We start from the raw sequence: 72,089 nt of genomic DNA, 5'->3' as shown, positions 1-72,089 counted from the left end.
CTCAGTGAAGGCCCAATCACGGTTAAAAGGTTGTAGTCGGGTAGTGGGTTGTCAATTTGTCGGAAAATAATTTGTTGCATGTGAACTGGTCAATGTAATGATGTTTCAGAATGTGATGTTGGCCACCGTTAATCATAACCAATTAAAGCTGCCGCCCATGTTTGGTTAGTTGTCGGCTGCATAAAAAGGGACTATTGGAATTAATGCAAAGTTGAAATTGCCGACCTACTTATTTGAAGGCCCAATCTGTGTTTAAACATCTTAATTGCACCGCCACTTGCATTATACTCGGCTCCCATTTGATACTAAATTGGCCCAATCAAAGTTCAGATAAGTGTGTTTAATATGACCCAATCATAAGTTGAAGTGTTATTGGCCCATGTGACATGCTTTTGTGCCGCCCCATTAACCCAAAATCGGTCAAATTATAGTTTTTGTTACAACCGCCCATTACCTTTTGTTCGGCCCAATCATATTTTTTAACAATTAAAAAAGGGTTGGCCATTCTCTATAAATTTGCATGTGAATTTCGAATAAATCAAAGAAATATTGTGATCATTAATCAAAGTTGCATTTGATTTGATAAATTGTTTCATTGGCCAATGTGATCACTTTTTTGTTGAAACATTTTATCAATTTGTCTTGTATTATCGGGTCACAATTTTAGTTCAAGGGATTTTGTTGTTCAAGTTTAAAGAGCAACAAATAGAGCCGCAATTCGAACAAGTTGCCATCCGATTCTAACCAGTGGTGTTTGAATTGTTTCAGGTAATCTGTCAAGCATCAGATATTCGCACGAGCGAATCCACACTCGATCCGATCTTTGATAGTTATTTGGTTGTGTGAAATTTTTGTATTGATTGAAAATCCGTTTTCGTGAATCTTTTCATTACCGAATCATGGATACAAATTTCTTTAATATGAATCAAGAGACATTTGATAGAATAAATGTATTAAAGAAAGAATTTGATTCGTTTTCAGGTTATCCAGGAGAAAAAACAAAGAGTATCATTGAAAGGTATAAACATCTTGTTCGCTCAATGTTTGAAAAAGGTATTCGGAAAAATCCAAGCGAATGGGTTGAAGGTTTAGCCAATGCCATACCTCAACAAGAATGGGGTACCTATTTGCTGGATTTAAAAAGAACTGGAGAATACTCTAGATTGACAATTTGTCAATTCATTGAGAAACTTGAAGAAAAGATGGGGAAAAATGCTGAGAAGAAGAAAAGTCAAATTGGAAAAAGAAGCAGGAATATAGGTATTCAAGTGGAAGATGAACAGATCTCTGAATCAGTATGCTTCAAATGTGACAACTTTAAAACTGACAATGACAAACTTGTGAAAGACATGGCAAGTTTGGCATCTGAAGTCAAAAAGTGGAAAGACGAGAAGCACGCTGCTGAAAATCAGATTCTTATTCTGAAAGAAAATTGTGAGAAGTTGAAAGCTGAAAATGACAAACTGTTGGTTGGTTTGAACAGTTTGACATTTGAAAACAAGAAGTTAAATGAAAAAGTTAAAGGTTTTGAAAGTGAAAAAACAAAAATTGAGAAAGAATTTCAGAATCAAATGAAAATTCTTGAAGATGGGAGAAATGTGTTTAGTAAAAATAACATTGAAAAACAGAAAATGATAAATTCCCATCTTCAGAAAATCATTAAACTCGAAAAAGAAGGTGAACGCGCTCAAAAGAAAATCAAAGAGTTGGAAAAAGAGCTTGAAAGCAAACAGAAATCTTCAGAAGATTTAGATTTCTGGATTAAGCTTGAAAACAAGAATCTGAAAGCGAATGAATCAAAATTTCAGGAACAGATAAAAGTTTTGATGAATGAAAAATCTGTTCTTGAAAATTTGAAGAATGATAATGAAAAAACAATCAAGTCTCATTTTGGGAGAATATCTCAGCTTGAAAGTGAAGCTGAGAATTCGAGGAACAAAATTGATGAACTTGAGAAGAAATTGATAGGTTTTGTGACTAAATCAGACAGTTTGAATTTTCCCTGTCCAAAACCAATCAATTCTGTTCCAATAAGTGACGATGTCACAAACTTTGACAATGTCAAAGTTGAAGATTGTGATGAGAAATCTGATGATGAAAATGGAAAAATTGAAAAACAAAAATTGTTTTTAGAATTAAAAGAAAAATTCAAAAATACTGTTTTGCAATCTACTGAAATAGGTGAATGCTCAAAGCAAAAACCTGTTAAGAAGATTGTTGAACAAAAACAAATTGTTAAAAATTTGAAAATTGTTCAAAAAGAAAATAAAAGCTCATCAGATCGATCATCCAATCGCAATCAAAAAGTACAAAAATTGAAAAACGAAAATTCAAAAATTGTTGGTAATAAGTGGTGCAGGTCAGACCACAGTGCTCAAAAGACAAATCCAACAATCAAGAAGAGGAAAGAGTATCACCAAGCCAAACAGTGCTTTGATCTGAGCGTTTGGTATGAAGATGGTGATTGGTACGATAACAGAGTGTGATACAAATATGGTTATCAAGGACACATTGCTGTTAACTGCCAGAGACAGAGATTTGAGACGAGAAGATGCTATAATTGCCAAATCCAAGGACACATTGCCAGAGATTGCCCAAGGAGATCAAATGGGAGATCGAGGGATGTATCTCAGAAAAGGGTGAAGAAACCAGTCACTGTCAAGCCCAAGAAACTGAAAGTTTCAGAACAGAATGTCAAAGAACAGAAGGTCCAAGAACCTAAAGTTCAAGAAAAGAAAGTGAAGCTTTCTCAAGGGCAAAAAGACAAACTGAGAAAGAAGAGGAAGAAGGCCAGAGAATATCTGGAGAAGATTTTGTCCTCGGGTTCGCCGGACAGATCGAATAAAAGTTCTGATGAATCTACTCCCTCAGCTGTAAAGACAAGCAAAAAGAATTCATCAGATACAAATCTGGGGACAAAAGAGGAGAAGAAGAAGGAAAAGGTCGGCGATGAATCTGACGTGCCGAAGTCAGACAAGCCACCTTCAGGCGATGAATCTGGCTCATCAAAGTCAGACAAGCCACAGTCAGGCAATGATTCTGGTATGGTAAAACCAGAAGAGCCATGTGTTGAGGTAAAAGTTGAGAATTCTAATTTAACAATGGATGAGAAAAATTTTCCACCATTGTTGAACAAGAATTCAAAATCACCCAAGGCTGGTCAGGCTTGGGTAAATCTGTTTAAATGAAAAATCCTGACTTGCCGGAGTTCCCACGTGGAGCATGAATCGGCATCTTTCTTAAAACTTTATTCGGTAACGTCAATCATACAAACGGTAAAAGGTTTGTATGTGTTTTTCTTACAAGAGGTATTAGATGAGTTTATGTTTTGCAAGTGGTACAGAGGATTCTGGACTGCAAATGGTAAATCAAGGACATTAACTTGTACTTGGATTTTCCTACTATTGTGTAGAAAACAAGATGATGAAGTAACCCCGTACCTAAATTGTTTGGTAAACAAACTTATATTTTCCGGAAAAACCATTTTGATTAAAACAAACTTAAGTGTTTTGAAATCATAATGGGAAAATAGTTTGTTGTGAGGGGGAGTTCTGATTGTTTACGCCAAGTGGATGGAGAATTGAAGTGATTCTCATCAAGTTGTCATGTTTGTACAGTTTGTTTCAAATTTTCCCAGAAAATCAAAATTGAAACATATTTTGATTTTAGGGGGAGAAAAATTTTAAAAAAATTAGAAAATTTGAAAAAGTCAAAAACATTGAAAAAGTCAAAAATGAGTTTTGTTGTAAAAAAAGAGGAAATGATAGTACATCAGTGGACTATCACAGCACGCTAAAGAAATGTAATGTCAAATGTAATAAACGGTCTCACTAATGATGTGACGATAGGTTTTTGTACATTTAGTAGATTTATTCGGGATATAAACCTAAAATTTCAAACTTGTGAAATTCGTGGGGAACACTACTTGGATATATAGGTAACCCCTGAAATCTCGTTTGAAAGGTCTCGTATTCTGATATACTAGGTGTTTATACTCTATGATGTCTGGGGTATTATTCCGGGACTTCTACTGAACGGTAGTTCTGACCTAGTCCTTGGCTAATACTTTCCGCAAAATGCTTGAAACATAGCATAAAGCCCTCAGCTGATTAGACAATAAAATTGATAATCATCTGTTGTAGCTGAAAAGATCCTCTAAAGGGGACACACTGCTAAGTCGAAGCTGATATCTCTCTGCTGAACGAAAGTTCTGACCTGAGATCCCTCAGTTCTCGCATTTAACTCCTAATTTATGTACAGATATCATTGTAGTATTCTTACCTGTAAGACTGAATATTGGGATTCTGGATTCGGGAGTATATTCAAGAGGTGGGACACATGAATTGAACTAAGTTCATAAAACACTTAAATAGTATCCTGAATAGATTGAAAGTTGTATGAAAATTTAAGAGGACAACTATATCGTCAATCTACGTGAATCGTTTAGAACTTAAAACGATTAAAAGCTTAACGGTGCTAGTGATGTGTGTCAAAAACTGATATGATCCTCTTACACAAACTCACAAAAATATGTTTGTACATATTTCATTTCTGCATTTTATTTCTGTTATTGCATTTATGTTTCTTATTTTGAAAAATCCAAAAAGATTTTCGACAACTGATGTTGGAGAGCTGATTTTCAAAATCTCAAAGGCTAAACATGATGAACAGATGGTTTGGTTAATGGTTTGAAATGTTTAAGATGATTCATTAATTTGAATCAGATTTTGGAATGTTTCAAATTTTTGATCATTTTTAATGTGAAAATTCTCAAATGGTTAGCTGATTCATTAAGTTGAATCACAATATTGTTTGTTATAATTGTGTGTTTGAGATGTGCAGGTTTCTTAATCTGTTGATACGCAAAGCCAGGTGTCGATCCCAAAAGCACGGAAGCTTAACGAAAGGGGGAGCCTGAAGATTCTGAAGAAAGAGAGCAACGGAAGCTGAAGACAGATCCACCGGGATTCTGTTTAATGCAAGAAGACTCAAGAGAGAGAGAAAGACAAGTCGCTACGAGTTTCACTACGGATTGACTACGGCAATATCCAAGGGGGAGATTGTTGATGCATATTTTGTCTATCGCCTTCGTCAATTCAAGTCATAGTGAAAAGCCGGAAGAAATCAAAGTCGTAGTGAAAAGCCGGAAGAAATCAAGATCATAATGTCCAATCAATTAGAAATAACAAGGTGGCGTTTTGGTAATTAATGAGAATCCTCATTAATTTCCAAGGGCTATAAATAGGCTTGTTATGTCATTAGATTAAAAAGTTCTTAAAAAGAGTTTAGGAGGAGACTTGGAGGAGAAGACTTTCTAGAGAAAGAAAGTAGAGAGAGAAAGTTGTATATTTGTGATTCTTGTACCGTACACGTCAAATTTAGCAATGGAATCACATTAGTAGTACGTTATCGTGTGTTCGGTCACGTTCGTTCACGGATTCCGCACGTGAAACGTTCGTTACGCAATCGAACGGTCGAAAAACCGGTCCTACGTTAGGTAATCGACGCCCGCATGAAATATATAACAAAATTGAGGAAATTGCTCAAACCAATTTTCAATGGCACACCCCCCGAGGCAATAAATCTATTGCCCCGGGCGCCCATAAGGTCGATGAAAGCACTTCTTTACAAGCCCAAATCGAGGCCCTTTCTTCAAAAATAAAAAAATTGGAAATGACAAAAACAGTCTCGGTTATGGCTTGTGAAGGGTGTGGTGGGTCACATGAAAATTGGAGTTGTATGAAAGAAACGGACGATCAACAAGAAATGGTGAACTACATTGATAATAGACCTAGGCCGTCGGGTCCCCCAACGGGAACTTACAACCAAGGATGGCGAAACCACCCAAACCTTGGTTGGAGAGAACCCGGCAATAGTAGTAACCAAACCCAACGAACAAACTTTCAACAACCAAGAAATGAGTCACAAAATTTCACTCAACAACAAAGTGGACGAGAAAGGCTTGAAGATACTGTATCTCGCCTCATCTCCGACACTGAAAAGAAAAACTCGGAAAGATTTCTACAATTAGAATCAAATTTTAGAAATCAACAAGCTAGTATTCAAAACATAGAAAAACAATTAAATCAAATAGCTCAAAATTTTGCCGAGAGACCGCAAGGCGCATTACCTAGCAATACCGAAACAAACCCAAAAGCGCAAGTCCACCTCATCACGCTACGAAACCGCACCGTAGGGCCTGCAGAAGCGCCGCCGCCAACAGAAGAAACGGTACCCACACCTCTACGGGAAAAGAACTCCCCTCCGTCACCAGAGCCTACCAAAGCTCCTCGAGTTCCGTACCCCGATAGGTTAATTCGTCAAAAGACCAATGAGCAATTCGCGAAGTTCGAAAGTCTATTAAAGCAATTGCATGTCAATATTCCTTTTATTGAGGTCCTTACCCAAATGCCCAAATACTCTAAGTTCATGAGGGACTTCCTCACGCATAAAAAGAAAATTGAAAATTTGCAATTAGTCAATTTAGGCGAAGAATGCTCTGCCCTCGTACTCAATAAACTTCCCCAAAAGAAAATCGATCCCGGAAGCTTCACGATTCCCTGCTCAATAGGGGAGTCCCCCGTTCGTAATGCCCTAGCTGACCTTAGGGCTAGCATTAACCTCATGCCCTCATCAATGTTTAAAAGACTCGGCTTGGGAACCACGAGTCCTGCAAAAATGAGCATACAACTCGCTGATCGATCCGTCAAATTTCCACAAGGTGTCATCGAAAATGTCTTGGTAAAGGTAAGCAGATTTGTCTATCCAGTCGACTTTGTCATACTCGATATGGAGGAAGACACCGAGGTCCCCCTCATACTAGGGAGACCCATCCAGGGAACCACGTAACCTGACCTTAGGTCAATCTTGGAAAAGTAGCTCGCTCCTTGCAATTGATCGAACAGGTCGTCGATCCTGGGCAAAGGATACCTATTCTTGATTGTGACTTTATTCAGCTCACGGTAATCGATGCATAGACGCATCGAACCATCTTTCTTCTTGACGAACAGGATTGGTGCTCCCCAAGGAGATGAACTTGGTCTAACAAAACCTTTGGCTAGTAGATCATCTAGCTGCGTCCTCAATTCCTTCATTTCCGTGGGCGCCAATCTATAAGGTGCTCTCGCAATAGGCGCGGCTCCTGGAATGATGTCGATACTGAATTACACTTGCCTATCTGGTGGCAAACCAGGCAGTTCTTCAGGGAAAACTTCAGGATAGTCAGAGATGACTGGAATGTCTTCAATCTTGGGTTTTTCCTCCCCAATAGTCACCTGTGCCATATAAATGACACATCCCTTCTTCAAACATCAGGATGCCTTTAGCATAGATACTTGTGCAGGCAATCCATGTCGAGTATCTCCCTGGATGGTAAGCGGTTCTCCAGACGGAGTCTTGATTACCACTTGTTTCTTGTTGCACATAATTTGGGCTTGGTTATGCGATAACCAATCCATACCCAACACTACGTCGAAACCAGCGAGTTTAAAGGGTAACAGGGATAAAGGAAATGAGTGATTCCTAATGGATATAACACATCCATCTAAAACAGTTGAGACTGTTCCAATAGTCCCATCAGCTAGCTCTACTTCATATTTCATATTCAAGGTTTTAACAGGCAGTTTTAACAACTCATAAAACTTATCATCCACAAATGATTTATCTGCTCCAGAATCAAATAACACTCTTGCAAATACATCATTGATAAGGAACGTACCGGCTATGACGTTGTCGTTCTGGATAGCCTCTTGAACATTCATCTGAAAGACCCTTGCATTGGTCTTTTTCCCTTCCTCAGCCTTCTTCACTATCTTCGGGCAGTTAGTCTTGATGTGCCCTTTTTCGTTGCAACTATAACAAGTTGCATCCTTGAGTTTCTTACACTCAAGAGTCCTATGCTCAGAGGACTTGCATATCCCACAGGCCTTCGGCTGGGATTTCTTTTCATATCTGCACCTTCCGAAATGGTGCTTCTGACATACCTTGCACAAGGGCTTATCGCCGGACTGTCGGTCATTCTTCTTGTTCTCTGACCCCTTCTTGTGGTCACGATTCCCCCGGTGCTTCTTGTTAGACCTTCGTGAATCATCATCTTCACGTTTTCTTTTCTCACTATCAACATTTCTTAATGATCTCTGCCTCACTGCATCCAGTGTGAGAGACAGAGATATATCTGCCACGGATCTGAAGGTAGCAGGCCTAGAAGCCTTCACGCTAGCTTTTATCTCTGGGGCCAAACCCCCAATGAAACGCGCGATCCGTTTGGGTTCCGGTGTTACAAGGTACGGAACCAATCTCGACAGAGTGTTGAAACTTGTGAGATATGCCTGGCAATCCAGGTTCTTCATGACCAACGATAGGAAATCAGACTCTATCTTCTCAACCTCGTGTTGAGGGCAGTAATTTTCTTTAATGAGAGCGATAAATTCCTCCCATGTCATGCTATACAAAACAGCCTTCCCGGAGGCTTGAACTAATGATCTCCACCATGCTAGGGCTTCACTTTTGAACGACTGTGATACAAATTTTACCACATCTTTCTCAGTACAACCACTGATGTCCACGACAGTGTCCATTTCGTCTAACCAGGTCATACAATCCACTTCGCCCTTTTCCCCATTAAAATCTCTGGGTTTGCAAGAAACAAAGTATTTATACGTGCAACCCCTGGCGCGAGGTGCATCATCGACCACCTTCTTCTTAGGATGGACACTATTCTCATTCGATGAGTGCCGATCGTCATCCTTCTTAGGTTTAGACGGGGTCGAGGGTGGTTTGCTGTGAGATTTAGAATGGGTTCTTGGCTTCGAGTGTGGTGTAGATAAGGTTCTGCTTCGAGACTCGTTGTATTCTTCATATTGCCGATCTAAGGCCGTCTTCACAGCGTTATCTACCAAAGTTTTCAATTCAGCGCCCATTATATTAATTTGGGCGTTATCGTTGTCATCCTCCTTTGAATGACTATTAACTTCATTTGGGTCAGCCATTGAGATCTTGATCTGCTACAAAGAATATGACAGAATTTTATTTAGGAGTTTATTATGGGATTGTCTTTTATGGCAATTCATTAACCATGGTAAACATAGACCATATTTGGTTAATTTGTTACTCACTTTTATTTAGGATTTGAATATAACTTATCCTAATTACAAACAATATTGTTAGTGGCACCAAAGCCTAGTCACAAGGACGTTTTATAATATAAGCCAGGATTTCAGAGAATCAAGGCATGAAGGCTTGAACCATAGTTCTTTTACCTTTTCTGACAGGGAGTCATAGACTACAACTGTCTGTTGTTATATGACAATAAGTATGGCCCGTAGGCACTACATCACTAATGGATGATTTAACCCATGATTTATAAATCATTAACTTAGGTCTTGGAATCCTCTGAAGGATTCTCATATAAGAATGACGCGTGTGATTTTAACGAATCACATCTGCCAAGAATGTTAACATGTTTACAGAGGTTAACAGGAATCTGAACCTTTTACTCAGGTCTCACCATCTTGGCCGGGTCTTATAACGACACCAGACTAGGTCTCACCATTAAGATTCTTTATTTAGGCAGACTTAATTAAAAGGAATGATTTTTAATTTATTTCATATAATAATGTATTAAATGACAAAAATGAAATTTACAACCTTAACATTCCATTAATCATAATAATGATTACACACTGCCCTAAACGGGACTTTCAATAAACAAATACCTACGCAGAGGTTTACAGAAAACAAGTCCACAAAGGGACCAAACATAATGATAGATGTCCGCACAGGGACAAAAAGATAAGTCCACGCAGGGACTGAGAGGCAATTGTCCACGCAGGGACTAACCATAATAAATGTCCACGCAGGGACTAAAACAAACAGATGTCCACACAGGGACTTGATTAAAATAGGAAATACAATAGAACATATAAAGACTAATGATCTCGCTTCTTCTTCCCCTTTAACAGGTTTGCTAGGCCTTTAAGGAATCCACGATTGTTCTTACGTTCTTGCTCAAAGTCTCGTTCTACCCTATTTAAACGGTGAAGGATTTCTTCCTGCTCCGGTGGGAAAAAACGTGGCTGCTGCGTTACTTGCTGAGCCGGAGTTCTAGTAGGAGCTGGATACCCATGAGTTGCGTATCCTAATCCCCAAGGATCCCCATAAGGTCTGTCGGGATGGAGGGCGTTGTAACTGGCCGCTACCATGTATGGGTCGGCATCCGCATAATTATAGTTGTAGTGCGTGTGAGCTGGCTGCTCAAACGGGTTGTACGCTGTGGAACCGGCGTACGCAGGTATAGGGTTATCATTCCCAAATGGTGGTAGAGGTGGTGCAACTGGTGCAGAATTCACCTCTGCAGGGTGGCTCGAAGGTTCACCTAATTGCGGTTCTTCAGGCAACGGCGGATAATGACTTGCACTCGAGTGGCGAGGGGTGCTAAAGTGGAATTCCCTTCCTTGGGTGGACATCCGCGCGCCTGATCTCCTACGCCTTGGCGGATCTGGAGGTGCTTGTTGAACTGGTGGCGGTGGAGGCGGTGGTGTAACTGCCACAAAATGCGAATCCTCGGAAGGATCCTGTTGCTGTTGCTGCTGGTGAGGTGATGAATGGTGAGAGGGTGTAAAGTACCACTCGCACTGGTTAAACCTCGCCTGGTAACTGTCGGGACCCTGATAGGGTGTTCCATGAAAGGATGACCCATCAGAGATCACGATAGGATGGTTGGGAGTACCTCTTGCGGGTTCGATGGGATCCGTGTCCTCGTCCATATCCATCGCGTTGTCTTCGGAAAAGTGATCTTCTGGTCCTAAAGGGTTATAACCTATTGGTTCTTGGACGTAATCAGTCGGGTTGAACCGACCTTGGAAGAAAGGAGTGGGATCGCCATAGGAACGGTGCGAAACAGAACGCTGGAGAGGTATAAACGAAGGTTGAGGGTTACTCGGCTCGTTCTCCGAATTTGGTCCAAAAGAGTGACGGTATGAAGGTGTCGAACTATGTGAGGTAGACCGTCTTGCGGGCTCAAAGAGGTTCCTCCTACGCCTCTGAGGTTCTTAACTTCTTGTGCTGGAAGGAGCTCGCATATGTGAAGGTCCGGCCTCGTGATCATTGTGAGTAGTGATCGGCCCTTTGCCTCTTCCTCCTCTTCTAATTGCTGGTGACACATTTCCTGCTTAACAAACTTTTAAATCACAATAAACAGTAAAAGACAAACTGGAATAACAATTCGAATTTGTCCTATGTTCTTGTCTAGACTCGAGTATGTGCAATTGTGTCATTGAGATTAAACACATAAGGATAGTGTTTAATTCACTCAACGTTGGCTCTGATACCAACCTGTCACACCCCGATTTCCACGTGTTTCACCGATGGGCCCGGTAGGGGATTACCGTGACGTAGTTGGCAACAATATAGTCAAACCACACAATATTTAAATGCACAGCGGAAGCATAAAGATAGATTATATTTCAACCATCGATGTTAATATCCAAGTATCACGAATAGTCGAAATAAATCCACAGGGGATCAAAATGAAAATAAAATATTGTTCAACAGATATTGGCATCCCAAGCTTGCGAGACTCTAACGATGCTAAGGAGTGGCCAGCCTATTTCGTACAGAACCTGCATTTAATCTTTTTTGAGGAAAATACGTCAGTTTACACTGGTAAATACATTCAACCGACACTTTTGTAAAAGGTTTAATAAAAATTGATTTGAATGCACAAGGCACAAACTCTTTATAACTTGGGATAATTTATCAATTAAATCTTGTAAAAGAATTACATGTTTTCTATGCGTTCAGTCGCCCGGGTCGTGCCGGGTTTAAGGTTAATAGACACGCCACAAAGCATAAAGCCGTGGCGGGAAAACCAACGGTTATACCTTTATAATTATAGACACATTGTCGGGTGTACGCCTACACCCGCGTGTCGAGGTCGTGGCCATTTCGTAAAATGATGCCAAGGATATCCGGGACATGGTCATTAAGCTCCCAAAGGCGTAAAGCCAACAAAACAAATTTTCAAACGGGTCACATTGATAATACCCAACTACTAATGAGTTGGGGTCAATTGCCCGACCAAGCGGTATTTTAAATACCGTAACCCAAGCCCGTATAACGGAAAATAAGTTAAAAGTATTTACCTGAGCAAGTAATAACCTCAATCAAACAAATGCAAGTATCTTTTACTGGTCTCCTATTCTGGAACGAAGGTTTATAATAACCTATTAGAATCCTAACGGGTCTTTAATTTAGCCTTAGCTTAGACCGGTCAGTTTCAAAGGATAATTACGGTTTAATCGCGTGAAAGGCGAAAACTGGGAATGGAATGTGGTTTGGGACCAACAAGTTTGAAGACTTGTTTTATATGGGCATAATAACCACACTCTGGATTTTGAAGTAAAAACGATAGGGTTTGACCCGTTTCGGCTAGTTTATGTAAACTAGTTACATAAACCGAACCGTGTGCGCAAAAGGCGTAACGGTTAACCGTAGGAGTCCTATACAGGTTTCCTAAGTTAATATACTCTAAAGAGGTTGTGGTATCAGTAGGATACCTTCCATAATGCCCGTAATGAGTTTAAATCCAATATACGCCCCGAAGGGGTATTTCGGTCTTTTTAAAGATTATAAAAGAGATTTCCGAGTTCTACAGGGAATCTGAGTTTTCCGAACCGTTTATAAAGTTCAAAATACTTTATTTATTATTTAAAATCAGTAGCAACTGGAATCGGGTCAAAATACTATGTAGAACTCAAGTTATGCCCGAAAAGGGTATATTCGGTATTTACCGAATCGATGCCATAACCGCAGGCTATGAGCAGGTTAAAAATAATTAAAAATCTTTAAAAATCTCAAAATATTATTTTACATCAGTGTGTAAATGGTTTGGTGTCGAAATTTGGGTTTTGATAGGCTTTATGCTAATTGCGCCGTTTAATTACTAAAGTTTCCGTAATTGCGCTATTTAGCATAACTCCTATTCTAGACCTCGGATTGACGTGAAATTTTAGGGACATGCTTAGAAATCAGTAACTAAGGTTATTGTCCTTTCACATGTCCAAAATTCTCGTTTTAAAGTAGAAAGGGTGTTATGGTCAATTTTTAAGTGATGACTGTCGTAAGCGTCAATCAAAAACCTAAATAAGCTACGTAGATAGCGTAAGTAGGGTATCGTATCCACGGGGAATCTGTGGTCAGTGTCACGTTTTTAACTAAAAACTAAATTATCTAGATTGGGGTTTTGATGAATTTAATTTTAAAAGCTAAGGAACTAATTAATAAAGTTGTAATCAATACGAGAAAGAATAACCTCTACCCGGAATCCCGATTACCCGTTTAACATCAAAACCTGTTTACCGATTCAAAACACCACATAGACATGGCCTCGGAATTAATGAATCTGATCAGTTATCAAGGATAGTTTTTAAGATTCACTATGCCACCTAATAACCCGTTCAATTGTATCAACTACCCGCCAATTTACCAACCCGCTAACAACGCAAGAAAGTTTCCAATACGCTTAATAAACGACAAATAATTCAAACACAATAAACGTTTACCAAGAATCCAACACGAGTGGTCAAGCTGTACCAGTTATACGAATCCGCAAACAAGACTTTATGTAAAACAACGTAAAAGTTCATCCGAGTGGAAGTTATAAGAAAATTAGCCGCGCATCATGGTCATCGTTGCTTCAGAATTTGTTAGAAATTGATTGAACATGAAAAAGTTGCTTGGAAGATGGGAGATGATGGAAAATAATCGCCCAAAAGTGCTCCCAATTCTTCCCGACGGCTGCGTGATGATTTTTTTTTCATGTTTTCTTCAGAATAGGTTAAAAACACAATTTTCCACGCTGTAACCCTTTCGCGCCATGCTACAGAATCTCCTCACCCCTCGTGTGGTGCGAGGGAGCGAGTTCTGACCATTCCGTTGACTTCTATCTTTCGCGCCATACGACACCTCACATAGCCTCCCTCGCGTGGCGCGAGGGAACATGGTTTCCAGCATAACTGCTTTCTCGCTCTGTATTGCCTCGTAACACCCGTTTTCCAGCTTGTATGATCATTGTACTGCATTTAAGCGCTGTTAAGCCTGAAAAACCCGACAACCAATAAGTACAAATATCACTATGAATAACACACTCGAACGCTTAAAACCGACACAAACTATACATAATATGACGTGTTTACATCCGCACATCACATCCCCACACTTATCTTTTTTCGTCCCCGAAAAAATTATTCGCAATGGAATCACAATTAAAACAAATGGCTTTCAATATATTCAATTATTTTATTAAAATAAATCTAACCACACGTTAACCACGATTGTGAATATACTGTCCACTTAAACCCAACCGCCGGTTTCCAAGCCCTTATTTTCAATCCATTAAGTTCAAGTAGTGTATAGTTATCTATGGATCTCACACTCAAAAGACTACAACTCACCTAATCCCGTTTCAAGCTTATAAGATTAAAAGATTTTAAATCTACCGTCTTATATAAAAAAACCCTTATGTTATTCCGATTAAATTTTTGATGGATAGACACTACGTCAAAAGTAGGCTATGGCCACACTTTTGGCAAAACCGCCCAGTCACACATTTGAAAATTTGTGTGGCTAAAGGTCATTCATAACATTTTAAAACACTTTTAGCCACACATTATATTATTAATGTGACAATTATATACCAGTTCAGAACATTTAGCCACACTTTTAGAAAATTATGTGACATGTATTAGCCACAACTCGAAATGTGTGGGCAAAGGTGATCTATAGCCATATATTTTTGTTTCATGTGCCCAAAAGTACATGTATTTGATACTTTTAGCCACACTTTAAGAAAAAAATTGTGACAATTATTAGCCACGCTAGCAAAGTGTGGCCAAATGTGATCTACGATCACAATATTTGTTTTCATGTGACCAATAACACATGTATTCAAAACATTTAGCCACATTTTAAGAAAGAAACAATGAGTTTTATTAGCCACACTAGCAACGTGTGGCCAAATATGATCTACAGCCACAATATTTGTTTCATGTGACTACAAACATATATATTCGAGACCTTTAGCCACACGTTAAGAAAAACAGTCACACTAGAAAAATGTGGCCAAATATGATCTACGGCCACAGTACATGTTTGAAAATGTTATTAAAAGCTAATACAAATGACCACATATATCATTTTGTATGACCAAAGATAGACAATAGCTACATTTAAAATTACAAAATTTCATGTGGCTTTACATAGATATTCGTCACACCATAATCACTTGTTCATTATGTGTGACGAAATGATATCAAATGTCACGGAAAAAAAGTGTGACCAAATGTTAAACTTACTACATCTTTAAAAATTCCCCCCAAAATATTTCATCCTAAAATTTAAACTTCCCTCCTAAAATATTTCATCCTAAAAATTTCCCAAAATATTTCATATTAAAACTTCCCCCAAAAATATCTCATACTAAAGCTTCCCTCTCAAATAATATTCTCATTTAAAAAATTAAATTATTTAGTATTAAAAAACAAAAAAATCTTACTACATATTTAAAAATTCAAACTATTATCAAATATTATATATTTTAAACCAACTTTTTTTATTACTCATTTTCTTCTAAATAATACGTTAATATGCATATTAGAAGTCTACAAGAAAGTCTAAAGTAACAAAACTTTTATGTGAATAATAGTAGATCATACTAGAAGTGTACAAAAATCGTACACGACACCAAACCCATGAATAAAAACGAACCTGTTTTTTTGTACCTGGGTATTTTATACCAGAAACCGACCCCACCTGTATGGTATGAATAAGGTATACATGTTGAGCTCAATAACCGTACCCGATTTATACTTGAAAATACCCGGAACCAATTATATCTTATACTCTATACCCGGGTTTTTTTTAATACCCGAACTTTTAAAGTATAGTTTTATGTTTACTTTACAACTTTTATATTTATTTTTTTTGAAATGCACATTATAGCGCAAATAATTTGTACTTACGTAAAATTATGTTATTGTAATTTATTTTAATTATTTATACAAATTACAAACTGTTATAAACCAGGCATTTTAGGCCCAACCCATTACTTATGGGCTTTAGGGTTTACAGTTTTGTTTATCTATATATTGTAATGAAACAAGGAGAATTCAGTTTATTATTATTACTCTTTGGTTTTTATCACAAACCAAATTTAAGTTTTAAATAAATTTACCTTTGTGTAAAATGATAAAAACAAAAACTTTCTTTTAAACCGAGCATTAACGCCCAGACCCATGCCCATTCCCATTCCCATTCCCGGTCCCAATACCCGGTTTTACCAGACCTGATCATACCCTACTCGGGAACATAGGGTATGAACCATTTTGGATCACAATGGACATTAGTAATCATACATGTCTTAATGGACGACAATGGACCGTGATGGATCCCAACAAATAATAGTAGATCATCCATGTCTTAATGGACCATATTGGGTCTTCATGGATCAACATGGACAATAGCAGATAATATATGTCTTAACGAACTATAGTGGGCCTTAATGGATCATAGTGGACAATAGTATATCATCCATCCCTTAATGGAAAATGTCGGGTCTTAACGGATCATAGTGGACAATGGTAGATCATACATGTCTTAATGGACTATCTTGGGCCTTAATCGATCACAAAGGACAATAGTAGATCATACATATCTTAATGGACCATGTTCGGCCTTAGTGGATCATAGTGGACAGTAGTAGATAGTATATGTCTTAATAGACCATGTTAGGCCTTAATGGATCACAGTGGACAATAGTAGATCATACATGTCTCAATGGACCATGTTGGGCCTTAATGGATCCGATGGACAATAGTAGATCATACTATTATCTTAATGAACTGTATTGGGCCTTAATGGATCACAATGGACAATAGTAGATCATATATTTCTTAATGGACTATATTGGGCCTTAATGTTTGTATCTTGAATATCATATTACCATAAATTGTTAATTATCTTCTCATATCTGTGCAGGCTATGTTTGACAACAGTTTGCCGTTAGAAGCATCACAAGAACTAGTCACCCATCGCGGTAGATTTTTGGGGCGTCAACTGTTAACGCACGACCCTACTACGGTAGCCGCCATCACTGCAGCACCATTACGGTAGCCCGCAACTCTTTCATGTCTATATAAGTTATGTTTACCAATTTATTGTAGTTGAATATGGTTTGAGTCTTTTATTTATGGGTTGCGTTATGTTGTTTTGATTTTAGTTTAATTGTATCTATATACTTCTTAATATCGCAAATCTTTTCAAATGAACCGGCCAAAAATTTTGGATATGATTAGTTTTTGCCACAACGAGTGTAAGAGCATTAGTGATTCTAGTTACTCATAGAGAGGATAAGTTGATCTATGTTTAAATATATATATATTTTTTTTGTTTTTAATTGAATATTTTAGGTGGAGTTGTTTAATGGGGAAAAATATTCCACTGTTCATTTTTATAGAAATGTTCGCTTATGTTTGGGAGTACCTCAAGGAGTGTAGAGTGGACTATCAAGTTTGGTTGGTTGTGCACCAGTAGGGAAGGATGTGGCGAGCACAAAAGTTTTTCGAGTATTTTATAAACTTTGAGGGTTATTACATGCCATATCAATAGACCACATATGAACTTGATTGGGATTCCTGAAGTTGATGTTGATAGGGATGAGCATGGTACCCGTTCGGTTCGGTACTGAACCATACCGGTACCAGTATTTACCTGATACCGAAAAACAAGGAAAATGAGTACCGGTCCAAATATACCTAGTACGGTACCGATGTTGTAACTTGTAAGTTATTTGATGATCTCCACCTTATTTAATTATTTTGATGTGTTAACTAACTTATATTAAATAACTTATTATTTAATTATAGACTAATTTGTTACAAAACACATCTGCTGTATCACTATTCTTTAGTCTAGAGTATGATATATTTGTTTTATATTTGCACAAAGCTGATTAAAAGGTTTGGGTTGTCAAGTATAGTTGTTACCAATGTATTTATTTATTTACACTTGACAGAAATATCGCCTGGTTCCGGTTGCCTTAGGTTTTTTGATACCTAAAATGTACCTTTTTAGGCTGTACAATGTACCAGTAGTACTAGGCATGCCTTTATTTATGTTTCACAAAAAAGTCTTCGGTTCCAGCCTTCCTAAGTGTTTGCATACAGGTTTTTCAATCATCATCATTTTAAAAACTCCTTGCCTGATTCTTATTTGTTATAGAGGCCAAGTGTGTACATACTTGGTGGTGGATTTGGAGGACTATGTACTGCTCGAAGATTAGAATCACTCACATGGCCTGAAGACAAGAAACCAACTGGTGGTATTAAATATAGGTTCGATTGGTCTTCTGGTGTCATGGTTAATGAAGTATGCTGACAATATCGTAAAGGTAAAGGTTGTACTGTTTTTATGACTTGTATTTATTTCTTATTTTTGTCATCATCACTATTATAGTATGAACACTTACCCTTTCGGCTATCAGTACCTCCTTAAGAGGTCCCATATTTATATGACGTATTGTTTTTCTTGCAATTATAGGACTTGACATGGTTCAAATTTACTAGGATTTTGCATTATTCGTATAGTATGCTGGCTATTTTTTTTGAACGACAAATTTCTTTTATTCCCTACCGTCTGTGGGACTTGAACCCAAGACCCCCTTTTAAACTTAGGTGTTTAAAGGCTTTGCCTTTACCAATGGAGCACCACCCCATTGGTGTATGCTGGCTATCTGAGAGAGCAGATAATACCTGTACTTTGATCAAGTAAATTGCATTTTGTTTCCAAATTGGATTCATGAAACTAACAATTTAGTTCACCTTTCACAACAGGTGAGCAATCACTATTTCTAGAATCTGAGGAGCTGGAATCAGGCCAAGGCATGAAAGAAGTGTTAGCAAAACCAGTGAGTTATTCATACACGTTTGTCCATCTAATATTTGCATTGGAGACCATGTATTCGGACTTGCTTTTATTGGGATGGAGCAGTTCAGAAAGCTCGGATCTCATTGATGCTGGGAGGTTTGTCATTGATTTTGCAATCAAGATCCGGAGCATTCCACAATGGCAAAACGACTAGATATAAAGTTGCAACACTTTCAAATCCAAAATAAGTAAGTATATGGATTTGAAGATAACAATCTGGAATTAGTTCTTAGTTTATGTATAGAGGCATTCCCTTTGCAACTTTTGTAGATAGGTTTTGATTAGAAGTTTACGTCTTTAATTTGTATTTAAATTGAAAACTTATGTATGAATTTTGGTTTATTATTGTTAATATCATTTGGTTTTTAGGGTTTTCATGGTTACTATTGTTTTAATTTTATAAAATTTTGAAAATGAAATGGCTAATTTTATGAAAATGACCACATAAAACCATAATAAGTATGTGTGACCAAATGTTAGACAATAGCCACACTTAAACTATAAAATTTCATACAGCTATACATAATTGTGAGTCACACTTTCACCAATTTCTTCTTTTTATGTGGCGGAACCATAACAAATGTCACGGAAAAAAAATTATGTGTGACTAAATGTTAGACAATAAGTACACTTAAAATTACAAATTTCATGTGGCTATACACAATCACTAGCCACACTTTCGTGACATTGTTTTTTTGTTTGTGTGACGAAATTATAGCAAATGTCATGGATAAACAAATATGTGTGATCAAAGATAAGACAATAGCCACACTTACAATAAATTAATGTGACTATATAATAGAACCGGCCATAATTTGGTACATTGTTTTTTGTTTGTGTGACGAAATTATAGCAAAAGTCATGGGAAAACAAATATGTGTGACCAAAGGCAAGACAATAGCCACACTTAACATTACAAAAATATTGTGTGTCTAGTAAACGTTTTTAGCCACACTTACAATAAATTAATATGACTATATAATAGAACTGGCCATAATTTATCACATTGTTTTTTGTTTGTGTGACGAAATTATAGCAAATGTTATGGGAAAAACAAATATGTGTGACCAAAGGTTAGACAATAGTCACACCATAGTCACTTTGTTTCTTGTTTGTGTGACATAATGATAGGAATTGCCATAAGAAAAAAAAGATGTGTGACCATAGGTTAGACAATAGTCACACTTAAAATTACAAAATTTCATTCATGTGACTATAAATAACCATTAGCCACATTGTTTATTGTTTGTGTGTCTGTATAATAGAAACAACCACACTTAAAGTAAGTTCATGTGACTATATAATAGAAACGACCACACTTAAAATAATTCATGTGGCCGTTGCTAGCCTTTAGCCACACTTAATAGGCAAAATGCTTGACTACAACAACCTTTTTGCCACACCTTTTTTTATATGATGTGGCTAAAACATTTTTTTTGGCAATTTATGTGACTATATAGCAATAACGGTCACGCTTAAAGTAATTACATGTGGCCGTTGCTATCCTTTAGCCACACTTAATGGAGAAAATGTTACATTTAACCAAAAAGGTTGTACCCTTTAGCCACACTTTTAAGTTCTACGGCCACTAAAAAGTATGTGTGGCCGTATGATACCTACGATGACTCGAGCTTTGGTCACACTTGACCTGAAAAAAATATGTGAGACGAAAGACATATAGTCACACTTTTTTTGTGTGTCTGTATCCCTATTTTGGTGTAGTGAGATGGATGATATTGTGAGCTTACATGCTTTTGTATACGATCAGTTCAGCGGACATACGCCACACGAGTCACCATCCCCGTGGTTAATGCCATAAACTTCACGTCCTTTTTTTTTCTTTTTTTTCTCTCTTTTTTTTACATGTGCTCAGATGAATGGATGGAATGTCTTTTTCTCGGGCGCCACACTGTTTCGGATTTGTTTTCACAAAAAGAAACAGGTGTGCCAATTTAATCGGAAAAACTTATAAGTTTTTTTACTTATGACGTACCTCTTATACTCTCAACAGTTTCAGTTTTATCACAGCTTCTAACGCGAGAACCCACAAGATTCCTAATTTAAGGTATATTATATCAATCATAAGAAACCCATCAACTGGCTGGGCCTACCCACATATCCTAAGTTAGACGCATGTTCGACCGTTTATTATCTCATATATATAATAATCAAATGCCAATGATCTAATTATACCTATCATTTTCTATTTTTGCAAAAACTTTCTCGAGACATTTTCTATTTTTTCATTTTTTTGATTTTTTTTCTTTTATTATTTTTTTATTTTTTATGACACGACACTAACTAAACATACTAGACGCTAGTTTCCCCTCCCTACACTTATTTCCTTCATTGTCCTCAATGGAGCGAGAAACTATTGACACACTACAAATATAAATCAAAATACAAAGATAAATGGAATATACTCCCCTGATTTGACGCGGTTGAAATTCCTATGAGTCTTGTTCCACCGCAACCGTATAGCATTTCATTCGCGGCTGCTTCAACACGGAACGCTTGTCTTTATATAATTGTTAGAAGCACTTTCGTCCAAATGGAGATTGAGTATGGCCAAAAGTGATCAATAACCTGCAAAATAAAACTCACAAGCTCCACAAACATGTTAAACGGTTAGTAAACGAAGAGAAAACAAGTGAAAGACGAGATTCAGATGACGTCAAACAAGATTGGGCAATAAAAAAAAATTATTTTCTCTCGGCCCGCACCCCATCGCACGTCGCGACATACTCTCCAAATTCTTCCGCGTATCGCGGGACTGCACTAATTGACTTTTACTTTGACTCGACGTCACAACAATTGACCGGCCTACCTTTTCCGCTCAACTCAATTGCCTCAATGCAAATTACTTTACTATCCGTTCGCATACCACAACGCCTAATAAATATTCACCGGACAAGACATCGACTTTATTGTCCCTTTGTCACACCTTACCCTTCCAAACTAGCACGTGCACACCAACTATCCGCTCATCAACCCTTTTCTGTAATCCTAAACGTCATTATACCCTTGCCACCCACAACTCATTTGCTACCTAAACTCGCTTCAGCAAACCAGAAACAACTTTGCGACAAATTACATTTACCAATTCAATGATTCCACACACAACTCACATCCTTCACGCATATTCCAAATCTTGTTTTATCATAATTTCAACCTAACAGCAACTTAAATTCCTATTCTTAAACAACTCTCAACTCACCTCAATTTCTAACAATTACATTCAACTACCCCTTTTCACAAAATTGCATCAATTCCAACAACTCTCATAATCTAAACTAAACTCAATCCAAACTGAATTCCCTGACCCATCATTATATTCAAACACATTATCTCTTCCCTTTAATCTTATTCACTACCCACATATCAATCTCACCAAATAATTTACAATCAAATACGAATAATAATCTCTATGAATCAATAACAACATGTAAGCTTCATACCTGGATTCACTTGACTGAGAAATAGAGAAATTATAAAACTTAGTTTGTTAATCAGAATCGGAGATCGACTGAAGTATCAGAGGTCGGCCAGCGTCGGCAATAATCGACGGCGGTGATAAAAGGGTGAGGATGAAGGGTGATGGTGATTATGGAAGGTGGGTATGGTGGAATAGGTGGTGGTCGGTCGGAGGTAGCCGGAGATGGTGGTTGATGTTTAATCGGAGGTGGTGGGTGTTCGCCGGCGGTACCGGTGGTTATCGGTGAAGAAAGTGGTGGTTAGGAGATGATGGATTCACGGCGGGTGGTGGTAGACGGTGATCGGTCTTGTTTGCCGGAGGTGGAAAAGAAGGTTGGTAGAGGGTGGTTACCGTAATGGGCAGGGATGGTTGTAGTTGTCATCGATGGTGGTGTGGGGAGATGTATAAACTCCGGCTTCTATTCACCAGAGAAAAGGGGAGGAGATAGTTTTAACTTTTAAGTGCAACGGTCTGAATCAAACGTGTGGAAAAGGGTTTTATTTGTTTGACCTGGGCCGCGATACACGGAGTGACAAGAGACACTCCCCCGCGACACGCGTGTGGACGGGTTTTCCAGTAGAAGCACTCAAATTTTTTTTCTCTAGTGCCTTTGAAATTTTTTGACTTTTTTCATGTTTTCACCTCTAAAACATGTCAAACGATTTTTTTATGATAATTTGTCAATAGAAACGTACCTAGGACTCCTCTTTTCATTATTTTCCTTCTTCGAATCATCTCATATCCCTGAAATACTCCGAAAACAACCGAAAAATTGTCCAACAACGCTCAAAAATCATTTTTTTTTCGGGCCACATTTTTTATGTAATCTTATAATCACTTTGCCCTACCCCCAAACAAGTGTGCGTTGCCCTCAACTGCACTAGAGCTTAGCCAAACCTCCTTAGACTTCCCCACACTTGAACGATTGCACGGTTTTGACAAAAAAAAAAAAAAAAACTACACTAATACGAAAAATAAAATAAACGACAAACCTTAGGCTGCCTCCTAAGAGCGCTAAGTTTTAGATCTTCAGCCAGATCATACCTGCACTCTTCAAGGTGGTTCAAAGATATGTTTCCTTCCAGACTTCTCCAACTCACCTAACTTCGCACAGTCTGGAAAGTTTGCATAATCACGCGCATTAAGTTCAACCTTAGCCTCCTCTCTCCATGTGTTTCCACCATCGGGTGGTTTACCCATTTTTCCTTTCTTCTTCACATTCGCCTTTCTCACAGTATCTTCGTTTATCACATGTCTAGACCTGTCACATTTAATACCAATCTCATCAGTAGCAACTGCTTCATCTGAATTAATAATTTCGTAAGTAATAGATTTGGAATAAACATTAAAAATCAACTTACGGTTTTCAAAACTCATCGTAATCAATCCCTCTCTGCAGTTGATTTGAGCATTGGCAGTGTGCAAGAAAGGACGTCCCAATATTACCTTTTGTTGTTCGTTCGTCCTCGTTGGTGCATAATCCAACACCAAGAAATCAATCGAATAATAAAACTCACCCAATTGAATCTTCACATCCTTAACAACCCCACGCGGTTGCTTCCAACTATCGTCCGCCAATATTACATTCCTATCAAAATCATGCAACGGACCGAACTCGTACATATCAAACAAACTGCCTGGCAGAATATTCGTGCTTGCCCCATAATCCAACAACGCCTTATGGATTTTCAGCTTCCCTACCTTAATAGGTACGTGTGGCGCTCCTAATTCACTTTCTTCACCTCCATCACTAATACCTGCAACTACTTGGGAAGAAAAAGTAAGATCTGTATTAACATTTTCAGAAACAGGAATGGTACTTACCGAATTAACCCTTGCGTGATGTTGTGGATTCTTTGTAGTGTCACTCGGTAACTTCCCTGGATCTCTTCTCACCTCCTTCACATCAACCGCCATCTGAGCAACTTGTTTTTCCAATGCTTGATATGCCTTTGCTTGCAATTCTTGATCCTTCTTGATTTGTTTCAGCATTTCCATCACTTCATTATTTGAAACTTCGCTTTGATTGTTGGATTTGCTTTGATCTTGGTTTTGTTGGTAGGTCCTTTGATTTCCCGGGTTATAACCTCCTTGGTTGTAATTTTGATTATAATTCGGCTGCCGGTTTTGATATTGCTGGCTCCCTTGGTTTGGTACCTGAAAAGTCGGATTCAACTGATTAGAAGTATTACTGTACCTAAAATTGGGATGATTACGCAAACCTGGATGATATGTGTTCGAGTTCATATCATAATTCCTTTGCTCTCCATACACCATGTTTACGTCCTCCTCAGCCGCTACAAACTGACCCGAGCATGCATCCAAAGTATGACCCAACTCCCCACATGAATCACAAACCGGAAAGGTTTGTGCCGCATGCAATGCATCCCGTGCGCCAAGACCCTTAAACTTTGCCAACTGGCGTTCCAACGCCTCCTTTTCTCTCTCTATGTAACGCCCCAAAACCGAATTATTAAAATTTGTTAGTAAGGCCCCATGTCTAATAAAATAGAATGTAGTAACTAGGTTATTGAACCTAGTTAAATGCTTAGTCAAAACAAACAAGGACATGAAATTGGATTAATTATGAGCAAGTGTCAAACATGAGGGGGTGGTTTTGAATAAATGGAAATATTAAATATAAAACAAAAATAAAAACCACAAACACACACACCTGGACGTGTGTGTGTGTTCGATCAGAGAGGAGAAAGAAAAGGGGGAAACCCCTCATGAACCCTAATCAACAAATTGGATGCGAATTGGGCTGAATTCGAACTTGCATGAGCCCTAAAAGTGATTATCTAAGCAAGCTTTAGCCAAGGTATGCCTTAATTTCTAGTTTTGATGAACAACCATGAAGTGGGTTTTGATGAATGTGTGAGTTTGACCCAAATTAGGATGAAAGTTTACTATTGCTATCATGTTTGAGTGAATCATGGCTAAATTTCGGTTGTCATAGTGATTTGGAATGAAACCTATGTCAATAAGCATGAGAATAGTCATGATGAATATGTGTATGTTGATGATTATGTTGATGCATGGGATATGTGGTAGGTTTTGATGATAACATGATGCAAAATTTATGACAAAGTGATCTTGCTTGAATATGGAAAGAATATGCTTGAATTACTTGTACATTAGGCATAAATGTTAGTACGCACGCCTAGTGTTTGATGAAATGTCTAGGCGAAGTTAGAAAGTAAAATTATTGCAAGAATTTGGTAATTTGGTGTAGAATGTGATAATGTTATGTTAGATAGTTAAGTTAGCATGAGATACGTGTTTTGGACGGAATACATGTGAGTAGTTAGTTGATGAGATGGTTCCGTGAAAGTATGCATTAGGAATAAGTATCCGATGCTTGAAAAGTGGTGCACACCATGAGACGGACTAGTGGCTTAATGGTAATTTAGGATGAGCATGTACTAAGTGAAGAAGTTGTGAGCTACTAGTTAAGTATGATGTTACGTTTCATTAAAATGGTTAACTTGGTATGTAGTTGTCAAATGTAGGATTATGGAAATGTAAGTATGTGTAAATTGATTTTGTATAACTAGGTGATTGTGTGTTTCATGTGTCATATAACATCATATAAGTTGGAGGTTATATGCTAGAAGGTTGACTTTCTAAAAGTCAACCGATAATTTATAACATGGTAAAGTATTTGACACAAATATAGGAGGTTAAGTCGAAAGTTCATATATAAACCATTGACTTCTGAAAGTCAACTATGCATAAGAAGCATAACTAGACTTGTTGCCATAATTGTAAGATTTTAGAAAGTCATATGGTCTATGTTATATCAATACATGCTATATAGAATGACATGATGAATTATATGAGCTTAAAAGGATGTGATTTTGAGTATATGCCTTATGTTCGTTAGAATTGACTAATGAAGGTCAAATGTGAGATATGCATTTGTTATGATTGTTGATATGTAATATCTCGTATGCTAACAAGAATGTAAATGTGGTGACATGTATGGATAAGCATTTAGTCAAGGTGATGTAAGCACGGAAGGCACAAGGGTCAAAAGGACACAAGAAAGCGAACACGGATACGGACGCAAAAAGGTAAGTGATTTCCGACTCACTTCTTAGTATACATAAGAACTTATTCTGGATATTAAATGAAGGGAAGTCATGTATGGTGTGAAATGATTGAAAGTAATAAGATAACTATTGATCTAGATAGTCGAAGGTAGTTTATGGGACCAAACGGGTCGAATAAATAAGAATAAGCGAGGTAATGGTAATAATACGGGTAATGATTAAGGACCCGGGGAAAGAATCTTAGTCTAATATGTGAGGAATTGTTTGGTAAGTGTAGGTCGTACAAGCCACCGTGGATCATTGAGGAGAGGAGATCGAAGACGAGTCACAAGATAGATTGTACGGGAATACTTGACTATGTAAAATGATAGTTTCAAGTTATGCTTTTATTTTGTAATTATGTACAAAAGATAGTTTTATTGTAAGAAATTTTATAGTACGAATTTCCGCTGCGTCTTTTCAGTAAAAGCGTGTTAGGGTGTTACACTCTAGCTGAGCAACCCTTGCATTAGAGGCTCCTGCACTTGATGGTGCCACAATTGGATACTTTTTATTCCTATCCGACTGTGCTTGCCTCTTTGAATCTACTGCAACAATATCCAAGTAATCCCAATCTACATCCACATGATTTTTCAAAAATGTACCCTCAGTGATAGCCTTAATATCCCGTCTATCCTCATTTGAAATCCCATCGTGGATTGCGGTAATCAACTCCCATCTTTGAATACCGTGGTGAGGACAATTACGGATCAATTGATTGAACCGTTTCCAAGACTCGTAAAGAAGCTCACTCGGTAATTGTTGGAACTCTCTAATTGCTGCTCTCCCCGTTTTGGTTCTTTGCGGGGTATAATATTCATCCAAAAATTGTTGCTGCAGCTCTTGCCATGTATAAATACTAGCATATGGCAACGATGTAAACCAATCCCTTGCAGCATCCTTTAATGAAAACTGAAATAATACCAACTTAACCTGATCTGGCGTGAACCCGTGTCCAGCAATCATACCACAAACTGCCTCAAAATCTGCTATGTGTGCATATGGCTCCTTAGTACCTTTCCCGTGAAAGGTAGGTAGCATGTTCAAAATATGTGGTTTTGCTTCAAACGAACGTTCCACATTACCCGGTGCTACCGGCATCACTATCGGTGATGCATGCTCAGCAATGTGCGGCCTGAAGTGGCTCTCAACTCCTCGAATATTTGGATCCGGAAATCGAGGATCTCTTTGTCTTTGGCAAGGTGCAATCGGTGCCCTATGAACCTGTGGCGGGGTCTGATAAGCATCTACTCCCCGTTGCTGTCTCTGTTGCTGATACAACGGCTGATTACGATTAAATGCCTGATTTTGAAACCCACCTGGATAGCCCATATAACCCTCATTTATCCCCCACTCCTCGTCTCCATATCCATCATCCCATGTCTCTGTTCTCGCCCTATTGTCCACTTGCTCAAACATAGCACCCGACTGGTTCGGGTGTGGCACTAGATTCGGTTGATTCATGGCCCGCAAAGGATTGGGCTGTGGTGGTAGTCGGCTTTCTAGAGGGTAAAGTGGTTCACCAATAACATGAAATTCTCCAGTTGGAGCAGAGGTTGGTTGGGTGGTTGTGCTTGATGATGGTGCAATGGGTGTGGTTTGTTGTTGTGGTTCAGATGTAAATGGAGGTGGTGGCATTGGTGGCAATTCAGTAGTCGATGTTTGTTGGGGTGGTTGCTGTTGTGGGGTGGATTGGTTTTCTGATGGATTCATGGTGGCTTGAATTGCTTTTCCCTTCAAGGCTGAACGAAGAAGCAGATTTTGGCGTGCGGTCTTTTCAATTTCGGGATCAAACAAGAGCGGGGAAGATCTTCCTGAAAACCTAGTATGCATGCAAAAAGATCACCTGCACACAAGTAGACAAGAAAGCAAAGCGTAATACCGAACAAGACAAAAATAAACAAAAAGAAATATTTTTGGGTTTTTTTTTATATTTTTTCAAAAACAATAAGAAAAAACAACTACTACTAAACTAACACTAAGCGCACGAACTCCCCGGCAACGGCGCCATTTTGATGACTGTCGTAAGGGTCAATTAAAAACCTAAATAAGCTACGTATATAGCGTAAGTAGGGTATCGTATCCACGGGGAATCTGTGGTCAGTGTCACGTTTTTAACTAAAAACTAGATTATCTAGATTGGGGTTTTGATGAATTTAATTGTAAAAGCTAAGGAACTAATTAATAAAGTTGTAATCAATACGAGAAAGAATAACCTCTACCCGGAATCCCGATTACCCGTTTAACATCAAAACCTGTTTACCGATTCAAAACACCACATAGACATGGCCTCGGAATTAATGAATCTGATCAGTTATCAAGGATAGTTTTTAAGATTCACTATGCCACCTAATAACCCGTTCAATTGTATCAACTACCCGCCAATTTACCAACCCGCTAACAACGCAAGAAAGTTTCCAATACGCTTAATAAACGACAAATAATTCAAACACAATAAACGTTTACCAAGAATCCAACACGAGTGGTCAAGCTGTACCAGTTATACGAATCCGCAAACAAGACTTTATGTAAAACAACGTAAAAGTTCATCCGAGTGGAAGTTATAAGAAAATTAGCCGCGCATCATGGTCATCGTTGCTTCAGAATTTGTTAGAAATTGATTGAACATGAAAAAGTTGCTTGGAAGATGGGAGATGATGGAAAATAATCGCCCAAAAGTGCTCCCAATTCTTCCCGCCGGCTGCGTGATGATTTTTTTTTCATGTTTTCTTCAGAATAGGTTAAAAACACAATTTTCCACGCTGTAACCCTTTCGCGCCACGCTACAGAATCTCCTCACCCCTGGCGCGAGGGAGCGAGTTCTGACCATTCCGTTGACTTCTATCTTTCGCGCCACGCGACACCTCACATAGCCTCCCTCGCGTGGCGCGAGGGAGCATGGTTTCCAGCATAACTGCTTTCTCGCTCCGTATTGCCTCGTAACACCCGTTTTCCAGCTTGTATGATCATTGTACTGCATTTAAGCGCTGTTAAGCCTGAAAAACCCGACAACCAATAAGTACAAATATCACTATGAATAACACACTCGAACGCTTAAAACCGACACAAACTATACATAATATGACGTGTTTACATCCGCACATCATTAAGCATTTAACGGAAATGTGCAAAAGACTCGGACAAACGATGAACCGGTCACAGAGGGTTATACCATCATGTAATCTGGTCCTAAGAGAGTCCTAAGGCTTATCTAAATCATACCATAACGGGTCAGAACTGAAGTCAAAGCAAAAGTCAAAGCCTTGCGACTTTCGGTTTCGAACCGGGTCAAAATAGTAAATGGTCGGATCAAACAAGCTTAGACTAGTTAATATACTTATTATCATGTTATATGAGTGTTGAAACAGGTTACACGCCATCTACATTACTGATTATGCATAAAATCGCAATTTAGCAATCTGTTGACTTTTTTATAAGGAAGTTTGACTCGACATTCGGACTAGTTAAAGTGGGAATCAGAGGGTGCCCTTTTAGGGGTTAAATGCCCACATGATTACCAACATATAACTGCCTTTGATTCGACAAGTCACTGGACCATTTGTGATTTATTGTCAAGTCAATCATTAATTATGACGGATTGACTTTTAGGCTATATCTGAGCAAAACTTAACCAAGGAAGGGTGGAGCATACTTACAGGAGTCTAATACAAGATTAGGAAGGCTTAGGAATGGCACTTGTGCTCCAGAAAAGCTCCAGGAATGCAGAAGTGATGAGTGAACACAATGTGCAACTCATTGGCCTTTTATAGTGAATTTAATCCATTGAGATCATGACAACTAGGTCTATGGGGTGATCCAGATCATTTACAAGTGTTTCCTAGTGTCTAGGAAAGGTTAGGGGTCGCCCATGTTGCTGAAAATATCTTGGTAAGTCGGTTAAACTGTTATAACAGCCAACATCCAACTTTCTGTCGCTGGGCGTTCCTTACGGACCGTAAGGCATGGCCTTTGCGGTCCGTAAGCCTTTGACAGAGAAAATGTTTTACCCTTTCGCACCTTACGGACCGTAAGGCAGGACCCTTGCGGTCCGTAAGCTCTTTTCAGAGGCAAAAAAATAACCTTTCATGATTTGAATGGACAACTTGCAACGCATGATTTCTGGTTTAATCTTCAGCACAATGCCTTTAACCCATGCTTGGACAGTTATCTACTCTATCATGCAGAATCATTGGCTTGCATAAGGATCTCTATGAATGACTTATTGAGCATTATTTTCATAGGATCCAAAATTAGCAAACTTGGACATCCTTTATTATTAGTAACTATCGGATTAAGGTATAATAGATGTTTGTTAATCATGTTAGGGTCTTGGGATCTATAATGAAGTCGTTCAGAGGTAATAATTAACATGTCGACATGTTCAAAAATCCTACCACACATCTTTAATTAGATCCGGGTTTATAATACTTTTGTCGTAAGTGACACGTGTCGTTTACTTATTGGACACAAAATTTCGAGGTGTTACAATAAAAGAGAGACGGGAAAATCAAAAGGCATATGCCTCCAGTGGATAACACGTGTCACACATTAATTTTATTTTATTATATAGTATAGATATAGATATAGATTCGGAAACCGCAAAAATAAAAATCTAACAATTGAATCAAAAATAATTTTTCCTTCTTGTTATTTTCATTGTTATCAAATACCTGAGATTTCCCATAACTAAAGATTCAATTAAGTTTTGGTTTCAAACCAAACTGAATGCGAGTTTGCTATTTGGTTTGGTTTGGTTTTCGATTCAATCAATTTAAAACCATACATTAAACGCTCTTAGACTAATTCAAGTGAAATCATCTATGATAGTTGTGGTCTTATGTCTTTCTATATAATAAATATTATATATAGTAATAGTTATATTTAAAAATAATTAAATAAACACACACAACTAATTAATAACTAAAGATTAAGTGAGTCGAATATTAGCTTAGAACTTTATTCAAGAGTTGAGTTCAAGCTTTAGACATAAAGCACTAGCTCTCATAAGTTTAACAAGCTGGACTCGAGTTTAGTCACGCTCTAGTTTGACTTGACACGTTTATTGCAAGATCTATGAAGAGCAAAGGGAACAAGGATGTTTTTAAGTTTATGGTTTGTTGCTCAAAGTATCTCTATACTTTGTGTGTTACACAAAGAAAAAGATGATAAGTTGAAGCGATCTCTTTCTCAACTCAGTGTTCAACTTTAATGACAGTTTTGAACGTGCAACACCTTTAAAATGTAACGTTATTTTTAGTATGTTAATTCAAGAAACTTCTTTGAAGTTTGGTGTTATAAAAGGATGTTGGTATGCAACTGAATTTCCATTTGTGGGTTAGTCATTAATGCTTATTTTGTGGGTTAAGATAGAAGTGTTTAATTTTGATTCTACTTTGTTGATGTCAATATTGATTTTGATAGATTGGAATACTTCAAACTGCCATCTTTGTCTTTTCCTACAACTGAAATCGCATGAGTGGATTTTGTAGTTACAAGAAGTTGGAATAAGTTTATTTAAAACTGTTAACATATTGTAATTATGATATTTGCAGTTAAAACATTTCCATTATATTTTTTGTTAGGTAATTGTTTTCTATTGTAATTATGATATCTATCTATCTATACTATCTAATAAATAAGAATAACTTTGGTGTCACGTGTACACCTTCTCTGATTGAGAAATTGGAGGGAACACATTTTAGGGTATATGTTTATTTTTTAAATATTATATGTAAATAACTAAGAATAAATTCATTAATGTTTCGATTATAGTGGCTTTAAAGTGTGAAATCCCATTATTTCCGGTAACTTCTTGTAGTGGATATCGAAAAAGAGGAAAGACGGTTTATGTTACATTTTTTTGAAATCCAAAATCCATTTTTTTGTAATTGTTTGCAAATATTAATTTTGGAAATTGGTCAATTTTATCTGCTTTGTTACAATTTATAGTAAATAGGTATAACTTAGTAATTTTGTAAACATGTTAAACAATATTTTTTAGTAATCAGATCAAATTATCATATTTAGTAAGCGAACAAACCAAGGGTTAATGTTATCATTATTAATAAACGTGTCAAAATATGCTACTTTAAGATCATTTTTAGTAAACAAGCTTTTTGTAATTGTTTGCAAATATTAATTTTGGAAATTGGTCAATTTTATCTGCTTTGTTACAATTTATAGTAAATAGGTATAACTTAGTACTTTTGTAAACATGTTAAATCATATTTTTTAGTAATCAGATCAAATTATCATATTTAGTAAGCGAACAAGCCAAGGGTTAATGTTATCATTATTAGTAAACGTGTCAAAATATGCTACTTTAAGATCATTTTTAGTAAACAAGCCAAGGGTTAAGGTTACCATTATTAGTAAACGGGTCAACTCATCACTTTTAGTAAACAGGTCAAACTTATCAGTTTTAGTGAGTAGATAAATAATGTTGATTTTAGTAAACAGATTAAATAGCCCGTGTAATACACGGGTTTTTAGCCTAGTACTATATAATAAAAGAAACCACTTTTGGGACACTTCATCATATTAGAGCATCTCTTATAGATAATTATTATTTTAATTTAATCTTTTATAATTAATTATAGATAACTATCCTATTAAATATTATTTAGTTTAAAATCTTATGGATAATTATTATTTAATTTAATCTTTTCTTCTCATTTATAATATTATTTAGAGAAAATTATGATTTTGGCCCATGTAGTTATATCACTTTTACCCTTTTAACCCAAAAAAGAATTTTTTAACATCTGAGCACCCAACGTCTTCTTTTCTAACCCTTTTGGCCCCTAACACTAACTCCATCCACTAAATGTTAGGGGCCAAAAGGGTTAAAAAAAAGACGTTATGAGCCAAAAAGGTTAGAAAAAAAGACGTTGGGGGCTTAGATGTTAAAAAATTCTTTTTTGGGCTAAAAGGGTAAAAGTGATATAACCACGGGCCAAAATCATAATTTTATTTTTTGATGTATAAAATTAGATTTATTCAATTCGTATAATACACGAGGTTTTTTAAGGATATATATTTTTTCATTATTTAGTAAAGAAAATTACATTTATTCAAACCGTGTAATACACATATTTTTGAAGATGTAATTTTTTTATTATTTGGTATATAAAATTACATTTATTCAACCCGTGTAATAAATGGGGTTTTTTAAAGATGTATTATTTTATTATTTGGTAAACAATATTACATTTATTCAACTCGTGTAATACATGTGGTTTTAAAAATATAACTTCTTTATTTTGTATATAAAATTACATTTATTCAACCTCTAAAATATTGTTCTTATAGATATAACTTTTTATTATTTATTATATGAAATTATATTTATTCAACTCGTGCAATAAAGAAGGTTTTTAGATATATATTATTTTATTATTTAGTATATAAAATTTATTTATTCAACCCGTGTAATACACGGGGTTATAACCTAGTTTGTATTTAAAACAATTCCATTATATTTCTTATTAGATAATTGTTTTAAAGTTGTGAATATTATATGTATTTATTTTCGGCAAAATGTAATTACACACGTTGAGTACCTGATGACTACTATTTTTTTTTTTTTTTGTGTGTTTTACACTCATGTTTAGTAAATATTTTTTAGATGAAATTGCTTTTAGTTGTTAATATTACTTGTACGTATTTAAAAAATTTAAATATTGTTGGGTGATTCATTAAAACCCAAATGGATCTATTAAAGCTTATTATGGTTTATTAAGACATGTATGATTAGTATTTTTATTGTGATCTATTAATGCATAATATGATATATTAAAACATGTATTATGTCCATTATGATCCATTTAGACCCAGTGAGCTCATTAAGACATATATGATTTACTATTGTCTATATCAATCCACTAAGGCCAATATGGCTCATTAAGACATATGTGATCTACTAAATACTGAGTTTGGAAGGAAATTACTCAAATAAGGCTATAGGGTGTGGTCATGACCTTCATGACCACCATGACCCTCCACATAGGCACCACATCATCTATCTTTAATCCATTATTCAAAACCACTACCCTAAGGGTGTGGTCATGACCCAAACCACTATCCCCTTTATTTTTGTTAATTTGTATTTGTCTTAAAATTGTCAAATGGGAGGGTCGTGGTAATCGTGGTTTAATCCATGGGAACCACCATCAATCAAAGAGGAGGATGGTATACCATTTAATTAATGATCCTATGTGGAAATAATATTCCAATCCATGACCCTCACACCCCATAGCCTAATAAAATGAAAATTTATAACTTTATATACTTAAAACTATAACATTATAATAAATGTTATTTATAAAATAAAATAATATATTATAAAAATGTATATAAACGTAACTAATATGCACACATTAACATATAATTTATTAGAAAACGAGTAAGAACAAATTCTCCTATATATTAATTTTCCAAATAATTTGAACAGTAACATCCTAATAATTAAAGGAAAGAAACAGTAGAAGAAATAGTATCACCCTGCCATTGGTTTAAATGGGCGGTCGCCCCTCCCCCATTGGACCAACCAGTTTATTATTTTATACATACTTTAAAATTACGTTTTTGCCCTGGAATAGTATTTCTCTACCATTAGTTCAAATGGGCGGCGAACAATACCCATTGGACCAACCAGTTTATTATTATATATCCACTTTAAAATTACGTTTTTGCCCCCATTTAAAAGATATGGTTTGGCCTCAACTTCAAAATACGTTTACCCTTTTGCCCCGAACTAAAAAATATGATTTCGCTCTTGGTAAAAAAATTACGCTTTTACCCTCAGCCAATATTACGTTTTCGCCCAAGTTCAAAATAAAATTTTGTTTTTCCCCCGGCTCAAAATTACGATTTTACACTAGTTTATTATTTTATACCTACTTTAAAATTATGGTTTTGCCCACAGTTCAAAATAAATTTATGCTTTTGCCCCCAGCTAAAATTTACGAATTTCCACTCGGTTCAAAATTGCGATATCACCCACAATTCAAAATTACGTTTTTTCTCCCAGTGCAATATAAAAATATGGGTTTCCCCTACCTAAAAATTATGATTTTACCTCGGAAAAAAATTTTGATTTTTCCCCCAAGTAAAAATAAAAATATGACTTTGCCCCCAACTAAAAATCGTGTCAAAGAGCTGCCTAACACTCTTTTTACTTTTTATTTCTAGCAAAACTATAGTACTGTTTTCTTAATTGGTTGAGAATTATTCGGCCATCGCCCCGCAACGCGGGCGGGGCATCACCTAGTATTATTTAGAAAATATAATAACTAATAATATTTTAAATTTTTAAATATGCAGTAAGTTTTTTATATAAAGTTCCTTCGTATCAAGATCTAATGGCAATCTTTGTTTAACCCATAATATATTGATGAAGCAGGCGAAATTTGGTACATCCAATAAGCACGATCCATCTGAAAATTAAAATAAACAAATGATGTAAACTTATGTAAACCAACGCTTTTAGGTGGTGGATGATAACCCACTTTTTGAATATTCTATCTCATATGTATACATCTTAACGGGTTGACTATCTAAGAGAAAATCGACATCATTTCCCCTTAACTACCCAAGTATACAAATATACATACATGTTTATACTCATGACATATCATACATACAAATATCCACATGTACATACACACATATTATTCATACTTACATACAAAAATGACAACTTATAATCATATAATACGTAAAAATCATAATAAAGGTAATAAAATTTAAAATTTTGTACCTAAAAGTGATGATCGAATGAGATTTAAAGAAACTTGAATAATTCCTCCTTTAGCAATATATAACAATTTATATTCAATTAAAATATAAAAAAATCAAATATTAAATCAAAACATATGATAAATAAGATACCTTTAGTTGGAATTGCTTGTTTAGATGGTACTATAGATTGAAGGAGAATAAGGGTTTATAGGTTTTATGAGATTGGAATGAGGAAAATATGTTTAAAATGAGTTGCAGGGAAGAAGAAAGAAGAAGTTAGATTTTGATTTTGAATTGATAAGTATTTTGGTGCTATTTAAAAGTTTTAGCCTAAAAAAATATATATTTTGGTGCTATTAGCAAGCTTCCGTCTAAAAAAATCAGTGTATTTTTGTGCTATTAGCAACCTTAGCCTTAAATAATTATTTTTTTTTTTGGTAATTGGTGCTATTAGCAACCTTAGCCTCAAATAATTAATTTTTTTGGTGATGTATAACTTGTAAGCATTTAATGGTGCTGTGTAATATATTTTTAAGTGGTATGTTTATTTAATAATGGGGTAATGTTGTTATATGGTGCTTTGTATTATAAGACGGTATCAAAAACATGAAATTTACACTACCAAAAAATTGGTTTTGTACTAGTGGTGATGAGTGATGAATATTTTCATGGTTGATTATTAATAATACTTTAGCATTTTATGATTTTGTTTTCATTTATATATGTTTAGGCATTAATATGTAAGGCACCTTTTGTGTAATAAGACAACGTACTTGTTTCCTACTGCAACTTGAAGAAGTTGACAGAAATTACAACTTATTTCAAATGAAACTTTTAAAGTTTACTTAAATTTAGTGATTCTATAAATCTTAATTTTATTTCTTCATTTAAACTCAACATTTTGTTTCTTTGAAAACTATGGTGTTAGAAAATAAGTTATTCAAAATGTGATCTTATGATGCATGTCTGTTAACCAACTAAATTCAAAGACAAAAGCAAAACATTGATATCGACTTATTTGGAAACACATGCATGAGTAGTTACAAAACCAATTAATTAAGTCATCCTAATATTTTTCAAAAAAAATTAAGTCATCCTAATAATACAAAACAAGTCAATGGGCTTTTTTTTGAACGGTAAGTCAATGGGCTTTAACTTTGACTACAATAACAAATCAATTTCAATACATGACAAACCTTACACTAGTAAAAACATAAATGAATATTATCTGCCAACACCTTTCGTCGGTGATTATTGACAAGTTCTAAATAAAAAAATTAACTCGCCGTATCTTATCAGCGAGGGATCATCGATGAACACATCAACCAACAAAATTGAGATTTCAATAATGGCCACCGATGTTGGGAAACAAAAGAAACACTTGAAAGGAAACAAAGCGCTTAAGACTCTCATCTTCAAACCCCTCCACTCTGTATAGTCTAAAGGAAACAAAAGAATCACTTGAAAGAAACCCACAACTGCTTCTACTTAGCGTGGACGTGAGACTACATGGGCTAGGAGTTGTGGGTGGTGGTTGGTGCATGAGTGATTAGACTACTCGGTGTTAGGGCCGTTCAAACTGCTCGGCGCTCGTCACTCGTTCGACGCTCGTTCGAAAATTGCTCGGAAAATGCTCGTTCGATTTGACGCTCGGTTGTAAATGAGCCGCTCTGCTCGGTTCGATTTGTAAACGAGCCAAGCATGAGCAAAGGTCCGCTCGGCTCCGTTCGGCTCGAGTTATTATTTTTAGTTAGTAAATATACAAATACATATACACATACATATATAAACATTTATATACACAAATATAAATTATATATATACACACACCTATATTTATACAAACATACATATATACTTAAATATAAATTAAATTTATAGTTTTATATACTACTCTATTAGATTTTGGTCAACTATATACAAATTAGAACTATATGACTATATCTATACGTATTAACTCGATCACGCCAATAAAAAAATTAATATCAAATCTATAAGTTAAACCCTAAACAGATAAACGACAATCTGCTCATTGCCTCAATGTTTTATGTCGTTACACTAAGTCAATCGTCTCTTCCTCTCAACGTCATTGTTCGTGCAATATGATCATCGCCTCGACGGCCAAAACATTGTTATTCATAAGAATATTATTATGCCATGAAATGTGCTTGTTTATTAAGACATAATAACTTGAGACCCTACATTGTCACTATTTCTCTCAGAAAATTTAAATCGGGCGACACGGTTGTCCAAATCGCTCGAATTTCGCTCGTCGCTCGCTCGAAATATTTACTGCTCGAAAAATGCTCGCTTGATTTGTGGCTCGGTTTTAAATGAGCCGCTCCGCTCGGTTCGGTTTGTAAACGAGCCAAGCACGAGCAAAGGTCCGCTCGGTTCGGCTCGGCTCATGAATAGCCCTACTCGGTGTGGAGGAGGGTAGTCTTCAAAGGATGCTCCCCCACGTAGGTGTACATGTAAGCAGGTGTGAGGATGAGTCTAAATGGGATGGACCTAAATATATGTATATGTGTATGTATGTATAGGTGTGTGTGTGTAAAGAAAAAGAGAGGACCGGCAAGAACGTCGAGGGGTCGACGGTGACGACATCGACGGGGCTAGGGAAACGGTATTCCGGGGCGGCACCGCTCCACGACGCACCGGGGACGTCCCATACAGAGTGGCCTTAGAGGTGCACACAACAACGCAATCCTCTCCATCAAAACATCTAACTACTATAATAAAATAAACCAATTTTTGGACACATGTCATTCATTGAAGGTATCCTCAAATCTATATTTATCTTATATTAACTTAATAAATAATAAATTAATATTAAAATCTTATCATACTTTAATAAAATATTATCATCAAATCTAAATTGTTAATTTAATATATTTTTAAAACAAATACCTCTCTTATCTACTTATCTTATAATAAATATTTAAATAATAAATTAATATTAAATGTTATCCTAATTTATTAAAAATATAACTTTTTTATTATTTGGTATACAAAATTATATTTATCCAACTCGTGTAAAATGCGGGGTTTTAAGGATATAATTTTTTTTTTATTATTTGGTAGATTTTTCAACCCGACTATACACGGGTTTTTTTAAAGATACGACGTTTTTAGTATTTAATATATAAAATTAAATTTATTTAGGATATGATTTTTTTTATTATTTGCTAGATTTTTCAACCCGACTATACACGGGTTTTTTTTAAAAATACGACGTTTTTAATATTTAATATACAAAATTACATTTGTTTAATCTGTGTAATACACATGGTTTTTAAAGATATAACTCTTTTTTAGATCTATTCAACACGTGTAATATACATTTGAAGGATGTAATTTTTTATTATTTGGTAGATTTATTCAACCCGATTATACATGGGTTTTTTAAAGATACGACGTTTTAGGTATTTAGTATACAAAATTACATTTATTTAATCTGTGTAATACACATGGTTTTTAAAGATATAACATTTTTATTATTTGATAAATAAAATTACATTTATTTAACCCCAACAATATACAAGGTTCATAAATATATAACTTTTTATTATTTAATATATAAAATTACATTTACTTAACCCGTGTAATACACGGGGTTCTAACCTAGTTTATTACATATACAAGAACAAAGGTGATGTTACAGTCGTATTTTTTCCCAATACACAAGGACAAAGGTGATGTTACGGTCTTATTTTTTAGAGTAAACTGTCATTTTGGTCCTTAAAGTTTGGTCACTTTTGCCACTTTAGTCTAAAACTCAAACCTTTTGCATCTGGCTCCCTGTGGTTTCAGTTCTATTACCATTTTAGTCTAAAAGTGAAATCAGGTCATATTTATCTTATAAAATATTGTTATTTTGTCCTTTTCCTCAAGGTCAAAATGGTCATTTCTTTTTTATTTTATTTAAAGCTTTTATTAAAGGGACTATTTGTGTAACTAGGTTCAAGATTTAGACCAAAATAAAAATACATATGTTATTAAAAACACACCTGCAACACCCTCTATCTTACCATAGCCTCACCACCACCACTACCACCATCACCACAACTGCTACCATAGCCTCACCACCACTACCACCATCACCATCACAGCCTTAGAATTTCTATTCTCCGTTCTGATTTCCGGATCCAACCTTCTCTGTTGTTCGTGTTTCTTGATCGAAGATTTATTTCGCCAGATTCCGATTTTAGTGATGATCAACGAAGATGTTTTTGTCCTCGGTTTGTATCTATCAAGTGTATAGATTGATTATTGTTCGATTCAATTATGAATTTTGAATTTGAATGTGGATACTTGCAATTTGAAAATCGGGGTTCAAATTCTTTAATTGGATTTGAAAAACAAAACAGTTTTTTGATTGTTTAAGCGTTTTGGGTTCTTGCTTATGGTTGTACCGAACAGATTTTTGGTTTGTCTTTTATTCTTGCGATCGTTTCTTGCTGTTGTCGGAATAAATTTGGTTCTTTGATCGGAAAACAGGGACAAGAGTTTTCTGTAATTTCAGGGATGACCGTAACAGGGATGATGATTTCAGGTTTTCTTTCATACATGACTATTAGGAAAGGTTTGTTGAATATAAAGTATTTGAATTTCACTACTGCTGAAACCACCACCGTCGGATTAGGGTTCATTTCAGTTTTTGGCGGTGGTGGCTGATAGTGGTGTGGCGGTGGCTAGTAGTAGCGCTATAAAGGGAGGTGGTGGTGGTCGGGTGCAGGTGATGGTTAAGCGGGTGGTGGTGATGGTTGTGGCAAGGCGGTGGCGAGGCAATAGTGATGATGGTTGTGGTGGTGAGGCTGTGGTAGTGATGGTGGTAGTGGTAGTGGTGGTGAGGCTGTGGTGGCAGTGGTGGTGGTGAACCTAGTTACACAAATAGTCCATTTAAAGCTTTAATTAAAATAAAGAGTAAACAGACATTTTGGTCCCCGAGGTTTGGTCACTTTTGCCACTTTAATCCAAAACTCAAACCTTTTGCATCTGGTTCCCAGTGGTTTCAGTTTTATTACCATTTTGGTCCAAAAATGAAATCAGATCATATTTGTCTTATAAAATCCTACAATTTTGTTATTTTTCTCAGGGGCAAATCAGGTCAAATTTGTCTTATAAAATCTGGTATTTATTTATAAAAAAGAAATGACCATTTTGCCCCTAAGAAAAATGACAAAATAGCAGGATTTTATAAGACAAATATGACTTGATTTCATTTTTGGACCAAAATGACAATAAAACTGAAATCACAGGGACCATATGCAAAAAGTTTGAGTTTTGGACTAAAGTGGCAAAAGTGACCAAACCACAGGGACCAAAATGACAGTTTACTCTAAAATAAAAAGAAATGACAATTTTGCCCCTGAGGAAAAGAACAAAATAACAGGATTTTATAAGCCAAATATGATCTGATTTCACTTCTAGACCAAAATGGCAATAAAACTGAAATCACAGAGACCCAGATGCAAAAGATTTGAATTTTAGATTAAAAAAACAAAAGTGACCAAACCTTAGGGAACAAAGTTACAGTTTACTCTATTTTTTTTATTATATTAACAGCTTAAAAAGCTCGAGTTAGTTAGATATACAATGTTTCAAAATGATATTTTAATCATTTAGACAACTACAAAATCAGTGGCGGACTTACAATGTTAGTAGGGGTAGCGCGGGCTACCCTTCAACTCCGTCTTCGTAGTGTAAAAATACCCTTAACTCTGTTTTCGTAGTGTAAAAATACATCGCAATTTCGTATCCGTTGTACAAAGGACACCCCTGATCTAAAAAATAAAAAATTGAAATACCACTAAATTTTTAGGCTAGTTCCGCCGCTATCAAAATACACTTTAACATAACGTAGTGATAAAAACCCAACTTTATAATAAAAAGGAAGGAATGGGATCAAATACAAACACTTAAGTTTGTAAGAACCATAAGAACCAATACATAATTGACAAGTGTCCATCAATAAAAAATTAGTTTAGGGGTAATTTAGACTTTTTGACCATATTTATTTATAACTAATTAAAAATAATTACAAAAAATATAATCAGCACAACAATATATAATTAGCACAACATCATTAATCGTTCTTCATTATCAGCACATCGTCCTCGAATCGTTCTCCATTATCAACATAAACGACATTAGCACAACATCTTCAATCGTTCTCCATTATCAGCACACCAGATGTGCTGATTATATCTACTTTTGGTGTTTGTTTGTATTATTTTGTAATTAACACATAATCAGCACCTTATTAGCACAAATATAAAACACCTTTTGTTAACTTTTTTTAAAAAACACTTTTATAAATACAAAAAGGTATAGCAATATGGTACTCATATTAAAGATAAAAAAAATACTTGATTTTATGGTATATATTTTAAAAAAAAAATAATGAAGTATATAAAAGTTATTTTAGTTTAAAAAACCTTGGTGGAATTTGTATTTAATAGAAAATGGTCAAATAACTAGCAATTTTACAAAATTACCCCTAATTTGTTAGTAGTAATTTTTAATTATAAGAGTTTTATTTATAATCAATATCAACCCTTGATTTAAATTAACAATGGTTCAGATCTGTTCTTACGGTTCTTATAATTAGCACTGTTTGTACAGGATCTCAACCCTAAAAAGGAAAACAAATAATTGAAATATTCAACTTTTTAATTATATATGTTCAAAGTATCATCAATTCCATCATAGAGATACGATACTATTATTATTTTAATTTATTAGAACCAAAACCAAATAAAAAGGAAAACAAATAATTCAACTTCTGTCTGTCTGTCTTGCCGCCCATTCCACAATAAAAAACCATATCTCCACTTTCAAGTTTCAACCCAATAAACAAACCCTAACCTTCTTCCATCCATCCATCCATCATGAACTCAACCAACTCATTCATGTAATTCTTCATCTTCACCATCATCAATGGAGGAACAAAGACACATACTACCAGGAGGCAAGTATGAAAAAGGAAAACTCATCGGAACCGGCACCTTCGCCAAGGTCTACCACGGCAGAGAACTCGCCACCGGCGAAAGCGTCGCCATTAAAGTCATCAACAAAGATCAAGTCAAAGATCAAGGCATGGTTGAACAGATCCAGCGAGAAATCTCCGCCACACGTCTCCTCCGTCATCCTCACATCGTCGAGCTTCGTGAAGTTCTAGCAACAAAATCTAAGATCTATTACGTCATGGAGTATGTTTCCGGTGGTGAGCTTTTCGCAAAGGTCGCACGTGGCGGACGTGTGAAGGAAGACGTTGCTCGTAAGTATTTCCAGCAGTTAATCTCCGCCGTTGATTTCTGCCATAGCCGCGGTGTGTCTCATCGTGATATTAAACCGGAAAACCTGCTGTTAAACAGTAATGATGATTTGAAAATAACTGATTTCGGATTCTCTGCTCTGCCGGAACAGAAGCGTTACGATGGACTGCTGCACACGCAGTGTGGCACGCCTGCTTACGTGGCACCGGAGGTGTTACGGAAGAAAGGATACGACGGTGCGAAGGCGGATATCTGGTCATGCGGCGTCGTTTTGTACGTTTTGTTAGCCGGATTTTTACCGTTTCACGATGAGAATATTATGAATCTGTACCGGAAGATTTTCAAAGCAGAGTATGAGTTTCCGCCGTGGTTCACCGCGGAGACACGGAAGCTGATCTCGAAGATATTAATGGCGGATCCGGAGCGGCGGATCTCGATTCAAGGAATCCAGCGTGTGTCGTGGTACCGGCGAGGTCCGCCACGTCAGATCTCGTTCCGGTTGAAAACCGAACGAGTTACGCCGTCGGATCCGGCGGCCGGAACGTTGAAGAAATCAACATCGTCGCCGTCGTTTTTCAACGCTTTTGAGCTGATTACATCGATGTCGTCTGGATTCGATCTATCGACGTTGTTCGAGAGCAAGGAGAAGAAGAAGGTAGCATCGATATTCACGTCGAAGTGTTCAGCGGCGGCGATTGTTGAGCGGATAACGGCGGCGGCAAAGGTGTTGAGGTTTAGCGTTGAGAAGGAGGAGGATTTTAAGCTGCGGATGGAGGCGGCGGAGGAAGGGCGGAAAGGAGCGTTGGTGGTTACGGCGGAGGTATTTGAGATGGCGACGGAGATGACGGTTGTGGAGTTTTTGAAGGATTCCGGTGACACGTTGGAGTATGAAAAGTTCTGTGAGGAGGACGTTAGACCGGCGTTAAAGGATATTGTTTGGACGTGGCAAGGTGATGACTGCAATTCCAATTCCAGTGTTAACAGTGACGGTAACGGTGAAGGTGACGGTTACTGTTAAATTGATTGTTTTATGTAAAACATTATATTTTGCTAATTATTGATTTACAGCTCCCAAACAAAATATTATTTGTATGACTATTCAAATCTTTTTGGTTTATTACAACGCAAACTGACCCGTAAAACGTGGGAACGCAAACTAGGCTGCAAAGGAAAACATGCAAATGTTTAGTAGCAGAAAACAAGCATAAAATAGGGGATGTAACAAAAGGATATATTAATAAATTAGAAAAAAAAAACTAGTGTCGGGCACATTGAAACTTGTATTGTATATTTGTACCACCCAACAAGAAAATCCGTTAATAGTTTTCTTGTAACTAGTTTATACTCATTACTACTATTAAACCCCTGCGTTGCAGCGGTTGTCATAAAACTGTGTTAAATAGTAGCAATACAATACCATTGTCAACGACCAACAACACCGGATAAGTTCGTAAAAACAAAATAAATAAAAACGGGTAAAAAATAACGTCGAGCGAAAAGCAGACGTAAAATCTCTGGATTACGCACGCTCGTTGCTGAGAAATTAAACCGAAATGTAAAACATAGAAAAAAATAACTAAGTCCATCCAGGACCCGCGTGTTGGACGAACTTGTCAAATGCAGAAAAATAGATGTGACGCGACGATCCAGTCAAACAGGAAAAAAAATATACGAAAAAATGTTGAACCCCACACACACATTGCGGTGCGTTAACTCACAAAATTTAGAACGAAACGAAAAACTTGGGAAATATGAAAAGTATGGTGGACCAAAATTGAAAATAAAAAAGAGTTGGGATTAAATTGCAAAAGATGAAAACTTTGGGTTAAAAGTAAAAAAAACAAATGGTTTAAATTGCAAAATTGAAGTTATTTATTAATTTTAAATAAAGATAAGAATAGAAATAAGAGGTATTTATATATTGGTAATTAATTAATTAATTAATATTAATATTAAAAGAAAAATTTTAAATAAATATAAATAAAATTTATGAGCTTGAAGGAGAGAATGCCATGTGGCATTATTTGGAATCTTTTATTATATGTTAGATTAGATATGTACAAAAAATTAACTTTTATGTATTTGGTTATGTTGGGATTAAAAAAGTTAGATCTTTCTTCATTAATATAAAGACACTTGCATAATTCAAGTTAATGCATGTAAATAATATTTATAGGTGAGAAAATTTCACGTTTAAATATAAATCATAAAAAGTTTGTCACTTTGTGTTTATATATCTTAAGAGATGATACATACAACATATTATATTATATTATATCACTATAAAAGGTGAAACATGTTTGACAAACAATAAGATGCAAGTATAAAAAGGGAATTATTCTTGTGACATAAAATAGTTACAACTAATTGGTTTTAATTTTATTTTTAATTAAAGATAACTAATTATTATTCCATATATTAATAAGCAACTTATATGTGCTATCATGATTTGTAATTTGTGTTTAGGGAGTGTTTCAAAAAAAACTTAATTTTTCACTTCTAACCCAAACATTTCATATTTTACATTTTAACCCTTTTTCATTTTTTACTTTTAACCCAAAGTTTTCCATCTTTTATAATTTAACACAACACTTTATTATCTACAACTTTCGTACCCCATACTTTTTATCCTTCGCAAGTTTTTCGTTTTACGTTTCGTTCTAAATTTTGCTAACATGTCGTAGCGTGCATGTGAGATTCAACGTTTTTGCTCTATTTTTTCATATTTGACAGACCCGTCGCAACGCGTCCATTTTTCCCCTTTTGAAAAGTTCGCCGCAACGGGCGGGTCGTAGATCGACTAAGTTATTATTTTCTACGTTTTACGTTTCTGGTTAATTTCTTCGTATTAAGACACTGTAACGGGTGTGAGTGGTTCAACGATTTTAGTCTGCTTTTCGTTCAGTGTAATTTTTACCATTTTATCTATTTTATTTTTACGATGTTGAGAGTCGATGTGGTTGTGGCATTGGTGCTACTTGACACAGTTTTACGAACGTTTTTAACCTATTAATTTTTTTAATAATTTTTTGTTTCGGTTTACCCCTATACTTCATTTACTTAAAAACTATTTTTACGTGCCTATTTTATGTACGGGTATGTGTAAATATGATTTCTTCTACATTCCGACGTAAACTTTTTTATAGACGAGTCAGGTCAAATATAATACGTTTTCGTTTAAAGAAACCATTTTTACGTGCATATTTTTATGTACGTTTTCGTATAAATTCAAGTTCTACGTTTCGACGTAAACTTTTTTGAGAAATGATTCAGGTCAAATATAATATGTTTTCGTGTTTATTTTATGTACGTTTCGTAAAGTTTGTTTCGAACCGAGTGGAGTCAAATTATGGTTTCCTTTTCTCGCCTTTTTTTGAAAGCTCTAATTAATCCCTTTCGATTACATGTGCATACTTTCCTTCATACCCGTTACGTTTTCTTTGTATAAGTTGGGTCACATATAATATGTTGTGATTGTTCGATATGAATTCCATTTACTTTACATTTGATCCAATCACAATGCTTATACAGGTTACACTGAGTTCAACTGGATACGTCGAAATGTGTGTTTTCATATGGTTTTGTTTGGACTAATCCATTCAATGTTTACGATGTACCCGCGCCGCAACGCGGGCGGGTCTTAACCCTAGTTGTTATTTAAATTGTGTCATGTAGACAACTAATTATTATTATTTAAATTGTGTCATGTGGATTACAATACTTGTTTTCTTTAAACTTTTTTATATTATAACTTGCCAACAATTATCATTACTAAAACACCATTATTGATGGGTTGGTTACCTGGTTTCTTTTGTGAGATTAACATTATTAATAATTAAACAATACTTATGATCCCACAATGAAGTCGGCCACTAAAAAAGTTGCCATCAATATTATATATATCATCACAAGACCTTAACAAATGTCACAATCATTTTGATATTATGATTAATCTACATTTTTTGTCATAAGTACGTGTAATTTAGATATATAGTCATACATTAATTATTTCTTTTTTTTAATATAAACATTTATTAATTATTAGTTTATACTATATGAATATGTGATCCTAAAAATCAAGGGCGACGGTTTTGGAGCAACGTATTTGGATTTCTTTTGGCCATCCGTTAATAATTAAATAGAGACCACAAATGCAAATAGATGAGCATTTTAAAGCTATATTTTATTGAATACAATAGATGAGCATTTAAAGTTATATTTTATTGAATACGAATTTTAGGTTTATAATAAATACAACCATTTATGCTTCTAGCGTTCCAAAGGACAGACTTGAATCCCACTCATGTACGTAACTTTTTAAAAACCCAACTAATCTTAGTATCAACCTTCTGTTGACGGTTCAAAAAAAAAAAAAAAAAAAAAAAAAAAATCTTAGTGTCAACCGATTTGACGGTGAGAAAGAATTAACAGAGTTAAAAACCAGATGATATCATACTTAATCATAAAAATTGTTTAAATATTTACGTAGAATTTATTAGTTAATATAATATTGTCACATTCAATTTTTTTAAGTAGAATATAATATAATATTTTTAAAAGATGGTATTTATTTAAAGTACACAAGAATATAACGTTAATCGGGAAAAGCTAAAACAGATGCCTTAAGTTTAAATCTTATAATTTAAAAAAAAAATAATTACTCAAAACCGTTCAAACCAACAATAGTTTTATGCATACAATTCAAAGCGACAAACGATCTGGTTCCCGATTTGGCTGATCCGGTTTTCTTAAGAACATCTCCAATGCTAAATTCAAGTTTGATTCTAAACCCGCCACCTTAGTACGACATATCATTCCAAAAATCTACCTTAAAAAATACATTTTTTCTCTTACGCAAACCAATGCAAACCTCCATCTCACACCCCACATTTATATAAAAAGGGTAAATTATATAACAAGTTTGTGTTTGTGGTCCCACATATTGGTACGGTTTGAGGCCGGTGGAATGCACCGGACTCCACTTCACAACCTCTTGTCCAACCCATGCAAGGACCGGTTTGGTTTTGGACCTAGTCACCACACCGGTCCGCCTTCGAGATGCTCTAATAACAACATTGAATGTTGACTTTGCAACAAATGATTCAAAGCACACTAATCTCTCCTATTTAGTGTTTGACTTTTGCCACACAGATGTCATATCTAGTTGGGATAACATTATCATATCTTGCAACAAATGATTCAAAGGCTAAAGCACACTAATCTCTCTTAATTAGTGTTTTGAAGATCATATTGTCATGTCCGCCCTGGTTCTCTGCAGTGTTTCGGTTCAGTTACCGCTAATCGATTGCACATAATTATCTCATTGCTTTTGAACGAACAAACGAAACTGGTGAAAACCAACCAACCAACGTTCGCGTTCGCCTTCTGGAGGTTGGACCATCATCACAACTTATTAGCTAACCGGTCCAAATTTAGAAGAACGTGCAACAGAGCAATGTCACAATCAAAAGATGATTTCACTCAGTTTTAGCAAATAATGTAAAAAATAAACTATGATTATATCACGCCGATATTTATAACAGATTTCAATTACAAACAATGTCACGCCGATATTAAAACTTAAGCCATCTCTTCTCCTTCTCTTTACTAGCAACAGCATTAGACGCTGATGCATGCGCGGCTTCAACTTCCGCCAACTGTTTCCGAGTTTCATTAAGCTTCCTAACTGCCGCCTCGTAAACCACCTTCTCTTTCTTATTCCTGCTAGCCATTTCCTCCAGTTTTTGAACTCTCGCACGTAACTCCTTCACCTCATCATCAAACGCAACGAGCGCCCGCCTGTCACCGTTCTTACTCTCCTGGAAATCTTTCTTTTGCGGTTTCTTGTTTGACCCGACTTTCAACGCTTCATCATGCTTCGCTAACTGTGTGTTGATAAGACTAAAAATATCCGAGCTCGGTTCCTCTTGTAACTTGGCAGCCTTCGCTAATGCTGCAAATTTCTTATCGCGTTTTCTTTTCCCGCCTCTGCTTCGTTTTTTCTCTTGATTTTTATCTTTATTTTCGTTAGATTCGAAAGCATGATCGAGAGACTGATTTTTCGGTAGTACTTTGACCGAAATCGGGTCAACACGTCCTTGTAACCTCACACCCAAACCCATTCCTTCGCGGAAACCCATGTTAGCCATCATCTTAGACGCGATTCCCCGAGTGTGATTCTCCCATTCTGCAAAAATGGCGGTTTCGGTTTGTATACCTCGTAGATTTGACGAACCGAGAAACCCTAAACCTTCAGAGGCGTCTTCGATTTCATTTTCGGAAAGATCATCCTGTTCCGAATTGGAACAGGAGTCACTGTCATTGTCATCTTCATCGCTCATTTGGGCGTATTGACATAAAGATATAAACTCGTGTCCGACGTTTATCGAGCTACCATCGTCTCGGAAAACGACCCGGCCCGATTTGAGTTCTTCATCCCATGACTCAAGCTCCGCTTCCCGCCAAATTCCGGTTTTACTGTCGGAGATGGCCCACACATTGGACCCGATTAACGAATGAGTCCACACTGTGGGAGTATATTTTCTCAGTGATGATAATGGCAGATTAATGCCTGATTCAAAATAAACCGAACACGTTAAATATTTGCTATTTATCATTGGAGGTTAAAAACCGATTCTGAAGTTATATTACATATGAGAAAACTTTTACCATGTGACGAACGACACTTTGTACCAAATCGACACCGTTGCTGCAAGAAGAACTTGCAAATCTGCATTCGGGTGTAGTAGCACTACTTGATTAATCGGGTAAAGTGGTAAACATACAATCATTCCTTCAGTTATTAGTTTATTACAAAAAGTGGCAAAATATTCAAACCATTGCAAATAGTTTATTACAAAAGTGGCAAAATATTCAAACCGTTCGGTTTCGGTTTTAGCAACAGTTTGGTTTAGTTTTTCGGTTTAAAAATAAAGTTACGTAAGATTCAAAAATAAAAAGTATAAACCAAGAATTAAGAATCTTTCTTAGATGTTTACATTAAAGTTAAGGTAAAGGATCAAATAAAAATAAAAATAAAATTAACGTACGAAACGTACGAATTGGGGGAAAAAGCAAAAAGTGGCGGTGGCAATCTGGTAATTATCAGCAACTTCAAAGTTACTGGGGAAAAAGCAAAAAGTGGCGGTGGCAATCTGGTAATTATCAGCAACTTCAAAATTACTCTAGTAGAGTAATTTTGAGCATCTGTAGAGTAATTTTGGGAAATGTAGGGTAATTATCAAATAACTCTAGTAGAGTAATTTTGACTTCTGTAGAGTAATTTTGGAAAATGTCTTGTAGAGTAATTTTGTTAGCATTTAGTTATGGGGTTTAGCTTTATGGTTTAGTTTTTAGTTTTTAGCTTTTAGTTGGGGGGGGGGGGGGGGGTTGTGTAATTTTGATAATTACCCTACACGACCAAAATTACTCTAGAGAAGCTCAAAATTACTCTACTGGAGTAATTTTGAAGTTGCTGATAATTACCAAAATGCCACCGCCACTTTTTGCTTTTTCCCCCAATTCGTACGCTTAGTACGTTAATTTTATTTTCACGGGACTTAACTCTTAAAGTTAATATATTTAACCTTTTTAATTTATATTGTTCACATAAACCTAATCTTCCAATCTATTTTTATGTTTCTTCGAAGTTTTTGTTAAAACATTATAATACTTTGAATTGTCATTTATTTTTTTTGTTAAACTTTGTTATTTGTTGTAGGCAATGGAAGCTGAGATGAGGAACAGACTGTTGGGCTATCAAGAAGACACAAGAGCGCAAGATGGAGGTAGCAGAGATGAGGATGCTGAGGTGGATGTGTGGACACACGAGGTTAGATCGGATAAGAAATGAAGAGCGGCTAACATATCGGATAAGATTAAGGAGGGGAGATTGAGATGGTTTGGGCATGTGAAACGGAGGCAAACGACGGCACCAGTTAGAGTAGTGGAAACTCTTACTGTGGAGGGGAGGAGAGAAAGAGACAGACCCAAACTGACATGGGATGAGCAGATAAGGCGTGATTTACTAGAGTTGCATCTTTCTGAGGACATAGTCCAAGATAGGACTTCGTGGAGGCGTAGGATTAGGGTTAACTTCTAGAGGATATTGCAGTAAGGTCTTAGGTGTATTTTAGGGATGTAGGTTTTTCTTATTCTTTAAATGACTTTACCGATGATTGCCTTCTTGTGTGTATGCCCAATTGATGATGTATGCTATTATACATGATTTACATTATATTGTGTCACTATGATCACTTTCTTGGCATTGGTGACTTCTTATTCCTATATTCTTTGACTTGGTGTGTTGGTATGTTGTTCGTTTTGGAGCCGAGGGTCTCTCTGGAAGCAGCCTCTCTATCCCTAGGGATAGAGGCAAGGTCTGTCTACATCCCACCCTCCCCAGACCCTATAAGTAGCATTGCTATTTGTGGGATTTACTGGGTATGGTGGTTGTTGTTGTAGGCAACGGATAAATAATTTCAAAGATAAATAAACATGTTAATTTTTGTTGTTATGAATACTTAACATTCAAAAATAAAATTAATAATTCCTAAATCAAAACCGAACCTTAATTTTCAATTTGGTTTTTTTGTGCGTTTCGGTTTTTTTGTTCGGTTAAATCTGTTTTTTCGGTTTCGGTTCGGTTTTTTTGGGTTTTCTGCTCACCCCTAATTACAAATAATTTAATAGCTAGTTATCTAGCAACGACACAACGTAGACCATAATTAATAGTAAAGAGGAAAAAAACACATACCAACTGATTCTCTGATGTTGGAGTAAGAAAGGAAACTTTTGCATCATTAGACCCGTCAATTGCAACAATCAAACCGTCATACCATCGTCCATCTGAGTGGCGAAAGCGACATTTTGATCCAACAGAGAATACCTTATTTGATTCCGCTTCTGTTTGTTTGGGATCAAGAGGATCTTGATTCACATCCTCGGGTTCTTTCAACGCTTCCACTTTAACGTCGTTTGAATCAAGAGAATCTTGATTTCTCCCATTACGTCCATCTTTTGCCATCTGTAGAGACATGTCAACTTCTTGCAATAATCTAGCTCGTTTAAGAACGAAGAGACCCTCTTCTGCATCTTTGATTGCTTGAAGAAGCTCTGCATGAACCTTGTAGAAGAAATTAAAATTAATACCAAGATGTCATGAATCTAACAAAAACGTAACATAATTTAAACCAAGAACGTCTGGACTCTGGACACAATCGGATTATGTATATGAGCTATGAGTTGGATTATATTGAGTACGCTTGTTTGTTTAGTATATCTTCACTCTTTCACAAGACTGCACAGAGTTTTACTTCAAAGTGTAAAATTATCCTACGCATATCTAATAAAAAATATATTTTTTATATTATAAAATGTGAATGTACACATGGTGTGAGTGTGTGACAAACAAGAGATGTTGACAGTAGGCAAACAAACGAACATAAATTGTGAAATGACAGTATGACAGAAGTTGAAATTGCTCATGAATTTATGTGAGGAGTTGGTGACTGTGAAGAGTGGTCAACAAACAAGAATCCAACATAGCCAAACTCCATTCATCTATTGTGTTGATGTTGTCTTCAACAATCATACTGTATTTTCTTTCTAAAAAGTGTGTAATGAACTCAGATATAACAGATTCAATTATAGGGCCAGTAAGTAGTGATTTTCATTGAATGATTGAACAAAGAAGAAACTCAAGATGGGAAAAGAGAATACAGAAATGGGGGATGGGAATGAGAATGACCAATGAGATCTAACAACTTTCCTACCTCATGATCACACAATAATTAACTTAAATAACAAGCACAACCAATTCTGTTAGACTTGTGCTGATGTGGCATTCATGGCATAATCTTTGAATTTCTCGGGCATCTTCCTATTTCTCTTTGTTTGGGCTGGATCCATAGGCTGATCATAAGCACTTTTGGGCTGGTCTGTTGGGCCCATAACACTACCGCCCCCTTTAAAACCCACCTTGTCCTCAAGGGAAAAATCAGGAAACTGCTGTGCCAATTGAACATCATCTTCCCACGTGGCTTCCGCGGTAGTAAGACCATCCCACTGTATAAGACTCTGTTGAACCGTTTGAGTACCGCGTAACACCTTACGTCTTTGAAGGACTGCCTGTGGTGTTAAAATGAGGGTGGAAGTGGAGTCCACCAAATGTAATGGGGTGATCTGCTGGGAAGGCTTACCGAGGCATTTGCGAAGTAAGGAAACATGAAAAACGGGATGGATTTTGGCAGTGACCGGTAAGTCTAACCTGTAAGCAACGGACCCAACCTTAGAAAGTACCCGGTACGGCCCAAAATAACGGTGGCCCAGTTTGTGATTGCGTTGTAAACGAACGGATCCTTGGCGGTACGGTTGGAGTTTTACAAACACCCAATCATCCACCTTGAAGTGAACATCTCTTCGGTGCCTATCCGCGGTTAACTTCATACGGGTTTGAGCTTTATTCAAATTAACCTTTAAAAGTGTTAACACATTATCCCGCTCCAGTAATTGATCTTCCAGATTCACATTCGAAGTAGAGCCCCGTAAATAACGACTCAACGACGGAGGTTTCCTGCCATAGACAATTTCAAAAGGGGTCATTTGAGACGATGTGTGGTAAGAGGTGTTATACCAAAATTCTGCCCACGGTAAGAATTGCAGCCATTTCTGTGGGTGATCAGCAACGTAACAGCGGAGATACATTTCCAAACAACGGTTTAGTGCTTCGGATTGTCCGTCCGTCTGCGGATGGTACGCGGTGCTAAACTTGAGCTGAGTACCATTCAAACGATGTAATTCACGCCAGAAATCCGTCATAAACCGAGCATCTCGGTCACTAACAATAGACAAGGGAACACCATGGAGACGAATAATGTCGTTAATAAAAGCCGTGGCGACCGTGAAGCTATTGAAGGAGGACGGTAAAGCAATGAAATGCCCATATTTAGATAAACGATCAATGACCACCATAATAACAGTTTTCCCATGCGAATTAGGTAAACAAGTAATGAAATCAAGAGCAAGATCTTCAAAAATTGCATTAGGAATCGGAAGCGGTTGTAGCAACCCGCCCGGTGACAAGAAGGAAGGCTTGGTTTGTTGACAAACCTGGCACTGAGCGATGAATTCGGTGACGGTAGCTTTCATCTTCTTCCAATAAAAAGTTGCTGCCAACCGTTGGTAAGTACGGGTGACCCCAGCATGCCCGCCGACTGCAGTGGAATGAAACTCCAACAAGATTAAGTGTTGCAGGGGCTGGTTGTTTGGAACCAAAAACCGGCCCTTATATAACAAAAATCCGTCTTTGTAAGTGTAATCCGGCAAGGTCGCGGAATCCGATTGGAAGCGGTGCAGCAAGGCACAATAATCGGGGTCCGACTGGGCAGCGGCATGTAACTCCTGTAACAAGGTCGGAACCGGGGCGGAGATGGCTAACAAGTGACCCGAAGGAATACGAGAAAGTGCATCCGCAGCTCCATTTTGTGTACCCGGGCGGTATACAATATCAAAATCAAACCCCAGTAACTTCCCCAACCATTTTTGTTGTTCTGGTGTTTGGATTACCTGATCTTGAAGCCGTTTAAGCGACTGTTGGTCAGTGATAATAGTGAAATGGTGACCCAGCAGGTATTGTCTCCATTTGGAAATGGCTTGTGTAATAGCGTACATCTCCCGGTGATAAGCGGAAGCGTGTTGCATACGCGGACAAAGCTTTTTACTAAAATAGGCCAATGGGTGCTTATCTTGTGATAACACCGCTCCGATGCCGGTGCCCGATGCATCGGTTTCAATGGTGAAAGGTTTGGAAAAATCCGGTAACCGTAAAATAGGTGTGGAACTCAACAGGTTCTTTAGAGTAACGAAAGCGTTCAAGGTAGTATCGTTCCAAGAAAATGCATCCTTCCGAAGGAGATCAGTTAGAGGACCCGCAATGGAAGCATAGTTTTTGATAAAACGCCGGTAGTAACCGGTGAGGCCCAAGAAACTACGAATGTGTTTGACATTACGAGGAGTTGGCCATTGCTGAATCGTGAGGATTTTCTCGGGATCCACTGCCACACCCTTCGAGGAGATAATGTGGCCTAGATAGACGACTTGTTGCTGGCCGAAAACACATTTAGAGAGTTTAGCCACTAATTTGTTATCAAGTAACAACTGAAGTGTGACTGTGATGTGGTGCAAATGGTCTGACCATGTTTTGCTATAAATCAATATGTCGTCAAAGAAGACCAAAATAAACCGGCGAAGGAATGGACGAAACACATCATTCATAAGCCGCTGAAATGTTGACGGGGCATTGGTAAGCCCGAAGGGCATGACCAAGAATTCATAGTGCCCGTCATGAGTGCGAAAAGCGGTCTTCATTGCATCTCCACTAGCAATGCGGATCTGATGATAACCCGCTAATAAGTCTAATTTAGAGAAATAATGAGCTCCGTGTAGTTCGTCAAATAACTCATCCACTGACGGAATAGGAAAACGGTCACGAACCGTGATAGAATTTAATGCCCGGTAGTCCACACAAAAACGCCATGTTCCATCTTTCTTGCGAACCAATAAAACTGGAGAAGAAAACGCACTCGTACTGGGACGAATAATCCCTTGCTGTAACATCTCACGAACCAATTTTTCTATTTCCTGCTTCTGAAAATGAGGATATCGGTACGGCCGAACAGAGACCGGTTTACTATTGGGTATCAATTCAATATGGTGGTCCTGTGAACGAGATGGAGGCAAGCCCACAGGTGGATTGAAAACAGCTGCAAAGGCGGTCAAGATATCTTGTAACTCAGGAGGATAGGTGGGTGGGCTGGACTCGGGAGGCACCAAGCTTAGGTGAAACAATTGACCGATTCCGTTGGAGTGAACAAGGTGTCGAAAACCATGAAATTGAATCTCGTGAACCATAGGAGAGTCACCCTGCCATTTAACCGGTTGCTTATTTAATGAAAACTCAAAGGTGGACTTTGAATAATCAGTGAGAACTGGTCCGAGTGTAGCTAACCATGATACCCCCAGTACAATATCCCATCCTTGCAATGGTAAAACATAGAAATCGGCCACAATTGCCTGCCCTTGGATAACCAATTCCACATCCTTGGCTAATCCTGAACACGGTAAACGTTCACCGCTACCCACCAACACGGAGAAGGGGTCAATGGCCTCAATAGTGAGATTAAGGAAGTGAGCAATACGAGTTTGCACAAAACAATGGGTACTTCCCCCGTCTAATAAAACTTGAACTTCCTTCCCGTGAACCAATCCCGTAAAACGTAACGTAGTAGAGGAACACCCCCCCGATAATGCATTATAGGAAATAGCCGACTGAGTCTTAACCTCATCGAGCTGTAATTTCTCGGCTAATAAAGAATCTGTACCTTCCGAAGATGGTGAAACCGGTGGATCTGGTAAATCCGGTGGCTCGTCATCAAAGAAAAGAAGTTGTGGAGCAGATTTACATTTGTGATCCCACGTATATTTCTCATCACATCGATAACAGAGACCCTGTGCACGTTTTTGAGCCATCTCTGCCGAAGATAGATGCCGGAAACCGACTTTTGCAGTAGCCGGAGTAGTGGTTTTGTGGTTTTGGCTGGATAAGGAGAAGAAGTTTGAGATGGAAGCGGCGGTGTTTTTGGTGTAGGTAATAGGGGTTTAGAAGACCCTAGAGAAACCCGACCCGACCCTTTTTCGAATTGAATCCTCCTTTCATGCAACTGGGCCTTGTCCATTGCATCCTCAAGGGTAGTGGGCCCATGGCAAATCACAGATTGCTTAATGTCGGATCGGAGGCCCGAGATCCAACAGCTAATCAAAAAGTCCTCCGGCAGAGTCATTGTGGTGCGATTAGAAATAGACTCAAATTGGGAATGATAAACAGCAACGGTGGAGGACTGATAAAGTTTAGCCAACAAACCTTCCGGTTCTTCGAAATCCATCGATCGAAATCGCTTCAAAAGGGCCGCTGCAAAACCCTCCCAATCAGAAACCCGGTGATGCCGACACAACCAGTCATACCAATCGGCAGCAGCGTCATCAAGATAAAACGATGCAATAGTCAAGCGATCTAACACCGGAATCGAGTAAAATTCAAAATAACGACCAGCTTGAGCAAGCCACCGTTCCGGCTGTTCGCCGTTAAATCGAGCCAGATACACCGGTGCCGGTTTGTGTTTACCGAGAACACTGAATCCGTCACCGTCCCCACCCGAAGAACCACGGTGAGGGTCATGTTTCTTCATACCACTAGGACCAGCATCAGACCGCTTAATCAATTCGTTGATGGATTGTTGTAACGAAGCGATTGCGGTGACAACACCATCCAGCTCTTGACGGAACCCTGTCTGGTCCTGCTGAACATTGCGGACTGCTTCCTCCAAAATTTTAAAACGAGTCCCCTCTGCCATCTTGAGTTCGATTCTCAATGAAAGCACCAATTGTAATGAACTCAGATATAACAGATTCAATTATAGGGCCAGTAAGTAGTGATTTTCATTGAATGATTGAACAAAGAAGAAACTCAAGATGGGAAAAGAGAATACAGAAATGGGGGATGGGAATGAGAATGACCAATGAGATCTAACAACTTTCCTACCTCATGATCACACAATAATTAACTTAAATAACAAGCACAACCAATTCTGTTAGACTTGTGCTGATGTGGCATTCATGGCATAATCTTTGAATTTCTCGGGCATCTTCCTATTTCTCTTTGTTTGGGCTGGATCCATAGGCTGATCATAAGCACTTTTGGGCTGGTCTGTTGGGCCCATAACAAAGTGCCCCGTCTTAGCTAGCTAGCGATGAAGTTTTTGTTTATCTATCCGGCAATAAAGTGTAAATTAAAAATTCAATCCTGATAAATGGGAAATCCAGTCATTGTGATTCCGCACAACAAGTGTAACTTAAAAAGAATATAACGTTTCATGACCGTCGTCAAGTATTTCAGTCGCTTCAATTTAGATTTATCTATATGCATCTTGATTTCCTTATTTAGGTGACCAACACTTACTTCAAAAGAGAATTTCTAAGGTTGAGTTTGTTTTTTCAGATGTAAAAGGTCTGCACTCTGCGGACCACATCTGCAAACGTCTGCACAAGAAGAGGTGGACCAAAGAGTGTAATAAAAAGAGTGTTTGATTATTCCCTCACCTCTTTTTAAAACCCCAACACTTTCTTACTTCAAAAGAGTTAAACACAATGTCAAGGTATCAGCTCACAGCATTGTAGCAAAAGCACATTCAGTACCAATATACAACAGATGAGATAACCTAGGACCTAGGTAACAGTTAGCAACCGAGCATTGATATCAATCAACAAGTTTCTAAAGCAAAATAATGATTTATGAGCTAAAAAATATGGAAGACAAACTCAGGTTTACAAAAAAAAACTTAACCTAAATGAAGTTGAGAAAAGAAATAAAAAAAAGGGCGATTGTGAATACCTCGAGGATTTCGGGATTTTGGGGGTCAGAGGCTAGGGCTTCATCAAGAGCGGCGATTGATTCTCTTTGTTCTTGTAATTGAAGCTCAAGTTGATCTTCAAGAACCCTTCTTTCGTCATCGTCCGCCATTATCAATCAACCTCAGGGATTGGCTATTAGATTAAACCTGGGTTTTGAGGTCGTCGAACCATTTAGGTCGTCTTTATTACTTTGGTTTGGTTGATCACAAGGGTCTATCGGTTGTGGTTTTCATTTTCCTCTTCCTTAACACCGTCCGTACTGGGGCGTTTTTTTAAAAAAAAATTGAAAAATCACGCTCCAAAACGCCCAAACCCTCATTACATGGGGCGTTTTTTGGCGTTATTTTCGATGAAATTTGTTGCTGGCGTGATTATTAAAACGCTTGTGTGATGTTGACCAGCCAATCAAAAGCCACAACGGCTAGTTAACGGCTATATTATTTATTTAATTTTTTTAACCTTTTTCCTTATATATATATATATATATATATATATATATATATATATATATATATATATAAGGCATGGATTTATAGAAAACTTATTTGTACTAAGAAAACCTAGGAAACCCAATCTATAACCATTGATCAAGATCATCCAATGGCTAATAAAATTTAAGACCTTTTTGAATTAAATTAAATAGATGGTAAAGTCAATAAAGTTACTTTAAGGGCAAATAGGTAATATTACATGTGATATGATTATAGGTGATTAGACATGCAAGTCTGCATGATATGATATGAAGAGAATACGGCGCGCGTTCCTATAACCCAACTCATTTCAAAATGTCATCCAACACTTTCACTCTTTTCTCTCTCAAACCTTCCATCTACCCCTAGAAGAAAGAAGCCGGAGAAGGTGCCGGAGAAGAAGGTGAGGCTGCGACGGTAAGGCGGTATATCGAAATCGCCGAAAAAAGGTGCGGAAACCCACCGGGGAAGAAAGAGATATGAGATCTTCCTTTCAGTTGTTATCGTCCGGAAAACGTCGCCGGAAATGGAAGAAAGAAAAAACCCCCAGAAGCAAGTAAGTTTGATTCGGTGTTTAATCTTCTTATGTTTTCTCCTTTCGATCAGTGTTATGGTCCGATTGGGGTGGGTTTTTGTTTTGAAAGTGTTAGTGTTCGTCCGATTGGGGTGGGTTTTTTGTTTTGAAAGTGTTAATGTTAGTCTGATTGGGATGTGTTAATGTTGGTCCGATTGGCGTGGGGTTTTTTTTTTTTTGAAATTCTTAATGTTGGTCCGATCAGTGATGATTTTGAGTCGAAGTTGTCTTCTGTTATTATTTCGAATGCCACTAGGAAGTGTCTCGGGTTATTTTCAGTATGGGACTGGATTGTCCAGTTTTTGTTTTATTGTTTAGGCCATATATGGGATTGATTTGAAACAATAATTTGGTTCTTGTTTTAAATGCCACTAGGAAGTGTCTCGGGTTATTTGGGATTGATTTGAAACAATAATTTGGTGGTTCGGCTGTGTATGTGTAGGTTAAAGTTAAGTGGCAGGAAGAGCGGCGAGTTCAAGAGTATGCCGGAAGCGGGTCTGGCAAACGAACAAACAATAGGTAAAGCCATTGCTTAAAAGAATGAATATTTATTAGGTTCTGATTTTTCTTTCGAACCTGCAGATATTGACGATTGGGACTCGGACACACCAATCGCAGAAATACAAAAAAGGATATTGGGTTTGTTCTTTTTTATTTACTTCTGTTTACGTAGGTAGTAAGTTCGGTTGATTAAAACACTTCATAAATTTTTTTATAGGAGCGGTTCGTATTGATGTCAGCAGTGCTACTCTGCCGACTACGGGGCGAAATGGTACGTATGTTATATTTTGTATATATGATAAGCTAGCGGACTGTAACGTGTGTAACGGTTGTTGTTATTCATTTGCTTAGCCAAACATCCAATTGTAGTGGGGAGCAGAAGTGAAGAAAGTCAAAAGCATACATGTATGAACAATTTTATCAAAATTAGGTAACATGTGCTTAGCCTATTAGGGTAACATATGTTACAGCTGCTTTGTGTCTTGTCAAAAACATATGTTACAGATGTGTTAAACATCTGTAAAGATATTATTGTAACACATGTGTTATTTTTATCAAAGTAGGTAACAGGTGTTAAAGTTATATTTTTATGAAAAACATATTAGGGTAACATATGTTACAGCTGCCTTGTGTCTTGTCAAAAACAAGTGAGGTAAACCTATAAGATTAGGCTACTAGTGTAAGGGCTTTAAGCATATAAATATATTCGCGTAACATGTGTTAAACCTGTCTGATATTAGGGTACACGTCAACAGACTCAAAAGCATATTAGCGTAACATATTAGTGTAACATTTGTTAAACCTGTCTCAAATTTATAAAATGATGTACCATGTGTTAAACCTCTCTTATTACCTTGAGTTAAACGTCTCCTAATAGGCAAACATGTGTTAAGCTCTCATATTTTTTCCAAGTTACACCTATTTTACTTGTGTCAAATAATCTAACATGTGTTAAGCTCTCATATTTTTTCCAAGTTACACCTGTTTTACTTTTGTCAAATATATGTTAAACCTGGATTTATTTTATCAAAAACATATTAGGTAACCTGATTTATTTTTATGAAATTAAGTAACATGTGTTAAACCTGTTTTATTTGCAGCTACAAATAGAGTAACAAGATCGCAAACTGTTAAGATACCGAAAAAGCGAAAGAAAGTAGACGAAGAAACCGACGATGAATGGGATGAAGAAAGAGAAGAAGCTGAAGCGGAGGTGAAGGGTAGGTTGAGGAAAAAGTCGAAGCGTGATAATTGGCCAGGGCTTAGAACGAGATCATCGCCAATCCAACTGGCCCGATGCATTAACGTTCTGTCTTTCGAACAAAGAACTGCAGTAAAACAAATGGGATTTGGTCGACTTTTAAAGTTTAAAGTGGATGGCATGCCGGCAAAGTTGGCAAATTATGTGGTTGAAAGATTTAATCCTTCGACAATGGAGATTAATTTGCCGTGTGGGGATATCAAGGTAAATCTGAAAGCAATACATAAGTTATTGGGCATACCTCGTAGCGGTATCAAGTTAAGCTCTTTGCCTAAGCTTGCTGAGATGGATGAGGCTGTTCGAGGATGGAAAAATCGGTTCACGGGAAGATTTGTTTCGCCAACAAGAATGGTTGATATGATTGAGTCATCGGATGAAGGGGATAGTTTTAATTTCAGAATGGACTTCCTGATGTGTTTTGTGACAGTCATGATTGACTGCCACAAACAGGGCTGCCTTCGTCCGTGGATATTAGATCATATCACGGGTGATCTTGATTTTGCAAGTGTTAATTGGTGCCAGTTGGTGTTGGATAAGCTGAAACAGTGCAAGAATGGGTGGAAACCCAACGACGCAAATAGTCCATTTACAGGAGCATTGACAGTCCTAATTGTAAGTTTTTTAATGATTTTGCATTTTAAGTACTGATTAATATGTGAAACATGTGTAACACGTGTAACGGGTTTGGTGTGAAATTTTCAGCTGCTTTATGTGGACCGCGTCAGGTGCCAAGGGATGGAAGTGGATTACACTATTTATCCCATGACATTCTGGACGAAAGAAAAGCTAAAACAAAGGGAGAAGCTGGAGATTAGTAGGGGCGGTTTTGGGTTGGGAAAATTGAAATCTTTAACAGTCTGTAAACACAAGATGGATGATGAACCAACAATACAGGTTTGTAAGGATATATATCTAAAACCATTGTATAATATTGATGAATGTAAATGTATCGGCTGAGTTTTTAACATCATTGACGTTGTGTGGGGAAACAGGAGAGGGCAACGGTGCTTAATACCCTAATAGATGTTGCGGAAAAAACAAAGAGAAAAATAGAAGCAATGCTGGGACGTTTGTGTACTGAGAGCCCAGAGGATGTCGATGTGCAGGCATTAAAAGCTAAGTATCAAACGCTGCTAAATGAAAAGCCTTCATGGTTAAATGATGCGGAAGAGAGGGGTGAAAATGAAACTGGAGTGATTAATCAAGTTTTAACAGAGTTGAACCTGGAGATGGGTAATATACAAGCTGATGATTCAACAGGTGAAGGTAAACAACAAAACGTGTTGCTTTGTTAGTTAATTAAATAAGTCGTGGGTGCCATAAATCATGGGTATTATAATTATTATTATTATTATTATTATTATTATTATTATTATTATTATTATTATTATTATTATTGATGCACAGATGACACTATTGTGGATATTGCAAGCCCAAGTATTATCAGCCCAATTGTTGCAAGCCAATATAGGAAAACAATTGAGAAAGAACGGAAGTTAAAAACTAAGACTAAACGTAGGTGTTACACGTGTACATGGGTTACAGATCTTTGTAACATGTGTTACAAATAAATGTAACATGTGTTACAGATCCTTGTAACATATGTTACATATCTTTGTAACATGTGTTTGCCGTGTTACACAGTGTATTTAGGTGTAAACCTGAGACTACTGATGTTTTTCAGGATGTGATGAGGTCGAACGCAATGAGACAACTGATGTTGAATATGAGAAGACAATAGAGAATGATGACGGGACGAGGAAAGATTTAATGGAGGAATTTGAGAACGCAGATGTGCCTGATGGCAGTAAAGTTAATGCTGCTGTTGATGCTGATGATCACGACGATATTGAATCAAGGGATGAAGGTATGTTTGTATTGATACAAAGTGAAAAAAGTGTAAAAATATAGGTAACATGTGTTGATATTAACTAATAATTTTGTTTTCTTTTTTGTGAGAAGGTACGAACGCTGATGGGATGGAACGGGAAGAGAGTGATAAGACGGTAAACAAAGAAGTGCCGAATATTCGTGCAGTTGAAAGTTGTGGTGAAAAGGACGGTCAGATATCGGGCACCAAAGATTTCGGTATGCGTGTTAGAGTAATAAAAATCTTTTCTTGTGAGAATGTCGGTCTAGGTTAGTCTGGTAAAACAGATTCATATTAACCAATAGTTTTTTTTTTAATTTTTTTTAAACAGGCACGAAGGTTGATGAAGGTGAAACGGAGTCATTGATAACAGAAAAGGTGGTTGGCACAGATGTTCCGGTGGTAAGCACAGATGTTCCGGACAAGGTGGTTGGCACAGATGTTACGGTGGTTAGCACAGATGTTCCGGGCAAGGTGGTTGGCACAAAGGTAGTTAACGAGACGTTGGTAGAAAGTGCTAAGGTGGTTGGCAGAGATATTCCGATGATTGGGGCAACTTTTCACCCCCTTTTTGAGGTGGAAATAGAATCTAAAGGGAAGCAAATTCATGTAGAAGAAAAAGAAGAGGATGAGGAGACAATAAATGCCGAGAGAAAACAACCCTTTGATTCGTTTGATTATAATGGGCCTTCCTGGAGTGTTGGGTTGACCCAACTAGAAGAGATGGGGAGCCAGAAAAAGACAGGTACGCATTAATATAATTGACTGTGAATTTAGGGGCCTAACAAAAAGAATGTAACACATCTTGCCATTTGATAGTTATTGATGAAGAACCTCGAACACCGGATGTTCGCACGAGGAGTGAAAGCACATCTGGTACTTCTTGTTTACCCTACTTGATTTACATGGTTGTTGCATGTGAGTAAAGATTGTATATATATTACACATGTTAGAAGGGTGTGTTGTTTTGAAGTAACAATAGAATTGTCAAAACGATTATTCCTTCACTGTTACTTAAAAAAATTTCACACTTGTAACATGTGTTACACATGTAACTCTTAGGTTGCCCATTTAGCCATTAAGTAAATGCTTGTGAACAAAGATGTCTCTGTTACATGTGTTACAATTTTTGGAACATGTGTTACAAATCCTTGTAACATGTGTTGCATATCATTGTTATTTCAAAAAACAAATAGGCAATTATAAGATGAGTTACACATGTTAGAATTGTCTATTGGTTTACAATAGGAATGCTAATATGTGTTACTTTACCTTCACAGGAATCATACATGAAGAAGGGGCCATTGTGAGGTCAGCTGAGCCATTGATGGCAGAGCCCCCTTTTTGAGGTGGAAATAGAATCTAAAGGGAAGCAAATTCATGTAGAAGAAAAAGAAGAGGATGAGGAGACAATAAATGCCGAGAGAAAACAACCCTTTGATTCGTTTGATTATGATGGGCCTTCCTGGAGTGTTGGGTTGACCCAACTAGAAGAGATGGGGAGCCAGAAAAAGACAGGTACGCATTAATATAATTGACAGTGAATTTAGGGGCCTAACAAAAAAAATGTAACACATCTTGCCATTTGATAGTTATTGATGAAGAACCTCGAACACCGGATGTTCGCACGAGGAGTGAAAGCACATCTGGTACTTCTTGTTTACCCTACTTGATTTACATGGTTGTTGCATGTGAGTAAAGATTGTATATATATTACACATGTTAGAAGGGTGTGTTGTTTTGAAGTAACAATAGAATTGTCAAAACGATTATTCCTTCACTGTTACTTAAAAAAATTTCACACTTGTAACATGTGTTACACATGTAACTCTTAGGTTGCCCATTTAGCCATTAAGTAAATGCTTGTGAACAAAGATGTCTCTGTTACATGTGTTACAATTTTTGGAACATGTGTTACAAATCCTTGTAACATGTGTTGCATATCATTGTTATTTCAAAAAACAAATAGGCAATTATAAGATGAGTTACACATGTTAGAATTGTCTATTGGTTTACAATAGGAATGCTAATATGTGTTACTTTACCTTCACAGGAATCATACATGAAGAAGGGGCCATTGTGAGGTCAGCTGAGCCATTGATGGCAGAGCCCGTCACTGTCTTTGATGGGTCGTACATTGTAGAAAACATGGGTTTTTATAAAGAAGAGATAGAGAGAGCAAACAAAGAAAGGATGTTAGCGGAGATGGATGCAAGAAAAAGAATACTCCCGGATAGAGAGAAAGGGATACCATATGTTAACAAATCTCCTTTCTTGAGACGGGGAGTTGACATTAATGAAGATACAAGTAAGGATGATAATCGTATCTGGGATTACATCCGCAATGATGAAGGGTTAATGTATATGTTACATGGGGATTCAAGTCGAAAGGAGACGATGAAAATAAATCTGTAAGTGCCATGAAACCAATTATGAAAAGCTACCTTTTTTGTTTTTTTCTATTTTGTGTAACATGCGATAACCCCTATTTCATAGGAGAGAGCGAGGAACGGCATGGGCGGAGCGCTTTACTAATGAAGAATATAGAGCAAACCCAAGAGCAGAGTAAGAAAATTTACATTTGGAATACATAACATTTAGTAACATGGGTAACAAAGTAGGTGTTTTCAATGTGTTACATGGGTTGCAGGGAGTTACTCTACAGGAGCAGTGCAGATGTTGATGCAAGTCGAAGAATGTTTAAGACGTTGAGCGCAGGGGCACTAGTGATTGATCGAATTATAGACTGCTGGGCTGAGGTGCTGAACTATGAAGAACAATTCAGAGCACTAGGGTCAACCAACCGTTTGTTTATGGGGACGAGAGTAGTTGTGAGTTACTTTTTAATAGTCATAAATTGTTTATGTGTGATGAAGCATGATATAAGTAATGCCAATTGAATTGTTTTTCAGTTTGAGTGGATGTTGCTTGATCAAAAGATGCACCGTGAGAAACGTATGGACAGGTTTAGAAAAAACATGCAAGGCGGAATGCATGGCAACACAAAGCTGTTTGATCTAAGAAGTTTTGACATGGTGCTGTTTCCGATATTAGAGGCCGGCCACTACTATCTGCTAGTTTTTGAGATGAAAAATCCAGCAATTACATTGATAGACAATGGTGCAGAAAACTTAACACGTCCGGTGATCGATAGTGATGTTTACATCAACAAATCAGTACCATACAAATATGTAAGTACACTATAAAATGCGAATATTCATCAGATTGTACGTAACATATTATACCAGCTCACTATGATCTTTGTTCTATGTTATTAGAAGGAGATGTTTGTACATTACCTGGAAGAGGTAAACCATCCAAGGGCGTCTGTGATGAAAGGGTTGGAAATCAAGAGGAAGAAGCTTGATTGGGCCACGAATGGGAACACTACAGACTGCGGTATCTTCTTGATGAGGCATATGGAGAAGTTCAAGGGGCTGCGTGAACCATTTGAAGCTGGGTTTAGTACAAATGGTAGTCGGAAAATGAAGGAGGTGAGAAAGTTGCGGACGAAGTATGCCACTCATATTCTGTTGTCGCCCTCTAATACTATGAAAGGCAAGATAGAAGCTGCCTCACTTATTGGGGCACGCTGAGTGCTAGTGTGGTCTTTTTACCAAGTGGGTTTTGGGGAACATCAATGGTGGTTCATGGGGTCTTCATCGGTTCCACAACTTTTGTTTATAACAAGTCAACTGGATAGTGATATATGCGTGGTGGTTTTTGTAACTAGCCTAGTCACCACGAATTTTGTTTATTTTAAACTATGGCTATAACCCAGATACAATATGATCATTCTGGTATGCTCTTAATATGTTGTAACTATCGTAGACACCACGAATTTTGTATATTTAAACAGTTATCAGTTAACCTGTGTTATTAGTTGACATGTTTTATTCAGTTAACATGTGTTATTAGTTAACATGTGTTATTCATTACCAATTGTAAGAAAAAATAGTAGACGAGCATTGGGTGGTGAAACATACTGTTTCATTTCTAACCTGTGATATAGGGAAAACAAGTGTAACGCGTGTTACACAAAATGAGGTAGAAAACAAGGTAAATACCTTCACTATTACTTAAAAAAACAAATGTAACATGTGTTACACATCTTATGGAAAGCGACCGGGGCTAGCTGGCCCCTCGGTCGAAGTCGAGAACATGGTGGAACATGTAAGTAATATGTGTTATATACGATTTAGTGAATAAAAACAAGGCACATATATAGGGAATAACATACAAATACATGTAACACGACTATATGCATCACAGAGGCATATGCATGTTACATGTGTGTGTGAAACAAACTTGGTATATATAAAACACTTGGTATATATAACGTGTATACATCCAAACATGCTAGTACATGTGATTTGTAACACACGTTACAAAAGTATATACAACACATCAGAATCGTTGACATCTAATATAATCGAAGTAATCGCATAAAAGTAGTGTGTAACACAAATAATACATGATGGTTTGATTTGGTTAGCAAATTGGTTACAGGGGTGCACCCTTTTAAAAAAAACAAAAATAGGTCGTTAAACATAAAAAGTGGTAAGGTAACATATAAAAGGGGTACCTGTAACAACTGTCACTAAAATCCATAATTAGGATGGTAATTAGCTATTAAGAAAACCCTAATTGAGAAACCCAAGTAATTCTGCACTAACCCTAAAATTTCCAGAACAATCAGAATCAGGATCAGGGCCCCTAAAACTCAGGGGGGGATAAACCCTAGCCAACGATTATCTTCATAACTCTCTATCAAAATCGAATTTTATGAAACTGTCAACACAGCAAGCCTAGTTACACACGTAGCTACCCTATCAACATAGGTTACCACTCGCGTAGCGCGACGCCCATGGGGGGTACCCCTCGCGCTACGCGACGGTGTCAAATTTCATGTATAAATAGAGGAGTCTGGGACTTGAATTCTGTCTTTGAAACGACGTAAAAACTCGCTGTGTACGTCAAGTTATAGCAGAAACAATACAACAAACACACATGGGTCTCGAATTGCTGCCGCAATCAGGATAATAACTCGATCGCTATTACGATTCAACGTCCGATCGATTATAACTATCCAACGATAGTCCAGATGCTGCTCAATTGAGCTTGTACTTTGATTATTCGTCGTGATTTCGACTTGAATATTAGAGTGCTGTTCGAATTCGGACTATGCTCTGTTATTCGTTGTGAATCCGATTGAATTATCGAGTATTGCACTGATTAATCGTTGTGAAGGTTTAATCTCGTGAATTGACGTAATTGCTGTATTAGTTACTAACCTGTGTGTGTGCATTATGTTAAATTAGGTTTAATCAAGGCTAATCAGTAGGCTTATACCTTGCCCGTTAAATCTGCAATGTGAGTCATTCTCTTTTCTCACAGTTTGTGAGTCATTCTCTTTTCTCACAGTTTGTGAGTCATTCTCTTTTCTCACAGTTTGTGAGTCATTCTTCTTTTTAAATTGTTTTCTCACCGTTTGTGAGTAAGTATTACAATACCTCAAATTATTTTCCAAGTGTTATAATTACAGGGATTAAGTCGTGGTTATCTTAACCGCTGGTTAGTGGGGTATTGTGCACATTACTAATTTCTCACAGTTAGGCAATAAGCCCTAACATGGGTTAGGCTAATAAGACCTAACAGTGACAAAACGTCACTAATTGGGTGACTGGACCCAATAGTGGTATGACCATCGTCACACGGGTGGCAAGACCAGATATTAATTAAGATACTGCCATAGTAATCGCTCTTATGCTGTAATTTATAACTATGTGTCATTTTATCAAAATGAATGATTCACTCAGTATTTCCCGCTGACAAAACCCTTTTTAAAACACGTTTCAGGTAATTACAGTATATTGGAGTAAGAATTGGATCCAGCACTGAAGGACTTCAAGAAGTGGCTTATTTTATTAATTAAATCAAATTAAGAAATATCATTTTTATTAAAAGCTACCTTTGTAAAACATGGAATTTATTCCATCTATTTAAATAAAATCCGGTGTTTCTAAACTCTGATATTTTTCCTAACTCACGGTCCTAATGAAATTTCCGCTGCAATGTTTTCCAAAAATAATCACCGGTACCACTGGACTGCTCACGGCACCCGATTCCGTCCAGGGTGGGTCGGGGGTCGTGACAGAAGGTGGTATCAGAGCCACTGCTTTAAGCCTATAAGTGTTGTGATAATAATACTTAAGCTTAAATAAAAAGAGTTAGGAGATTTCTATTAAATGGTAGCACAGCTGATAGCAGTTAGACTTGAACATAAGAAAAGATGCCTTAGTATAAGCTAAGTCACTGGTTTACACAATTAGGTGTTATGATAATACCTAAGTGAAACGGAGAATTAGAAACTTAATATTATCTGATAGCACTCCGGATGGTATTTAGACTTGAACTTAAGAATTTTGCCTTAAAATAAACTTTAAGGTAAATTACTTATATAAGTATAATGGATACTGGTATGACGGTTAGCAGGCAATAGCACTTAATTGCTATTTATTCTTGCTTACTGATATTATTTGGTCTAGAATAAGATATGTTATGGGAATACAAATTTTCTTGATTCTGGATAAAAGCCCTAATGAAAGAGGCACTTTTTGAAAAGATACTATTTATGGGAAATAGAAAATTTTCTCCGGCAAAACTGGGTCTAGAGTAGCAGACTCTCCAGCTTGTCCGGACATATTGAGATTACCGCTCCAGCGCGAACCGGATAAGACGGGGTAAAGGATATGTCAAATCAATGACAAGATTTCCCTAAATAGTATCATGACCAAATACCTGAGTGGTTCTTGGAAATATGAATCTGTTAAATACATTGACCTGATAAATGGTATGTTTATTTCAGCATGTGAAATATGTGATTATATAGATAGGTATATCTATAAGGAAATTCCAAAAACATAAGAATTGACAAATTGAAATAAAACACAAGCATCCGTGTCTAGAATTCTTTATCAGGAATCTCTTTTCCAATATCAAACATTATTTTGTTTGATCATTTACCTCGTAACTCATACAATGAGAACCCTTTAAAGATGGGATATCATCGAAAGTATAAAAATTTACAATACACAAGTAAGAAACATACAAAGTTGTGCTAATGCACAAGAAAACACATGAAACTTAAAATATACATCCACAGACGTTGAAATATATCACACACGACTTTCCAAGGCAAGACCTTTGAAAAGTATAAATTAAGCACGATGACACCAATACTAATTCTGTCAGTAGAAAACTACTAATAAAAAAGAAGCACTTTGCCACGTGATCCTATAAACGATCTACATTTCGCTGAGGTACGTTGGAACAAGATTTCACAATCATTGGTGCACAGTCTAAACTAAGTCATAATTATTATCACTGAAAAAAAGAGTCACATACCTTTGCAAATTCCCTATTCCATTTCAGTTCATTCGACATTCCTTGATAATGGCACTTAACAACGGTTATCACACAAAATTCCAGATAAAAGTTCTTATATTCCCTTCGTAGCAATTCCGACTTCTGCCTATAATAAGTTGACTTTCGTGTTCTTGTAATGGTCATCATACCATAAAGAATTCTTTCATAATAGCAAATAGTGATCTATCTCGTTTCTTGGTAAATCCATACACTATTTGTTGAGCATGTGGTTCATATGAGTTATAAGACCCTAGGAAGGCTTCATTCCAAATTATTGTTTTATCCAACCTCAAATATCATTTCATTATACTTGATCTTTGCATTACCGCGTTTTGCAAAATGATTACTCTTTGATATTTGATCGATAAATTTTTCCTTTGAAAAACTCGATTTCCTTTTAATGGTATACATGGTTTTGTTGTAACCATGTCAGAACTTTCTTGAACTCATTTTGTTTACACCAAAGTTCAATTGTTTGAACTTGCTCGCATTTTCGTATTCAATTCAAAATCCCATATGATGGATTGAAGCCATCATATTCAAAATAGTCCCAACAAGCACTTCAATTCTCTTGAACCATAGCATGCTTGTTTAGTCTTCGAATTCATCAAATCATTTCTTTGATTACGATCACCTTATGGTGACATTCTTCACAAAATTTAAAAATTTCGCTAATCTCGTTTAAATTATTTATTTTTGGTGAATATTTGTAATAAAATATTAATAATAGTAGGTATTAATAGTATTTTTAGGTATTAAGGTTATTATCAAGACAGGTATTGGATAGCGTAGCCTTAGTTAGGCATGGACTGATCACCTATGCTTAAACAAGACAGCACTAACCAATATCCAACAATGATAATAACTATTTAATATATATAAATTAAGTCATCATACTTATTTAGTAAATTTCAATTATATATATATAAATATTTTATATTATATATATAGA

The 72,089-nt window shown here is 36.8% G+C and overlaps 2 protein-coding genes and 1 long non-coding RNA gene across 4 annotated transcripts; 2 read left to right on the top strand and 1 right to left on the bottom strand.

Annotated features, from left to right (window-relative positions):
* Positions 1-16,874: 16,874 nt before the first annotated feature.
* LOC118490213 lies at positions 16,875-19,353 on the top strand. Of its 2 annotated transcripts, XR_004888684.1 has the most exons (4): positions 16,875-17,162; positions 17,510-17,833; positions 18,274-18,442; positions 18,885-19,353. It is a non-coding gene; the product is annotated as an uncharacterized LOC118490213 (long non-coding RNA). The 2 variants fall into 2 exon arrangements; XR_004888685.1 differs by lacking the exon at positions 17,510-17,833 and having other exon boundaries at positions 16,900-17,162.
* A 23,742-nt stretch (positions 19,354-43,095) lies between these two features.
* LOC110930346 (CBL-interacting serine/threonine-protein kinase 5) lies at positions 43,096-44,685 on the top strand. The gene has a single exon (XM_022173642.2). The coding sequence runs from the start codon at positions 43,231-43,233 to the stop codon at positions 44,584-44,586; it is 1,356 nt and encodes a 451-aa protein (XP_022029334.1). The 5' UTR covers positions 43,096-43,230; the 3' UTR covers positions 44,587-44,685.
* A 4,339-nt stretch (positions 44,686-49,024) lies between these two features.
* Positions 49,025-59,235, bottom strand: LOC110930345 (zinc finger CCCH domain-containing protein 18). The gene is made up of 4 exons (XM_022173641.2): positions 59,014-59,235; positions 52,324-52,692; positions 50,238-50,298; positions 49,025-50,139 (listed from the first exon to the last, which is right to left on the bottom strand). The coding sequence occupies exons 1-4, from the start codon at positions 59,140-59,142 to the stop codon at positions 49,142-49,144; spliced, it is 1,557 nt and encodes a 518-aa protein (XP_022029333.1). The 5' UTR covers positions 59,143-59,235; the 3' UTR covers positions 49,025-49,141.
* Positions 59,236-72,089: the final 12,854 nt, after the last annotated feature.

Source organism: Helianthus annuus, chromosome 3 (genome assembly GCF_002127325.2).
Source record: "Helianthus annuus cultivar XRQ/B chromosome 3, HanXRQr2.0-SUNRISE, whole genome shotgun sequence".
NCBI lineage: Eukaryota > Viridiplantae > Streptophyta > Magnoliopsida > Asterales > Asteraceae > Helianthus > Helianthus annuus.
The sequence above is the reverse complement of the archived record's forward strand: the minus strand, read 5'-3'. Positions and strand labels throughout refer to the sequence as shown.

Excerpts from the sequence above, each read along its gene's own strand:
- LOC110930346 (XM_022173642.2), top strand. The coding sequence starts at position 43,231 with ATGGAGGAACAAAGACACATACTACCAGGAGGCAAGTATGAAAAAGGA.
- LOC110930345 (XM_022173641.2), bottom strand. The coding sequence starts at position 59,142 with ATGGCGGACGATGACGAAAGAAGGGTTCTTGAAGATCAACTTGAGCTT. Across the intron at positions 52,693-59,013 it reads AAAATCCCGAAATCCTCGAG|GTTCATGCAGAGCTTCTTCA; the intron begins GTATTCACAATC and ends TTCTTCTACAAG. Across the intron at positions 50,299-52,323 it reads CAACATCAGAGAATCAGTTG|ATTTGCAAGTTCTTCTTGCA; the intron begins GTATGTGTTTTT and ends ACCCGAATGCAG.